Source organism: Beta vulgaris, chromosome 7, assembly GCF_026745355.1.
Source record: "Beta vulgaris subsp. vulgaris cultivar EL10 chromosome 7, EL10.2, whole genome shotgun sequence".
In the NCBI taxonomy this organism is placed as follows: domain Eukaryota; kingdom Viridiplantae; phylum Streptophyta; class Magnoliopsida; order Caryophyllales; family Amaranthaceae; genus Beta; species Beta vulgaris.
In genome coordinates, this window is record NC_079208.1 from 5,651,915 (window position 1) to 5,712,862 (window position 60,948).

The 60,948-nt window shown below is 34.4% G+C and overlaps 5 protein-coding genes across 5 annotated transcripts; 3 read left to right on the forward strand and 2 right to left on the reverse strand.

Moving 5' to 3' along the window:
• Positions 1 to 15,997: 15,997 nt before the first annotated feature.
• Positions 15,998 to 19,626, reverse strand: LOC104898475 (laccase-17). Its single transcript, XM_010685563.3, has 5 exons — positions 19,435 to 19,626; positions 18,711 to 18,862; positions 18,377 to 18,621; positions 18,040 to 18,168; positions 15,998 to 17,270 (listed from the first exon to the last, which is right to left on the reverse strand). Exons 1-5 carry the CDS (start codon positions 19,567 to 19,569, stop codon positions 16,177 to 16,179), a joined length of 1,755 nt encoding a protein of 584 aa, XP_010683865.2. The 5' UTR covers positions 19,570 to 19,626; the 3' UTR covers positions 15,998 to 16,176.
• Positions 19,627 to 31,941: 12,315 nt separating this feature from the next.
• LOC104898476 (hypothetical protein) lies at positions 31,942 to 33,503 on the reverse strand. The gene has a single exon (XM_010685564.4). The coding sequence runs from the start codon at positions 33,062 to 33,064 to the stop codon at positions 32,108 to 32,110; it is 957 nt and encodes a 318-aa protein (XP_010683866.2). The 5' UTR covers positions 33,065 to 33,503; the 3' UTR covers positions 31,942 to 32,107.
• Positions 33,504 to 44,002: 10,499 nt separating this feature from the next.
• Positions 44,003 to 48,342, forward strand: LOC104898478 (laccase-17-like). The gene is made up of 6 exons (XM_019250672.2): positions 44,003 to 44,173; positions 44,569 to 44,720; positions 45,064 to 45,308; positions 45,880 to 46,008; positions 46,080 to 47,045; positions 47,718 to 48,342. The coding sequence occupies exons 1-6, from the start codon at positions 44,039 to 44,041 to the stop codon at positions 47,846 to 47,848; spliced, it is 1,758 nt and encodes a 585-aa protein (XP_019106217.2). The 5' UTR covers positions 44,003 to 44,038; the 3' UTR covers positions 47,849 to 48,342.
• Positions 48,343 to 49,472: 1,130 nt separating this feature from the next.
• LOC104898479 (RNA polymerase II C-terminal domain phosphatase-like 4) lies at positions 49,473 to 51,204 on the forward strand. The gene has a single exon (XM_048648357.2). The coding sequence runs from the start codon at positions 49,997 to 49,999 to the stop codon at positions 51,068 to 51,070; it is 1,074 nt and encodes a 357-aa protein (XP_048504314.1). The 5' UTR covers positions 49,473 to 49,996; the 3' UTR covers positions 51,071 to 51,204.
• Positions 51,205 to 52,930: 1,726 nt separating this feature from the next.
• On the forward strand, positions 52,931 to 53,710 carry LOC130592112 (uncharacterized). Its single transcript, XM_057396280.1, has 2 exons — positions 52,931 to 53,064; positions 53,139 to 53,710. The coding sequence occupies exons 1-2, from the start codon at positions 52,936 to 52,938 to the stop codon at positions 53,622 to 53,624; spliced, it is 615 nt and encodes a 204-aa protein (XP_057252263.1). The 5' UTR covers positions 52,931 to 52,935; the 3' UTR covers positions 53,625 to 53,710.
• The last annotated feature ends 7,238 nt before the right edge of the window (positions 53,711 to 60,948 follow it).

A 60,948-nucleotide genomic window follows, 5' to 3' on the forward strand; every position in this document is an offset into this window, starting at 1 on the left:
TGATCAAGAAATGATTAAACTAATAAAAATCACAATTATGAAACTAAGAGAATGAAGATCTAGGAATAACCTAAAGCAAGAACAAACACGAAAAGAATGAAATAAAAACTGAGACTTTAAATTAAATTGATTGAAAAGTACCTTGAATGTAAATGGAATCACAAACTATGATTACTAATCTCAATTCTCAATCGAAACTCAAGTGTTTTCTCTCTAATATCAAACCCTAAAAAAACTCTCTAAAAAGTAGAATAAAGTGCAAGTCTCAAAAAAATACAAAACTATCGTTTTTAATGAAGGCTCGAATTTTTTTCTTTCTGGAAACAAAAGGTGCGGGCGCACCAAAAATAGATGCGGGCGCACCAAGCAGAGGTGCGGGCGCACCAAAATCAGGTGCGGGCATACCTCACCCTTCTGCCTCAAACTTGGGCAGTTCAACTTAAAACGAGCATAACTTCTTCGTTTTATATCCAAATCAAGCTTATGACCAATCGTTGGAAAGATATCGAAACGAGCTTTAAACTCCAACTGGAATTACCTTCATCCGATTTATTGTTTGAAAGTTATTTCCATTTGAAGTTCTCTGTTCAAGATTCTATTGTGCAATGTGCTCCTTTGTGCGAGCGGACATGGGGAATGGTGTAAGTGCACCATTTCTCAATTTGTGCTTTGTTTTCATTGCTACCTTTTCCAACTCTACAAATCATAGCCATCTTAGTAGTTTCACCTATATCAAGAATATGGCAAAACAAGGTGAAAGCAAATGTACTAGAAATTCGGTCAAAAATGACTAAAAATCTAGCAAAATGTCACTATGATCAAGTATGATAAAGTGAATGAAATAGAAGAGGAAATGGAGAAGAAAGAGGGAAGAAAGGGGAGAAAGAGGATCAAAATAAACTAAAAAGAGTCCATAAAATACGTTTGAAACGCACTTATCATCTAATGGTTTGGTTTGTATCTCATAAGTCACAACCTTGAGGTTATGGGATCAAACCCCACTAGAGGCACTTTGGGGGTGGAGATTTCCCCTTATCATTCCCCTTACTCCTAAGGGGTCTTGCCTGCAAACCTAGATCGTGTTGACCTGTGCGAGATTCTGGTCCGGTTAGGACACCTTCTCCTTACTTTAAAAAAAAAAAAACAAGTCAGCATATATACAAGAAGGTATTTAGCAAATACATAAGAAGATGTGTGCTATTGTTGGTGATCTCAACAGTAGTAAAAAATAAAAAAAGCAAGCCGCCTAATATTGTAATACGCTATGATCTGTTGGTGATCTTAAGTACTACTATTATACTATAATGGATAGTTGGGTATAACAAATATACATAAAAAGTTATAAAAGCATCTCATATTTTTTTAACTATAAAAAGGTAAAATTAACCATGCTTAAATTCTTTTTTTATTAGGAAAAAATGTCATATGCTGGGTACAAAGCTAAACAATCCGAAAGTAAATGCCCCAACATATTGTTGGGATGAGGATTCGAACCCTGGACACTTCCTTGTAACTCGGGGTGGTACTCCACTGAGTTACCACCTCTCACTTAATGGTTAAATTCTATAAAATATTAAGTGTTGTATTTATCATTTTTTTTTTGCTGTATTTAACACACCTCACATTTTTTTAAAGGAGTTGGTAAAATGTAAAAGTATCATATTTTGGATTGAGTTGGTAACATGTAAAAGTATCATATTTTGGATCCTGCAAATTTGATTTTTTTTTGTTTTGTTTTTGTTTTTGAAAGGGGATCTAGCATATATCCAGCATAAGCTGGTTTAGGTTAAATCCAGTGGGAGAAAAGGTTTGAAGTGCAGATCAAGGCTTAGGAATTGGTTGTTGGGAAACAAAGAAATCCGAAAGCGTAAACGGTGGATTAGGTGGTATTGTCCCTTATTGCTTGTTTTTTTTTTGTAATGTCACACAGTCCCATCTCTCATGTTGTGTGCTTTGGCTTTTCTCACCTGCTGACTTCTCCATTATCACACTTCCATTTCGTGCTTTCGCTATCTTTCTAAATGAAGAGAACGAATGTTAATACGTCAATTGTGTCAGGTGGAGTTTGAGTATACAATATACTTTCTCCGTTTCTTTTTACTCGCTACACTTCTCATTTCACGGACTTCTAGGCAATTTTTGGAGAAAAGAGAGGTAGAGAGTAAAAAGAAAAGGGACCCATGTGGGAGGAGAGAGATAGAGAGAGTTTATTGCCCAAAAAAGAAATGTAGCAAGTAATATGAAACTTCCCATAATGGAAAGTGTAGCGAGTAAAAAAAAACGGAGGAAGTATACATTGTCGATCATCTTTTGTAAAGATGGTCAACATTTTTCTAAAAAACAACTTTACTCTTTATTTTCAAAAATCGTTAATTTTTAAATTATATGAACTTATAGAATAGGGGGGAGGGGGAATAATAAGGGTTAATTTGAGGTAAAAGCCTAAAAGGGCATGAGAAAGTGAACAAGGTTGATTACATTATTAGGTTGACTACATTACTATTCATCAGAATGGATTAATAATTAGATTAACTAATAGTATAATTTGACTCTTCCAATTCATTACAATTACAGTCATTTAAGAGTGACAGAGAAATATAATTAAAATAAAATCGAGACAGAAAGAACGCATAAGCAAATAAGGTAATGATATAATTTGAGGTGAAACTTTCAAAATATCTCTATTATATAAGGGAAGGGGGAGCAATGGTGTCCTCTTTTGAAATGCCTAATTTGCACCCCTTCTCTTTCTAAATTACAAAAATAATGTCAATCGACACTCAAAGAAAACTACCGAAAATTAATTTACAACACTCACTCACAAATCACTTAAAATAATAAACTTTACAAATCACTCTTACAATTGAGAAAATCACGTTATAAAAATCACGCAAATCACTCAAATAATCAGGAAACTTTATTAAAACTAAAAATTAATATAGAAACTAAAACTAATAACCTAGAACTTCATTACATACAAAAACATTTTCAAAAAATTATTTACAAATCACTATTCTCAAGAACCATTCATAATTACATACTCACAAAAGTTACCTGTACACACAAATCTGAGAAAAACATAAGATTTTGACGGTGATATCACACATTCATCCATCGGCAATTTGCGAACTTCCAAAAAGGTACACAATTCTTTTAACCTTCAAAATTATTTCACATTAGTTGAAATAAACAATAACAACTTAGTCGACTATTATGTAGTTAAAAAAATGGAGATGATATCAATGAGTTCAAAAGGGCTTTTATACAATCAGAATTAAATTTAATTCATTTTCATATAAAACAAATTTAGTTCTTTCTAAAAAAAAATGCCAATATTAAAATTATTGCCCAAAACTTTTGCAAAAAATCCATTTTCAGAAATAAATTTTTTAAGAAAAACAATATCAAACTTTTACGAACAACTTTTGCAAAAATCCATTTCCAGAAAAAAAAAACTACATTAATTTGCGAAAAGTAACAATTTTTGTTTTTCTAAAAAAAATTCCAATATCAAATTGTTTATGAATAATTTAAAATTTCATTTCAAATATAATTGAAGCTCAAAGTGTTAAAATTTAGAAAAGGACAAATTTTAAAATGATGAAAATTATAAATATCAATGTGTGAAAACAGAATTTAGAAGTTAGACAAGGAAAAAAAAAGTGAATTTAGTTTATACTTTTCGGTTACAATTTTGGGATCATGGATCAAATTTTACCCTTGCTAATGCCTAGAAAAGGTAACATTTGTGTTTAAAAAAAATGAGGCACGCATCGCATGCGTAAATTTCTAGTTGAAAATTAATGCAATTCTATAATGGAAGAAATAGATAGCAAGTTATAGTTTTATGTGAGTCACACCTAACATAATATAAGTGAGACATCATAACATTATGTATTATGGTCAACTCATTATTTTAAGGTGTATAAGGACTAGAGGTGTTTATAAATTTCCGACCCAATTGATTCGATTTGTGATTCGGTTGATCTGATTCAGTACACCGGATTTTCAATCTTTTTTTGGTGTTCGGATATTTCAAAAATTTTCAAATACGTGTCGAGTTTTTTTAATTTTGGATATCCTAAATATCTGAAAAATAGGAATTCAATCAAATGTTTTCGGATATGCGATTCGATGTCCGTTTCCATGAGCAGATATTCGAAAATACTTGGTAATCTGATTCGATACAAAACTTACTTTTTTTTTTAAAACTTTTCTTTGAAAATTCAATATTTTTTTAGTTATCGGATATCCGATTAGAAAGTTTGGTATCCAAATCTCTTCGAGTCGAATTCAGATTGCAGTTCTCATATCGGGATATTTCAGATTGGATTATGCGAAACGAAGACTCTAACATAAACCTACAAAGTTCATGGGTGTCTATCATAGACATAGCTCACAAGTGTAGTCTGAATGCATAAAAAAAATTGACATTGCTCCACATCATCTCTTATAGAAACCTATGAATTTCATGGTTGTCTATTATAAACATAGCTCACAAGTGTAGTCCGAATGCATAAAAAAAGATTAACATTGCTCCACATCATCTCTTATACTTCCTCCATATCAAATTAAATGCAACAATTCCTTTGACATGGACATTGCTCCACATCATCTCTTATAGAAACCTACAAATTTCATGGTTGTCTATTATAAACATAGCTCACAAGTGTAGTCCGAATGCATAAAAAAAGATTAACATTGCTCCACATCATCTCTTATACTTCCTCCATATCAAATTAAATGCAACAATTCCTTTGACATGGAATCCTAGGCAAAATTTCTTAAGGTGAGATTAATGCAAAGTTTTAGCATGTGGGTATGTTAATAAGAAAAGAGAAAGTGGGGCCAACAACAAAAGGAGGGGAATGAGGCGCCAGATTCAGGAGGGCCTGTGGTGACCGCAAGAAATTGGTGGGAGTTCTTGTTGGCTCCAAAATGCTTTGCTCTAAAATTCCATATTTTTAGAGCCAAAAGTTTGAAACATTACAATTTGTAGGTCTTAGTTTACAAAAGCACCACCTATATAACCATTTATAAACTAGAGAATTTTTTTCTCTATCCTCCTTCTCCTACCTTCAGTTGTTCCATTGTTCACAACAAAAACCCACCACTTACACATGACACTAGAACACACAACACCATACTAAATTAAGAGATACACATCTCTTTGCACAACCCAAAAAAATCATATTAGGGAAGGTTGCAGTCAGCATGGAAGATGGAGAAGTTGATGATCTTGGATTCTTCTCCATTGAGCAGCTACTGTGGGAAGATTTTCAGCTATAAGAAGACATAGAAAATGAGGAAGAAGAAATAGCCGAGGAGGAGGCACAACTTGAAGTAATTATTACACAGCATAAAAGTAATCTAACACTAGCACAAAAAAGACTAATTGTAGATAACCTACATCTAAATGAGAATGATGGAGTAATGAAATGGGGGTTTCAAAGCAAACTTGCAAGGGAAGTAGGTGTGCATAAGAGCACTATAAACATAATCTACGAAGATGCGATGAAACAAAGAGCACAAGGTCATACAATAGACGTTATGCACAAGAAATATGGTAGATGTGGGAGGAAATCAAAGCATTATGTTGATGATTTTTTACAATTTGTGCCCCTGCATCTTAGAACCACAATTAGGAGCTTTGCAGGAGCATTGAAAATCCCTCATTGACTGTTTACATGTTGCTTAAAAAGGGTAAATTAAGGTAACACACATCAAGTATTCATCCAAGAAAGACAGAGGCACACAAGTTGATAAAAATGAAGTGTGCTTTAGGCCATATTTATCCTCCTACACCAACAACAAAACCAATCTTCATGGATATGCAAAATGTGATACATATTGTTGATAAATGGTTCTATTTAAACCCTAAGATTTTATCTCCTACCTTTTGAGGATGACTCATATAAGTGTTGTCAATCAAAGCGGTTTAGGATTGAAATCATGTTCATGGGTGTTATTGGGAGGCCAATTTATGACACCAATGGAATTAAAATCCATGATAGCAAGTATGAAATCTACACTTTTGTTCATTATGTGAGAGTAAAGAAAAGAAGTTGCAACAAGAAAGCAGGGACTATAGAGACAAAACCAGTTAAGTCAGTCATAAAAGAAGTCATCAGAAAAATGCTTATTGACAATGTCATACCAAGCATTATGCAAAACTGGCCTGCCCATTTACCAGGAAACATTCAATTGCAGCAAGATAATTCTAGACCGCACATATCAAATGACCAGACCCGGATTTGGGAGTAGGCAACAAGTGCTGTGGCCTAGGGCTCATCAGCCAAAGGGGCCCAACCAAAAACTAATCAGCCATAAGCAGTAGATGAAAACAAGTGCCGTGATATATTATGTATTCACAGAAGAAGAAAAGAGAAAGTTAGAGAGAGAAATAATTAGCCTTATTTCCTCCTATTTTCGATTTTCCATGGCCTTTCATTTCCATCTATTGCTTTTTCTCCAAATCTCATTCAATTCTTCCCATTTTCCAATTGCTTTCACCATTATTTCTCGTGGAAAATATCAAATGCTTCCCAAAAATTAAAGAGTCAAAAGCTTTCTTTGCCTTCTTTCCCAAATTAATGTTAACGGGAAAAAAAAATTCTCCAATTTAAATAGGGCCTCAACTTCAAATCTTAGTATTTCAGAATTATTTTAGATGGGGTTCATTTTTTTAATATTTTGCCCAGGGCCCATAAAATGTCAGGAATGATACTGCAAATGGTGATGTAGAATTCAAAGAAGATGCAACACAAAATGGGGTCAACATACAACTCGTAAATCAATCACCCCAAACCCCTGATCTCAACTTGTTGGATTTATGTTTATTGAGGACTCTTCAATCACTTCAAAATCAAGCATTTCCACAGAATGTAGATGATCTTATAACAAGAGTTCAAGATGCTTATGACTTCTATGACACACAAAAGATTAAGTTTGCATGGTTACAGTTACAATATGTGACGACCGGGATTTTGAAAGACAAAGGGGGTAACAATTACAATAATCCTCATCATGGGAAATCACATTTATAGAGAATTGAGAAATTGCCAGAGAATGTTGAGGTGGAACAATCACTACTTGATGAGGCGGTTAAGTACATTAATGAAAAGGAGGTTCCTATATTTTCTAATCTACAATACTTCAACGAAGGGGAGGAAGTGGATGCAGATTAGGTCAAAGTGGTATACATGTTTTGACATAGGTAACTTACCAATGCAATTTTCTTTTCACATTGATGCAAGTAATGATGACTACTATATCTAACCAGAGACTAAGTATTAGGAGGAAAATGATGACATTTTTTTACTATAGACAATGTTTTGTGTAGAAGCAACATGAAGAAGTTCTGGTTATGTGTCTTTTGTGTAAATATCTAAGTGATGAGACAGTCATGTAATACAATGCATCTTTTTAAATTAATGGTAATTAAGTTTCCTTGTTATGTTTATTTTTATTTTAAGTACAAATGAGATCAGGGTAATGGTACTCTCCACCCCAGCTGTATATGACAGACAGAACATTTAAATGTTAACTTAACATCATTTGACTTCTTTAATGCATAAGGGATTAACAAAATCATCATCACATGACCCATGCTTGATTTCTCAACAAGCTGAAGCACAAAGTGGATTCAAACTTGGAGCTCAGAGCATGGGTTATGTGATATGTTGAGTCCCTTCATCATCTTCATTATTTGTGACTATTATCTCTCACATATGTTCATTGAGATGTAAAAGAACTCATTTCAACATGGCAACAATTTCCAATAACAGAGGGACAGTTATGGCCAACCAACCAAGCAATAGACAGAAGTTGGGGAACTAACCTAGGAACCAACCAACATTATAGGCAAGCAACACCAACATCAACCAACCATGAATCCAATTTTGGGGAACCAATTCAACCAAGCAACCAACCAACACAAATTCCAACCAACACCAACAAAAATTCCAACCAACACTAACACAAACCAGCCATGAAACCAAATTTGAATTCCATCCAAGCAACCAACCAATACAAATTCCAATTACACAGATTATCATAGTGAATCAAGATTCCAATGAAGGGGAATACAACAATTGTAGGGACTCAATAGGACTCATAACAATTTCATTCCATAGCATGAAAAGGAAGTCATAACAGAGCTGGGCATAAAAACATCACCACAATTTAATGTTGATAGTATAGTCATAACTCAACAAAAGACACTAACACATCATAACTTCAAAGCATAACAATAATTTTATATTGATAGAATATACAAAAATCATCACAAGCTACCAACACATCATAATCACAGAGTGAATTAAAAGAGAAGATGACAAAATCTCAGGAACTCTTTTGAGTTCCTTTGCGCAACAATAGGAATGCATGCTCAGTTGGATACAAATCCTCCCCTTCATGATATAGACTCATAGGGATTTAAGGACCTTCATCAGGGAAGTCCTCCTCATAGTCCTCATAAACTTTAAAAAGACGCATGGTCCCATCATCATCCTCCATGAACATATCATGGTAATTCCCCCTGCCAAATCGTTTTCCCTCACAGTCATCCCAACCCAAGGCTGCCCATGTTTTTCTTCCGAATCACTGTCAACCTCCATCTTCACCTCTTTAATCTTCTCTTTTCCTTTCCTTTGGGGCGCTGAACGTTCATTAAAATCCACCGCTACTAATGCGCAAACTATCGGTGGTGTGTTAATGGGGGTTGCCCTAATTCTCTATCCTCTTCAGAATTAGGTTCAACAATTTTTACCCCCTTACCCTTAGATCTTATAGCAGAAACCCTTGATCTAGGTTTTGGGTTAGGTGACTTACCAATGGAGATGTTAATTAAACAACTTCTTACTCGCCAATTTCTTTTCCTCCTCTTTATTTCTCCGTCGTTTTCGTCACCTTCTCTAACGCTTTGAGTGATATGTTGCTCAGACAAGTTGAAGCTTCATCGGAGTAAAATATTTTTCATGCATAAGGACTTCCGTAGGAAATTGAATTCACGAGATCTCTGCAAATAATCATCTCCTCTTTCGTTTTCGCAGCAAAGGTTGCTCCTGTTAGTGGTTGAGTGTTTACCATTGATCATTGCTCAATTATGGTGAGAAGATGAGGAGAGAGAAGAAGATGCACACACAGAGAGAAGAAGATGAGGAGAGAGAAGAGGAAGAATGAGATTCGGCTGAGGAGAGATTAATTATTAGGGTTCTGGGTTGAGGGGGGTTTTTTATGAACATTTATGATAAATTTCAATTTGATAATAAATTGTGGTTGGTAGTTGAATGTTGAGGAGTGAGATGGGAAATTCGGTGGGAAGCATGAACTAAGGCAAATATTTTAATATGATCTTTAGTCCACATTAGTTAAACATAAGAAAGGTTAATTAGTTGTAGTAAGGATATTTTAATAATTTCGTACTTAAAATCTTTACCAAAATAAGAAAGAAGGAAAGTGTTGCATTTAATTTGAGACATCCATTTTTAGAAACTGTTGTATTTAATTTGATACGGTGAAATAGTATGTTAATTCCTTTGGTTTTTCAATAACTGCATTATATAGAAAGTGGTGTTATACCAAGGAATGTAGACCTGGGAGCATTAGCCGATTTGGTACATCGATACATGTTTCTATGCTCCTTCCAAGTGAAAAAAGTTGGGACCACAACAAAGTAAGGCAATTCAAGTGTTAAAATAAAAAAGTATTGTCCCTTCTTATTTTTTGGTGACATATTTGTAATAATATTAATTCTTTTTTTTACCATCTTAGGGCTTGTTCTCTTCCGTTTATTTTCAGTTCAGTTGCAATCAATTCAGTTCAGTTATTTAATTCTCTAATTATAGAACAATGATAATTATTATTGTTATCATTATTATTATTATTATTACTATTATTATTATTACTATTATAAATATTAATATCATGATTACAATTATTATTATATTATTATTATTGTTATTATTACTCCTATTACTATTGCTTTTAATATTATTTTTACTAATATTATTATTATTATTATTTTAATATTGCTAATTATTATTTTTCTAATGTGTAGGTTAAAAATAACGTGTGTCTATTTATATATTTTACTGAAAGAAAAAAGATAACCTAGTGGCAAAAATGGCCCAAAATCTAAAAGTTATAAGTATTTAATTTAGCTTTAGCATGCAAGTATGTATTTTGTATTTTTTTAAAAAAATTGAAAACTGTTAAAAATAATGTAAACATCCTTTAAAATTTGTAACATTCTTTCTAAGCTTTGGGTGATAAAGTATATTCTATATTTCGATATTCTGATTTTGTTCGTCAAGTTATTGGTTTATCTGTTTATTACGGACTACTCCATCTATCTCACAATAATTTATTATTATTATTTAATAATTTATTAAAATAAATTATTATTTTACTTAATAACTTATTAAATAATAAATTATCATTATGAATGTATTATTAATTATATAATATTATATTATATTATTATCACTACTATTAGTTATAATTTAATTCAGTTCAGTTCAGTTCAGTTCAATGTAGTTGCAATGAGTTCAGTTAAGTTGTTTTATATCAAAGAGAACAAGCCCTTAATCTTAATTGCATTTATTTTGACTATTTCAAATAAGAAAAACAATTCACTTATTAAAGGGCACATGAAATATAATTCTAAAAAAATGATCAAAATGCTTTTAAGTGGCCTCAAACTCTTTACCATATGTCATATACTAATATATCATTCATCCTCGAGTAAGTTGAGAATTGGTTGGTAATTGGTATACGTACTCTTTCCACAAGAAAGAAGATGACGACAGTTTTCCACGCATCATGTTCTTTTTGCGACGGAACGATCAATTATTATTGATAATATATTATTGTGATTGGTGGACTGTTACTTTAACTAATTCTTTTTGTGACGAACTATTTTAATTAATTTACACATAAAAATTTCACTAATAAAGCGGCAACTTCTCAATACAACTAAAGGCTGCAAACTGGCTATTGATCCATAGGAAAATTCTCTACTTTAGAGTACGAAAGGTCTTAGATATGGTATTATAATACCTTTAATCAATTAATATTGATATTATTGAAGTCAAATATTATAACTAATCTAAGTTGCTCTAGAGTCAGGGAGGGAAGTTGCCTCTTGTCTGGTCTGGTACATGCTATCTTGTATCAATATTCATGCTTAGCTATTGACTTATTGCCACTTATTGGAGGAAATTTAATCATAAATCATGACACTTTGCCCATATATCATATGCACTTAAACAATTGCTTCTGCTGCCAAAGCCGTGAATCACCGCATGTGGATACACGTAATAGTGGAATCATTCTCTTTTTCTATAATTTTTGCATCTTAATCCCTAGTTAAATACTCCTTCCATTTCAATCATTGAAACAACCTTTTTGTTAAAAGTTTTGACATAGGAAGATTAGCGGATAAGTTCGATGATGAAGTTCGTCAAAATAGACTGAAATGATTTCTACTAATCGAGCCTCCGGAGTCCGATTGCTTATTGTAATACCAGTCTGGAAGTTTTGACGCCGTGACCTATAGGCTTTTTAAGCCATCCGAGTTCGTTTAGGGCCCGAAAATAGCATTTTTAATTATTTTCGGATTTTATTATTTCCTTAATTTCGTATTAGGGTTTTGTGTTAAGTATTTAAACATTATTAGGTCATTATTGGGAGGCAGTTTTTGATCTTTAATAATGTCTCAGAGTTCCTACTCTTTTCTGGTAGATTCCGGTTTTCTACAGATTTATCGCTTGTAAATTTGTTTGTTCTTGATCGAGATTAGTGCTTGCTTTTCTCTGAATTTTCTGACTGCGTCAAGTTTTGTTACCAAACTTACCACAAAATTAATCTCCAAACTTTTTTTTATCGAGAAAAATAATGTCTACTTGCTTTTAAATTTTTAGAATCGCTCTTTTTCTACAAAATAGTTTAATAACATTGACATACTTTTTCAAATTAGCTTCGAGTGGAATTATAGTGTTATGCAGGTTAAATTAGTTAATTACTTGGGTCATACTCATAAGTCATACCCCTTGTTTTAGCTTTCTTATGCTCCCTCTATTCCTTAAACGTATTCACTCTTTTCGTTTTAGTTCATATTTTAGTTTGCCTCTGTTTTGCTTTTATTCCATTATTGACATCATTTATCTCTCGTTTGCCTCCCTTACCTCATCGTACGAGGTCACTCGATCCATTAGTTACATTCATGTTTTAGAATAGTTTTATCTTTCATAAAAAGGTTAAAAGATGACCAATTTTTTTTACTAACACTTCATTTTTGTTAGTTCAATTTTGCTATAGTAACGGGGTGTTCGTTGCTCGTTGTTTTTTGCATTGACACACAATTAATAACTGTAATATTATCCTAAACTTAACCGTTGTACCTATACTAGACCTTCTTGGCATCCGAAATTCAAAGAAATACCCAAAACTCTGTAATATCTCCTTGCTCCTTTTCTTTGAGCCCAAACTTGCCTAAATACACCGCATATAAGTACATGCACCCAAGTGCATGTAGAGCATGGTGCACCCTTTTTTAAACTACGTCGTTTTATCATTTTTAGAGTCGTAATTTTAAAAAATTATTGTTATTTGTTTCCTTAAATTTTCCAACTAAAAATTCCTTTTTCAAATTTAATTTAAAAGGTATATGTTCTTTTACCTTAAGTGTAGATGTTCATTTACTATATGTTCTTTTCATTATATCCTTTGTTCTTTTATAAATACAAATTTACACGTTCTTTAATTTTAACTCATTTGTTCTTTTTTAAAGTAAAAAAGTTGTTGAAAAAAGTTTGTGTTCTTTTATATAAATGATATGCTCTTTTTGGGTGCACAATGAGCATTGTGCACCCTGGTGCATAATCCACGCTTTGTAAATACACATCAAATACAAACCACTTTGACGAACTAGATGAAAACTCATCTTGGGTTTTTAAAAGAATAACTTATAATTGAGATTCCATTCAACATTTGGTAAAATTTATATTAGAGAAAAAAGGTTATCTCTCTTCAGAAAAAGTGGCTCCTGCATCCTAAACAAGAGACTAATGCAAATACTGGGTTTGTTATTATAGTAGAAAACAAAAGGGTCTCAAGCCCACAGCTTGAAACGACCTAATCCAAACTTCGCCCAAGTTGCGAACTCTACACTTCAATGCTAGTTGGTACCGCAACATTATAAATGGCCCATCGACTAAACATTTCAACTTTGGTTTATAATATTAGCACCCTCCAACCCCGCCAATTGGTAATATAGTTTAATTTTCACGCTAACACTCTAAAATTTCTTACTAACGCCGAAATTCTTACTAACGCCCTAAATTTGTATTTTATATCGTATTTGTATATATTCTTTCTACTTATTTTTTTTAAATGTAAGAAGAAGGCGCCCCTAACCAGACCGGAACTTCACACAGGTCAATTTGATCCGTGTTTGCAGGCAAAGGGGAGTAGGGGGAATGGTAAGAGGAAATTCCCACCCCAAATACAAACCATTAGACTAAGTACTATTTGGTATATATTCTTTCTACTTTTTCCCTCACTTTCTCTTCCCCTTCCCCTTTCACCACCACTATGAATTGCACCACCGGAGACACCACCCCAATATTCCGGCGAGATTTACATATTCTGGCAAGGTTGGCATATTCCTTCGAGGTTGACATATTCGGGCGAGCTTGACCACCACCGAGAATCCAAAAATTGATTTTTTTTTTACAAAAAAAGGAGGCGCCCACCATAGACGCCCAACCATAAGTACAGGTGCCTACCATGGACGCTTGTGCCTGTGGTGGGGCGTCAATATTGGGCGCTGCACCATTTTTTTTTAAAAAAATGGAAAGATGTTGAGGGTATCGATCTGCCACTATTATTTTGAGAATTTTTTCAATTCGGTTTAATTTTTTTAGGGGCTAAATCATATTGGGCTTTTCCCAAATTGGGATAAAATTAGCCTAATTTGGTAATTCAGCTTCAAAAAAAAGTACAAATTTGCTTAAAAAAGAAGAAACTAAGAGAGAGAAAGCTAATGGAGGAAAAATGTTGACAATGAAGAAGAAATATCGGCATTATTTTGTTACTTCTAATAGTGTAATATATGTTACAACCGATTAATGTCCAATTGGAAATAGTGGTGCTGGTACAGCGGTGGCGGCGACGCCAGCGATGCCAATGATGGTGTGGAAGTAGAGGCGGGCATGGATCGGCCCGACACGAGCCGGCTCGAGGTCCGGCCCAAGCCGATGTCCGCTACGTAGGCCGCGGGCCTGTCACGGTCAAGAAATTTTATTTCAGGCCCGCACCGGCACGAGCCCGCGTGCCGAACGCTCCTTTTGCTTTGTTTTTTAGCCAAAAATTGTCAAAAATAAAAAAAACATAAAACATGGGTCAGGCTCACTGGAAGCATGAGCCCGACCCGCGGGCCTGGGCCGTGGACAAAATTTGAAAATCTCAAGCCCGGCCCGACCCGCCATTTACCCAAGCCAGCGGACCGAACCTGTGAACAGGCCCGTCCCGTCCCATGCCCACCTCTATGTGGAAGGATAAGTGGTAGGGAAGGAGAAGTGAGGGAAGGGGAGAAAGAGATAAAACAAATAGAGGTATAATATAAAGTATAAAAATACTATATTTAGGGCCAGTGCCGTCTTGTTCAAGTTAGGGGCCCTGTGTTAAATAAAATTACGAGGCCTCAAATGGTAATAAATTTTAAACGAACATGAATAAGAGAAAATAAAATTTAAAGCATGAATCACCAAATATTGTCCAATTAATAAATAAAAATCAAAATTTGACAATTCAACAATTCACTTGGCAAAAAAATAATCAGAAAATAGTAATAAAATTAACCAGAATTTCTGATTATAAAAAAATAACTAAATAACAAAATTTCATAAGTTAGAAATTACCCTCAAAAAAATAATTATATAAATTATCCATTCTCTGTCAAGTGCCATTCAGCCATGCCGCCCACCATATTCATCCATTCTCTGTAAGTTTTTTTCTTCAATTTGCTGCAGCTTCACTTCTCTTATCCCATCAAAACCCTTCTTTCTCTCTCCTCATTCCTTTAATCTCTCTTTCACGACTTTCCAACATGAGTTTCTTTCATTCTCGTTCGTATGTTCATCTATAATTGTTGTTTATTACTTGTTTTCTTTGTTAAATGGGTAAACCAGAAAAGAAACTATCTTTGTAATCTTTATTTTTTTGAGAATTGTAATGGAGAAGATTGAATTATCTTGGGAATAAGGAACGAAATAGGTACCATACTACCAGTTCATGGGGTTTGGGAAATTGAAAGGGAAAAGCGTGATATTGGTTGGCGAACGTGTGAGTTGGATTTTTTTTTTTTTACTTTGGGCATACAATTTAAATGATTGGGCGCTTATATTTTGGGGTCCTGTGCAGTTGCTCACCCTGCACAGGGCCTTAGCCGGGCCTATTTAGGGCGTCAAATAGTAATATTTAATTTATATTGAGACAAATCTAATTAGATTTTAATTGAGTATGTTATTTCATACATATAATTCATCAAACATAATTAGCTCTTTATATCGTATATAAATAGTGTAAAAGTCGAACGGTTGCGATTAAAAGAGAAAACAGAAATAACTAAAACAATATCCTGGTTAGTACCCCACCAATATAAATGGCCCATCAATCAAACACTTCAGCTTTAATATCTCATGTTAGCACTCTCTAGAGTCTAGCATATGCATATTTGTAACACTTCGTCAGTCTTTTAAGTTCAAACACTATAATTTTTACACTTTGTCAATAAAATATTTTTAACTATTGATGTTTTTTAATTATTTATAAGTGAAAGTTATAAAAAGTTCATTTCTTTAAAATTTATATTGAGACAAATTTAATAAAATTTTAATTGACTATGAAAAAAAAGTCAAACTATTGCGACTAAAAGAGAACACACTAAAAACTGAAATATATTAGCTACATGATATTGGCATATTGCTCTTAGTAAATTTTATATTTTCATTTCAAAACTTTGGTATAAATTTTACATTACATTCACTAGTGCAAAAACTTCTCTCAAGTACCATAGCCTCTTTAGGCAGATAGAGATCCATACAATGAGGGAGGAACTAATAGCAGAAAGCTAAATTTAAAACAAAAAACACCACTAAAACTGAATTATATTCAACATTTGGGTAGATCAGAAGGTGGTGGTAGCAATTTTTGATTCTTCTCATTTCCATCAGATACAATCCATGCCATCTTCAATCCCCAACTTGTATGAACTTCCAAATGACAATGCATAAACCAAACACCCGGGTTATCGGCTCGAAATCTGATAGCAACCCACCCACCAGAAGGCACACCAACCGTATTTCTTTCTATTGGATCGACTAGATTAAACTTTGTAGGATCTTTCTTAGAGTCGAAGTTACCAAACCCTTGACCAACGACAAAGAAGTTGAAGCCATGAAGGTGAAGAGGGTGACTTTCAGCACCAATAATACTAGTATCTTGCATTACTAGCTCAACACTTGTATTAAATGGTAAAGTTACGACTTTAGTACCTTTGTTAAGCATAAGATTATTGGGTGGAGTACCAGTGTAATTAAAACTAAAGGGTGGTTTAGTTGGGAAATCAGTAGTAAATACTCCATTTGATTGGCTAAAGAAATGTGCTTGAAGTAAAGCAATTTTAGGTTGTATAAAGGAAACATTGTTGACTGCTGCTGCAATCATGGTGTTGTTGGGTCCCTGGCAAGTTTGGTTGTTAGGGCAGGGGAGTAATCCTAGTCCGACAGTGAAGAAGAAATGTCTATCAATCTTTTTAGGCACATTGGCAGGAAATTTGGAGTTTGCAAGGCTCCTTAGTTTGTTGGTGAATTTAGCTGCAAAAGAAGTGTCATTGAAGAATGGTAGTTTGGGTTTTATTAATTTTGGTTTAGTCCTTGTGTGCTTCAGAGATGGATCATGAGCATACTCAAGAATGGCAGCAGTGGTTGTATTGTCGAAAGTCGCGGGTCCGGTGGCATAAGGCCGTGCTGCCATTAGGAATGACGGATTAGGATGGTAGTTGTTGGTCGTCAAAAGAACATTGGTTGTTTGGCCGGGGGTTATGAGGATGATATTGGTTTTAAAAGGCTTGGTGTAGATGGCATCTACTTCGACCACAGTGAGCGTGTGGTTGGCAATGCTGAAGAAAAGTTCGTCATTAAGTGCAGCATTGATCAAGCGGAGAAGGTATGTCTTGCCTGGCTTCACCTTGAGCTTGAATACATCTACATGGTTAATTGGTAGTTTATTAGTTGTAGACATATGGAAGTATCAATGTATCATTGTGCAAACTGAAAAGCTATAAGCACTGAAATCTTTGCGCCTAAGGTTTTTGTTTCTGTAACATCTACATATATATCTAAAACATAAGACAAACAAATGTCATGCTGCCACATGTACTTTCCCCTCTCCCACACAATTAAATGAAACATCAAGCAATAAAAATGTGTGTTTCAAGACTCGAATCCATGATTTCTCATTTGATATGCTAATGTACTAACCATACTCTGCAATACTCGTGTTGGTCTTTGTGAGGGAAAAAATGAATAAGACAAAATACTATTTTCATTTTGTAGACTTCAAATGCACGTTGATAAATAATCCGGAGCGTATCGCCCGGGACAAATACTAGTTTTAGTTTAAAAACCCAGCCAGAGGAGAAGCATATAAGGGGCCTTAGAGGGCCATGGTCCCTACTGGCTGCTAGCCCAATCATACCCATAATATATAAGAGACCCAAATAAAAGAAAATTAGGAATTTTAGTAAAATCTGCCCTCACAATGTAAAAATAAAAAAAGAAAGTATACTTAGCCCTCCTCCTTATCCATAAACCAAGTTTGACTTCACCTCTGTACCCAACCAATTATGTGGTAATAAAGTGAGAATTAGGTAGTACATGAGGCTGCTCAGCTTTCAAATCCTAAACGCTTCTATTACTACATTAGGAAGTATAGTAACTTCTAAAGAAAATACGCTTATATAATGCTATATACCTTTAGTCGAGCAATTGTATAAGGGTCCAGGAAGGCCATTGATGGTGAAAGCATCAGAAAGATTAGGGGCTGATCCTGTTTTCATTGCTTGGTTGATCATTGCCTCTGTATCTGTTTTCCACCATTCCCCTGTCAATGAGAGCTTGATCAGATTATATATAAGTTATAGAATGAATATGAGATAGTGCCTCATACGCAAGGATTGAATTTGTATAAATACCGTCAAAGGACAAACTCAACCAAAAGCGTAAGCTGATTGTTAGAGTCTCGCGGATAATTTTATACTCTATCAAATACTTATAGATAAATAGACCTAAAAAGATAAAAATAGTTTTACCAAAAACGATTGGAACTTCCTTGTAAGGGTGAGGAAATGGATAAAAATCACCATGCTTTGGTAGAATGATAATGGGACCATAAAGAGTGACCCTAAGCCACGAAATATGAGCATGCCAAAACAAGGTTCCTCTTTGGCCTGTGATTGTGAAATTATAAACGTAACTTTGGCCACTCTGAATTGGGCATTGTGTGATATAGGCAGGTCCATCGGCCCACCCACTTCTCAATTGTCTAACTCCATGCCTGTTCCCCCATAATTAAACCATACATTAGATAATTTCACAATTTTTGAATTGTTTGATTATAAACCAACATTAGGAAATAGTACTTACCAGTGAACAGTAACATTATACTTTACATGATTTATGACAGTTATTTCAAGTCTATCACCTTCCCTTGTGACGATTTTCGGCCCCGGAAATTGTCCATTGATGGTCACAATGCTCTTTGTTTGGCATAATCTTGTCACATTTTGCATCTTAACCTATATCACAAAATATTGAGTCACGATATACTAAATGGTAAAATGTCTACATACAATCAATAAAAAAACTATAGACTTTGATTAAGAACATTACATATTCATATTTTTTCCTCCGTGGCTTAGTTGCTTACTATTAGACAATTAGGTCATGTTTGGTAAATGGCTTTTTCATTAATTTTTGGCTTTTGATTTTTTAATTTGGTCAAACAGTCGAAGAAAGTGTTTGGTTATTGGTTTTTTGATTAGCTAAAAAGTTGGCTTTTAAGCCAAAATGAAAAAGTCATCTGGAGCAGCTTTTTGGATTGACTTTTGGCTTATTGGCCCACAAACTCTCTCATAAACAGCCAACAACCATAATTAATTTTGCCACACACTTTTGCAAACAGTTGGCTTAAACAGCCAACTTAAAAAGCTAATACATACAACCAATGCTTCCAACCAGTCAAACAAGCCAACTAAACCAGCCAATTAAAAGCCAACAAGGGCAACAACCAACAACCAATTGCCAAACAAACCCTAGTCGTATTATACACCAAGTTTCTAAATCAAGAAAAAGTGAGACACATTATTACCTCAAAGTTATAACGCCGAGTTATGCCAGTATGCTTAGCAAGGGTAAGCTTATTGCCAACCAAGGATGTACAAACCAGGAGGAAGAGTGTACAGTGTAAGTAAGATAGTGAATGACCAAGGAACTTGTACCCCATGTTCCTAATTTTAATTTGTTTTGAGCTAGAGGCAAGGGCCTAAGCAATAATATAATGTTGAATGAATGTTAGCTAATTGGAGTGAGTTATGAAAGAAAGGAAATGCACTAATTTATATTGAAAGTTAAAACGTATGATTACGGAGATTTAGACATGATGGTTAAATTAGGTGATGTGGTGGTAACATATGCAAGCTATAGACATAGATGGGCCTTTCAACCAAATGCACCTTCAAGCCAACCAGCTGCTGGTTGAGATAATTCTAGTTTAGTAAGATGTCCAACTCAAATTTCTCTTCAACTTTTATATTTAATCTCCAATTCTCGAAGGAAAGATGTGTGATTTGACTTATTATTTATTTTACTAATAGTGGTCAGCTTTTTCGATAATGAATGAAGAGAAATATACCATTGTACATATATACCAATTCAGCTTTTGATACTGAAAGTAGTTTTTGAGCCCGTGAGATCTTGTACACTACTCCATGTCTCACTCCATTCCAACATCTAAGTTCCGTTTCATTTTTCGGGTAAAACCTTTGACCAAATATTCTTCATTTTTCGGGTAAAACTTTTAACCAAATATTCCTATAGTTTTATATATAAAAAATATACTTATGTGCAATTTTATTATTTCATCTCAATGTGTAATTTGAATAGTGTTTCTGTCTAGAAATTAAGGTTAATGGTCTGTACTGAGCAAGTCCTTGAGTCTGAGCAGAACTAGTTATCAGTTCACCGGAATCCTGCAAAACACAGAAAAACTACCCCGGGGGTTGTTCCGGAATCGCCCCTCCGACGCTCAAGTCAGTTGATGATTGAGGTAGAGAGAGAGTCTAGAGTGAGAAACTCAAGTTAGTTAGGTGAGAATTCAATACCTTTGCATTGATGTGACAAGAGGTATTTATAGTAGTGAGAATTCCTAGAAAATGGTGTGCTGGATGGGACAGCTCACCTAGGGATTGGTGATACCTTTTCAAGAATGAGTCCTGTGGGACCCATGGATCCCCAAATGCTTGTTAGCCATGCTGTAGTTGGTGGGACCCACGGAGCTTAGGTGGCGGTGCCACATGGCGTAAGACTCTTGGGGGGATTTAATGGGCCCAAACAAATAGGATCATTTATATTAATGGGTTAGTGTGAAATTATTCATGCGGTTAACTTATACACTATTCAAATAGGAATTCATTTTTTGAAAGATCATGGCTTTCGTGCTTTGGTGGGTCTCCGTTTTATAATGTCTACTTTTTATAATTTTTTATTAGTATGTAAATAAAGATATTAAATGTTAAAGATACGTGCTGGAAACCATGCAAAAAGTAATGGAAATTATTTCTTGGGATGGAGGGAGTAGGATTCAGTAGTTCACAACAGCTAATGTTATATGGTGTGTGGAAAAATGTTAGTAAAAGAAAGAAAATAAGTCATTTTATTCAATATATGCATCAAAATTAATAAAATATTATAGCTTAATTTTTTAAATTGCATTCAAAATCCATAATATGATAATTAGTCTTAATAAGAGAAGAAACAAGAGCATAGTAGTATGATAGATAGATCTCCATACTTGAGATCGTGGATTTGAAACTTATACTGACAATATTGTAATTTCTTTTTAATGTATGAGAATGATGTGGACATAATAATGTTATTAAAAGAAGAGATGGTAGCACGTGACTGACAATAATTCTTGCCACACAATATTTTAATAGTATAATTTGTTCTTCCGGATTATTGCATGTAATTTGATAAATGAATATAAGTTTGTTTTAAATTACCAATACAAAAATTGTCAATTTTCTAATCAAAGTTTAGAACAATTATTAGCTAACCAGAAACCAAGAATTTTTTTAATTTTTTTTTTTATTAGGAAATTAAGTCAGCGCAAAGGGCTAACCCCTACCAAGGCTACTAGCCTTGTAGGAACTACCAGCACATTGGTTGGTAAAGCATGCAAAGCATGCTAAGGAAATACCCCAACATAATGCTGGGGGTAAGGATCGAACCCCTAACCTCAAGGATCAGAGGGGAGTGCAAGAATTTTTTAATGTAAGTAACTTGGTTTGTCTAAAAATGAAATTTTTTCAATGTTATGATTTTAAAAAAAATTGAAGTATCTGGAAATTTGAAAGTTGGTATTTGAAAATTTATACTAATACATTAAGAGGTGTTCTAAACTAAGGAAAGATCACACGTGACGCTCTCCCTTAGGTTGTTTTACTGCACATGATCCATATACAACAAAAAGATTAGTAAATGCGTTATATATGTTTGATCCCATAACCTTCATGGTTTATAAACTAAAGTCTTAACCACTAGAACAAATGATATTTGGTAATATCATTTTAAAGTAAATCATTAATAATAATAAATAATTACTTGAGGCATAACCCGGGCTTACAAACTAGTTTTGGATTAATGGCGGCGGATAACAAAACTTCGATCTTACAATGTAATCTTGAGGTATCTAATAACAAAATGCATTTCTATGATGCATTTAGCCGTTAATATAAGTAGGCTCTAAATTCAGGTTTTTTATATTTTTTGTTAATTCATTAGTACTCACATTCTTGACTTAAGAAAACAGAGTTATGTTGTGAATCTAACTAGATCTTTCTCATCTCTCGCTAAGAAATAGGCCTTTCTCACAAGATTATTGTTAGGAATATGTATTATAGGCGCTAACAAATCGAACAGTAAAATATAATATACGAAAGAATTAAGAAACAAAGCAATCAAGAATACATAAAGATTTAACGTGGAAATCGTTTGGATATATAGGGAGAAAACTACGAACACTGCACTAGGACTTTTAATATGAGATGATGACACAAGCAAGTAGAAAGCTTAGCTTGAATCTCTTTAGACTCTCTAACCTCTTTCTAGGTTTTCTAGTCTCTCTAGATTGAAGAATAATTCTCTCTCTTCTCACATATCTTAGAGTAATGTATAGAAATAAACTCTAAAACCTATTAATTTATATGTTAATGAGAAAAGTAGGAAACCTACTAGAAGAAGTGAAACAAAGTATCATGGAAGAGGCGCACAAACATAGCACCAAGCCAAGCCCACGACATAAGCCCAGCTGTTGCAACTTATCACACGCGGGCACAGGCGTGAAACTTGGGGGCTGGCAGAATCTTCCAACTCTTTGGCTCACACAAACCTGCGGGCGCGGGTTTGTGACGAGTTTGAAACCTGCGAGCTGCTTGCTACCACTCGCACAACAACACACACACACTCCTTCACCTTCCGACTACACAATGAAACTCATACCACTTCATTCCTTCTTCTTCATCTTTCAATTACCATCTCCACACGCAATACCCAACAATGACTATATATACTTCCTCTATTTCATACTTACAATATTTGAACTTTTGTACTTGTCAACTTTGCACTATTAATCTCTATTATCAATTGGTAAAAATTTTAAAAAGTTTATATATGAAAAATACATATGCTAAGACTAATTTAACAACATCTTAGTTCATGCATTTTTGTATCATATATCATGAAAACTTACCGTCAAAGAAATTAGTATATAAATAATGCATAAGTCAAATGATTGCAAGTCCTAAGAAACAAATGAAGTGTTATTATAAATATATAAAAAAGGTTAGTTAGGCAACTATCCGGCATTCCCTCAAAGAAGAGTGAATATAATAATTTTTCTTTCACTTTTTGGTAGGAAGAATATTAGAAAGATTGAGTAGACATGATGGTTAATTAAGTTAGATGATGTAGTAGTGGAACTATATGCAAATTGCAAGATATAGGCATGAATAGGCATTTCAACCAATATACCGTTAACCTGCTGCTAGTTAAGACGGATGTCCAACTCAATTTATCTCCAGATCTTAATTCGATCTCCAAAATCTGAAGGAAAGATGTGCGGATGTACGTGATTTGATTTTTTTTTCTATATGTGAGATATAGGCATGAATAAACCTTTTGTTGGTCAAGCCATTCTGAGTTGCTCGCTAGACACCTTGGAAGATAGAAAAGGGTAAGAACATCTTATCACTCAAAGTATCCCTAGTGTAAATTGAATCTCAAAATTAAACTTGAGGTTGGAAGGTGTAATCCTTTCTACCAGGTCAAAATTAGATTGGTGATACCGTTACATAAGGTTGTATATATGTAAACAAAACTTGATACTTCTGGACACCGATAACTCGAATCACATATGTAAGCAAATTTGACTAAATCAAACCCTTATTACAAATTTGAACAATTGTGTCATAATGATACAATGAATCAAATCACTGAAATTGAAAATAGAAAAAAAGAAATATTAAGAGGGACTTAGAAATGGAGGACCTAAAAGCGAAGAGAAGAACATATTTGTTGCAGTTCCATTGTAGAATTTTTAGAGGACAAAAAAGAGAAACTTGGAGAGAAATTAATAAGACTACATTTTTATATATTTTTCATACTCACTTAATGAATAAACAAAACAACCTTTAAATAGGCATACAAAGCACTACTAATAACATGTCCACTATGTAGCCCACTACTTGCTTGCTATCCCACTAACTAGAACATTATCTAGACAACTACTTGTTAACCCACTAACTGATTATTAACAACTAATCCTAGTTATTAGGAAAACTATTTGACTAATTTTGGAGCATAATCCAACATCCATGGAAACTTGTGTTAACGAGAAGGACAAACGAAGAAAGATTGACGACCGTGTGGAACAATAATTTGATCGAGTCGTCCCAGTTAATTGCGTCAATGAGATGGTCTCAGCCAAGTTTTATTGCACATACCATTTCTTTATATATAACTTTCCAAATGTATAGGATGGAAGAGTAATTTTACTATTGAGGTTATGTATATAATGCATAACATCAATAGTAAAAAAAATGGGCTTTGTGACTTTGGACAACATATATGTATATCAATCTTGCGTTGTTTGATTAACCACAATAAGTTTGAAGTAAAAGGTATGCATTGTTTTAGTGATTTTGTTTTCAGGTGTAATACTAGCTGTTTTATGTTCTTGTAGTCTTATTAGATTTCTTAAAAGCCAAAAATCTCTATATGCAGTGCAGGGGCGGATCTACTGTAGGTACAGTGGGTACAGTTGTACCCCCATTTTCAAAAAAAAAATGTGAAGGAAATAAAAGCAAAAAGAAAAAAAAAAAAAACGGGCCCAAAACTGACAAAAGCACGCTCATTAATCTCTCTCACTCACGCTGCACGCGTCCCTAATGCTACTCCTTCTTTCTCTCTCCTCTGGTCAGTCTAAAAGCACGCTCTTTTTTCTTTTCTCTCTCTTTCTTTTTTTTTCGCCTGCCGGAGCAGTATTAGGGCTGCCGGATTTTTTCTTTCTTTCTTTTTCTTTTTCGTGAGCCGACTTGTAGACGTTGTTGTCGTCTTTTTGCAGCCGGTGCCGGAGGCGGACTTGTAGACGTTGTACTTTGTAGTTGTCGCCCCTTTGCCGGAGTTCTTGTCGCCACGAGCCCACGAGCCCACGAGACGCCACCCGCCACCGCCGGCCACACTCGAACCGTCAAACGGGAGTAGCCAGTAAGAACTAAAAAGCAGAACTCAATCTTGAACAGTCGAACGGCCCCACTTTCTGTTTTTTAAATTTTTTTATAATTTTTGATAATTTATAAATGATAGATTTCTCATTTTGATATGAATTCAGAATTAATATGTTGTGCAATTGTGAATTATGAAATTAAGATTACTTGAATTGAAGTTAGAGATTTCAATCTTGAATTGAAATTAGAGATTACTAATTACTTGAATAGTTGAATTGAAATTACTTGAATTGAAATTGGAGATTACTTCATTACTTGAATTGAAATTGAGATTACTGGAATTGAAATTGAGATTACTTGAATTGAAATTAGAGATTGTAAAATTGAAATAGAGGTTGTGAATTGAAATTAGTTGAATTTGGAATTAAATAATGTTGTGAAATGTAATTTGAAACAAGAAACTTTGGATACGCCACTGGGCGCAATTTTTGAATGATTGTCTAGTCACTTATATTGAGAGAGATCTTTTTTTTTTGCAAGTTAGTGATGATGATGTAATTAAGCGCTTCCAATCAATGAAACGTCGTCGGATGCACTTGTAAATTATTTTATTTGAAACTTATGTATTTTTGTCGTTTTAAATTAGTTGTAATTTGAATCATTAATTGATATTGGCATTGTATTTTGATTTGAATTTTTAGTTGTAACTTAACTCAAGTATTGTATTTTGTTTTATTTGAATTTTTCTCATCCGTACCCTCATCCCGTAATTCCTGGATACGCCACTGATGCAGTGTTATTTGAAGTGAATTCCATTGAATCGGAAAGAATTAGAGTTGAAGTTGAATGCAACATCCCATGATAAAACACGCCTACATAAAGCTCTCAAAACTATAACCCATGAATCCATTAATTGATGATAACACTCCCCGCCAAATACAATAACCCCAATTCAAAAAGATACTAAAGTTGTTTGGTTGTGCCAACAACCCTACGGAAGGTCACTTGGGAAGTGAAGTCAGAATATTCTTTACCGTCGTATTAGGGACAAAGAAGTCTCAGTGTTACACCTTTTGCCTTTTGCGTTGCCTCAACATATGGAACGTATTCCACCATCAGACCACCCTGTGTAGGCTGTAGGTCTAGAAACCCCGCTTAGCATACTCCCTTTATTTTTTTTTTTTTTTTTTTTTTTGATTAGGAAATTAAGTCAGCCCAAGGGCTAACCCCTACCAAGGCTACTAGCCTTGTAGAACTACCAGCACATTGGCTGGTAAAGCATGCAAAGCATGCTAAGGAAATACCCCAACATAATGCTGGGAATAAGGATCGAACCCCTGACCTCAAGGATCAGAGGGGAGTGCTCTACCACATGAGCTAGCTCCTCATCCTTTATACTCCCTTTATATTATTTTTTGTTGTTTCTATTTTTAGATTAATACAACATATAGTTTTTTTTTTTACATAGAAAAAATTACATTAATTAAAACTGGGGTACAACTTAATGATAATACAACCAAATTAACTGTAGCAAGAATTGTATAAGCTCGTACATATTTTATGAAGAAAAAAAATAAATATTATGTGTCCAGTCCAAAAGAAATTCGTCTTGAGCGATGGTGGGTGAGATTGAGTTGTATGACTTGAAAAAGACTTCATATGAAAGGTCCCCATTGTGATACGAAACTCTGACGCTCTTTAGAAAGAGATTGTCGCACGACATCTAGTAGACACTAATGTCCAGTCGACGCTAACTTCCAAGGACCTTGAAGAGAAACATCCTCATCATGAGATTCTACTGAATGATCAACTGACAATTAATTCACGTCCTTTAGTGACTTCTGACTCTACCGCGAGAGGACATGAAGTTTAGTCTCATGAGACTGAAACTCGAAAGATGTGGAGGTCGAAAATTGCTCCAAATCAACTTGGAGAGCCTCCCACAAGATGCATTGTTTAGGTGTGATGACACTTGAAGCCGGCCAGCACGAGAAATTAGGGCGAATCAGATTGATGAACTTCGCCCCACTTATGGATCCGAAAATCCAACCTCACATTCCCAAACTTAGAAGAACACCGTACAACATATCTGAATTGAGAACCTCTTCTCATCTTAACCAACACTCGAATTACTAAAGCGGCATAAACCCCAAGGCCAACTCCAGGATCATTGGCTCTATTCACCATGTTTCCTAGATCTTTCTTTATCATAGGAAACCATGAATCTTGCACCGTCCACCAATCACCACTAACAAACACCCAAGCACAACAATACACAAAAAAACCAGGATATTGGATCTGGAAGAAACACATATTAAACAAACCAAAAGAACCATCACAAGATTCATAACACCATACTTTAAACTAGAAAATTCCAACATAAATTGAGGAGAGGAAAGGGGAAACACGGCACCACCAGGGGGAGGGGGAAGGGAGACACGACACCAACAGGGGAGGGGGAGACTCGAAACTAAACCGGAGGTTGAGGGGAAGGGGAAGACTCGAAACTAAACAAGGGGGTGATGGGGAAGGGGAGATTCGAATCGAAACAGAGAAATGTAAGGGGGAAACTCGAACCAAAACAGGGGGAGGGGAGGGAGAGACTCGACCACACACCGAGGAAGGGAAGGAAGGATTCGAATAGACTAAAACCAAGGACGACTAGCAGGGGTGAAACGGGGGAGGGGAACACGGAGGAGGGAGGCACAAGGAAGGGGAGGGGGAAGGAGTGGACGACAGAGGACGGACGCGAAGCAGGGGACGGGAGGGAACCTAAACTTACAAACTACTAAAACTAATGGCGTGCAGGCTCACCGACGACTAGAGAGCAGCGCGACACTCAAGTCGGCCACCAGCGAGCCTGTGCGAGGTAACGAAGGTTTTAAGTTTTTAGGGTTAGGGAGAGTCTAGAGAGAGAAAAGTATGTTAGGAAAAAAGGTTGCTGCAAGGTTTTTCTTGGTTCGAGAACACTGTCAAATATAGTTTATTTGGTGCTTAAAATTGTTTAATTAGGTACTAGTACTTAGTTATTTGATGTCAATAAGGTGTTCTCCTGATATCATCTTCTTCTGTTTTGAAAAAAAAAAATATTGGTATTGAAAAATGTTTATGTATACAAATATATTATACGTTTCTTTAGATGGAATGGTGCCACGTAGCACTCTGCTCAAATTTCTTGATAAGTGAATATTCTAACATCATCTAGTTGCATATTAGGTGCATTTTCATGTAGTATTAGAGAATTTAAATTTCATTTATGCATATTTAGGTCCATTTTTATAAGCTACAATGCTTTCATGAGTTGTTTGTTTTTTGATGTAATTCAGGTACTTTGGACTCCTATTTGAGTACATGATTAAGGCACTTGGATGACCTTCAAAATGATAAATCATGTGCCCAAAACGGATTGGAAGTGAAGAATATAGAAACGACTTTGTGTACTTGTGCGAAATATGATACCTCTGCACCATTTTACCCATAACTTTTGACACAAGAATGATAATAAGTTAATTCCAACTGGGTTAGAAACTAGACTTTAAGGGATTCTAAGGATATATTACATGTGTGAAACAAAGCTTTGGATCAAAATTTATAGTTGTTCAAATTTGAACTGAAACCTCTGCCTCGCTCACACGCCCATGAGGATATGTGCTCAGCCGTACAATCTGCAATCAAAATCCACGTAAGATTCTCCCCTACTCGCACAATTGAGCGAGATTTTGCTCGACCATGCACGACCATGCAAGAAGTTGCTTGACCGTGCGACCTGATGTATTGTCGTATTTTTCGCATGACCTAACTTATGTCCGTTTATATTATACTTAGCTTATAAGTAGGACTTTAAACCTTATTTTCAGTAGTTTAGATATTATCATCCTTATTGGTTTATACTTACAGTTTTCAAAGACATAAGTTAGCGAGAGAAACTTGTAGATCTCCATTGTTTTTCAAGACACTATTTTTTTTCCATTAATTTAAGTATGTATTTTCTTCTTCTTTTCTCCTTATTTTCTATAATGATACTTTATTGTTCTTCTCTTTTTTCTTTATTTGGTGCTAGAAAGTGTATCATTATCAGATGGTACCAAAATCTACTTTTTTGGTAGTATTTTTTGAAACAACTTTTATTGGTGAAAGTGATTAATTGATAATAGAAAATGTTCAATTTGTACTAAGTAAGATTGTTTATTTGGTATTGGATTCGGTAATAATAATAATAATAATAATAATAATAATAATAATAATAATAATAATAATAATAATATAATAATAATAATAATAATAATAATAATAATAATAATAATAATAATAATAATAATAATAATAATAATAATAATAATAATAATAATAATAATAATAATAATAATAATAATAATAATAATAGTATTATGCAAATGGTACCAATTTCTTTGTAAAAAGACCAAATGCCTTTGCTAGAGTCCACAAGTCATACAGGTTACCATCTATTAAGATCATTACAATATTTGGTGATAGTTGATTTTTAAAAAAATTCTCTTGTTCTCGTTAAATTTTGAACAAACTAGCCAAATAACAATTAGTAATAGAATTTTTTTTTTCTTAATATCTCCATTTGTTCCACAGGATTTCGAGAGAAATTTTGAATTCTTTTAGTTCTGTAAGGGAATATTTTATTTTTCGCCAAGTTTTAGTATGATATCAAAACTAGTATATATCAAAACTAGTATCAAGGAGAAACCTGACATACTCTCGCACGAGAGTAGTGAGAGTCACATTGGAATGTGACTCTTCACATGGTCATGAGTTCAGAATCCCAAGTGACGACAGATTATCGGGATTGCTCATACGGCGAGACACGACGCTCGTCGTTGGTTGTTCATTGTCCAAATCGTGATAGTCAATCGCTTCATCAACCACTTCCACCAGCCATTCGAGGTTTGCATCCACCATCATCAGCACTGACTAGCGACGCGCCCCTTTTTACGCGACTTTGTTTTGTTTGTATTTATTTATGTATTAGATGGAACGTACGAGCTCTTAAGGCTCCTTTAGGTTTATGTATTTGATTTAGTTTTGATTGTATTAGCATTAGGTTGTACTTGCGCTTTTAATTAATGTACGATTTTTTCGATGTAAAAAAAAAAACTAGTATATATCATATCTAAAAGACTAAAACTGGTTTTATATGTTGTCTAACCAAAATTACCTATAGTATAATAATAGTAATTGACCTGACAAAGTCAATGAAACAACATGATCCTCACAAAAAATTAACAAGGCTATACAGTTAGAAGCAAATTTGAAAAGCAAGGAGGTGGAGAAAGAGAATGAAAATAATACTCCCTTAATAGGTAATGCTCTCAAACTTGCCTCTGTGGCTATTAATTCCACGCCATGTGCGCTTCTTTCCTTTACAGAGCAGCAGTTTTTGCCTTTGTGACAAAGTTCATAATTGTTTTGTATTTTGAGAGGTACAAAATTATAATGTGATACTCAACTTTGCATAAATAAATAATGGATACTCAACTGGTAAGGGTGAATTCTGAATTTATGATTGACAATTTGATAGCGCACATTGAAAAACTATTAACGTCTCTTAAGTAGAGAAAAAAGAAAGTACCAAACGGTTGTACTTAATATTAATATTTTCATCATTTAATTAGATAACAAGAAGGAAATATGTGAGCTAAGCTCAGCCCCTTTTTTTGTTATTAACGTACTTTTTGCTTAAAGGATGTTTGTTTGATCTAAAAGTATAGACATAGCCATGAAATTCATAATAAAGTAAGACGATTTTTTATATGACCTCAAAAATAGTGATAACAAGGCAAAAAATTTATTGTACATTCGGGTGTACCGTGAGCATGGTACACTCAAGGCTATCTTTTTTGCTCATTACTTATTTGAAATCATCCAGAAAAAGAAAGTTCTAAATCAGCAAATGAGCAAAAATTAGTCTCGGGTATACCATGCACATGGTATACCCGGATGTATGTTGACGAACTCGAAATCAAGGTATAGAATAATATAAATCTTATGAGTCAAAGAGATTAGTTTGAAATTAGGATTAACTCAAAAATCCAATCTTGTGAATGAATTAGATTTTGGGTTAGCCTTCCATAATTATCAAAACAAGTTATGACATGAAGTTGTATTTGCCTCCCTTTTCTTGGAAGAGTCTTTAGTTTGGATGGAGGATTGCCCCCTAGATGTTTTGCCTTTGGTAAGCTTTATTTTAATGCTCATCTCCCTTCTACAGTCAAAAGCTGTATTTAGAATTCTTGGCAGACGTATCACAATAATAAATTAGAAGATTGATACTTTGTCAGCTCAAAAATAATAATCATAACTATAATAATACTATATTTGTACCAAAAAATTTTTATACCAAAGTCGAAACCAATATTGGCCCTTTATATCTCATAGAATAAGGAGAATGACCCTATTAGACCAAAACCTGTTCGAGGTTAATCCGAAAAACTTTAAGGGGCGTTTGGTTCATATAATTCTGGTATGAGGTACGAGTTTAGAATGAGCAAAACCTATACCTAGTGTTTGTTTACAAAATTAAAAGATTTAAAACCAATACCTCAAACCCAGAAGGTATGGGATTTAGAAACCCAAGGGGGTAGGTGGGTATGGTTCATACCAATACTTCAAGGTATCTAATAGAAGAAAAAAAATTCATTCCCAAATAAAACCAAACACATGGTATCAAGTATGGTTTCATTCCGAATTCTAAACCCATACCACTATGTGAACCAAACGCCCTTAGCTCTTTGCAAAACTATACAATCCATACCATTTCATTAAACAAAAGTTGGAAGAAATTGAAAGCAAACACAAACAAATTAAGAACAAGTCAAAGTACAAAAGAATAACGAACTTAGCACTATCATAATTCAACGTCCCCTCAAAATCTTCCTTGAAAGGAGCAAAGTTTCTGTACAATTCATAGAATCTTGTTTATACTTAATTCCATTGTATTTTTGGTAAAAGACTATACATAAGAAAACTAATTAACCCCTCCAAAAAAAAACACAAAAAACAAACATAGGATCAACCATGGTTATTGTTATTAGATGCAGAAATCAACAAAGAAAATTGAGGTTTATCACCCAATTTGTTCTCTTCTTCTTCCAACCAAAGCCTACTATCTAAACCACTTCTTATCCTAAACATAAAAACACCACTTCCACTCTTATTATTATCATTAAAACTACCAACTGTTTGATCAAAGTACCATCCATAAACATCCCACATTACATCTACCAACAACCCATCCACAAATATCACCTGATTTCCTCTAAAGTTCCATTGCAATCTCTTTATCTTAACTACCCTCTTCTTATCAATATAAACAGATAACACCGGGCTTCTCGGCCCGTCGTCTTCAGGGCAACACTTGATCATTATCTCATGCTCTATCTCACAGTTGTTGAATTTCGCCTTAGTAATCACTTGGTTATTCCACTGCACATTACTAAAATGCTCGCATTGAGTGATCAATGCGAGTTTCGGAACTATTGATGATCCAATGACAAAATTCTGCACTACAGGATCATCTTCCATGTCTCCTAACATTAGTGTCAGTTTTGAATCCACCAAGATGATGATGTAGAACCCTTTTATTGGCACTGGCCCGGCCTCGAAACTTGCTGATGAAAGATCCCAATGAACTGTAATACTGTTTGATTTCTGATCACGAAAATCTTGTAATAATTTAGTACCCTTTATTTTGGGTAATTGATGAAAACCATGTTGGTAATGATTTTGCCTTAGATTCTTTTCACTGATTTTGATGAAAAAACCTTGGCAGATTAACTTGTTACACCATGTAATTGTGATGAAGAGGTTTTTTTGGTTAGAAATTTGGGTTTTGTATGTACAACTGACAACATTTTGTATACAAGGTGTTGATTTTGGAGAGATATAAGACTTGTTTAATGGTCCTGAACAATATGAATCTGAAACTCTTACAGCATGTTCACTGTAACATGTTGCTATGTTTCTCATTTTTAATCAAAACCCACAAAATATTATACTATGAATTTCAATGGGTTTTGTTTAATTTTGTGGGTTTTTGTTTGATTTTTCTGGGTTTTGTCTGATTTTTCTGGGTTTTTTTGATTAAAAACAGAGATATTGGAGGAAGAGAAAAAGTAGAGAAGAATCAGGGTTTTGTGTTGGAGTAAGGGTAAAGAACAGAACAACAAGGGTTAATAGGAAATATTGGGAGTTTTGTACTTGGAAAGTTTCATAATTTGGGTATCTTTATTTTATTTTAATTTAATTATTTTTTATGTAAAAAAAAATTTAGGAAGAAAGGACATCAATGGAGGAAAATGAAAGGAAAGCAAACCCAGCAGTCAGACCAGCCCATTGCATTAAATAAAATTCAGTTACGTCAAGAGTTGTATTTTAATTGACAAAGTATAAATTCTTAAATTCATACAGAAGGATATAGAAATAAAAAAAAAAAAGGGCCCATAATATTTGTCAAAAATAAAAGAGGGCCCATAAAGTAAAAGAAAAACTTTCACAAATTTGTTATTAATAGATTCATGTGCTAGACTTAGTACATGTCTACATGCAATATAAAACTCCTTTTTCTTACAGATCAGTTTGCTCATAGTTTGACTTTTTTAAAGTTTCTAAAATATTATTTATCATTCAAATTCTTTTATACTTCCTCGATTTCATTTTAATTTACACACTTATACTTTTTACGCATGTCAATACACAATTTTAAGGACATATATCTTTAGTTTTGTATTTATAAAAATTATAAAAAGTAAATATTGATAAGATACATGTTATGATGAATCTAACAAGATCCCACATAACTATATTTTCATCCGCGTATAAATCACAAATGATGGTCAAAGTGAAATTTGTGAATAATGTAAAATGTCGAAATATGTAGATTAAAATAAAACGAGTATGTTTTAAATTCATATCTAACATGATTTTATATTTTCATATGAGTATATATAGTAGTAGGTATTTTATAACTTTTTTTTTACATTGGACCATCATACGATTAACAAAAATGAAACCTACAAGCTCTCTTGACTTTTGTACCGATGCTTACTAAGTCGCAAGGAAATAATGATGTAGATAATTTGGTATATGTTGGTGAAATGACACATCTTCAATTCTTCAATGATATTAATTTACGAAAATCTGAGATATACATTTTGTATATCTCCGAGATGAACTGACACTCCCTCCTTATCTATATAATTCATTAAAATATTCCTACTTGCTTTAGTAAAAACAAAAATTCCATATTGCTTAGAATAAAATAAAATGGAAATAATTTAAAAGATTGACACTACACGTCTACAACCCCTTCCCCGGGTAATTTTGGGCTTATTAAGTCATTGTAATTTGAACATCCCTTTACAAGCATTCTTTTCTTGAAGGGGTTTTTCTAGCACAACAGTATTTGTTAAAACAAAGGAGCAAGAGGCCTAACTACATAGTCCATGAAGAATTTGACCACATGAAAGTCTTATTTGGATATAATAATTTATATTATCAGTTTGAATATTTGTAAGTCAAATCAATAATTTCCATTTTGATATATCATTTTGATTAAAATATGAAGTAAGGTCATGTAATTAAACGTATCGTGTGGATTTTATGAGAAAATATTGGTTACAAACTAATAGTATGTCGGAGTCTTCAAAAATTCCAACATAATAATGACACGTTCGTAAATCGTAATTTCATGAGTTGGAGAGTAGGTTGTTAGCAAAATAGAATTACGATGGTACCAAACAAAGTTACATTGGTGCCAATTAGGCAACTACCTATTCAAGTTACAATTTTGGAATCAAGTTGACTCTTTTTGGTAAATCAAAATAGAATCATAATATAAGAACCTCTGGTCTTGAACTAGCTTGAGTAAATTTGTCAGAAACATAGGTGTAACAATAGTATAGTAATTTCACAATTTATTGGTTTCGAAATGACACATCTTTGAAAAAAGAAAAAGAAATGACACATCTTCAATCAAACAGGTGTTTTAACAAATACCTGTTGTGCTAGAAAAACACCTTCAAGAAAAGAATGCTTGTAAAGGGATGTACATTGCCTTAATAAGCTCATAATTAACTGTGAAGGGGGCTGTAGACGTGTAGTTTCAATCTTTTAATTTATTTCCATTTTATTTTATCCTAAGCAATATGGAATTTTTGATTTTAGTAAAGCAAGTAGGAATATTTTAATGAAAAAGTATATAAATAAGGAGTGATAGTTCATCTTGGAGATCAATGAAATTTGTATATCAAATTTTCTTAAATAAAATCATTGATATTAACTCGTATGGGTTTGATATTAAGTTATGATTTAATTTTTTGTGATTGTTTTTATTCAAGAAAAAAATAAATCAAAACTTAATATTTGACCTCTGCGATTTAATATCAATAATATTATATTTACGAAAATGACACCTGATGTACAAAATTAGTTTTTTTTGGAACCCCCACTGGGAACCTCTTGCTAAGAAGAAGGACCTTATATGAATCAGCACCTATTGCAAGTCAATCAACCCAGTTACATAGGTCAACGCATGATAGTAGGGGGTATAAAGGAGTTCCTACTCCCAAGTATAAGTAAGTAAGTTTTCCACCACTTTCATTAAGCATGCTTGGTTATGTACAAAGTTTGTATATATACTAGATAAATTGACAATTTATCAAAAATAAGGACATAATCTAAAAAAACCGGTGGATAAAATAGACCAAAAAAAGACAAAAAACAAATAAAGGTTGACCTGTTTTTAACTGTATTATAAGAGCTGAGGACACTATTTTGTCGGTTTATATTTTGTCAGTTTATTACTTCATTGTATTTAGCTCCACGTATCTCTCAACTAACCAAGCTATATTAACAAAAAATATTGTAATTTAGAGGACTTGGTCTTTGGAGAAACAGTTATCAGTATTATGAAAAGTTAGTGATTGGCATGTTTTTAAGAGAGGTAGTGTTATTTAAAGAATGTGTTAGAAAAAGTAGCATTTTGGAGGATGTATCAAAATATAAATTCTATAAAAAACATTATGATTCCATAACGTTTAATTTTTGTTTTTTTGAAGGATTCCATAACGGATTTGAGATGACAAAGAAGAGCAGGTAGATGTCAAAGCGATGATACTCAATGCACGATAGTGAGATATTGGACCACCACGCTTTCCTTTAACTCCCTTATGACTTGTGAGAAATAGTCCTACTCTTATCCATCAATGGAAAGTGTATGTATACTTGGCTATCTCATCTTAAAAGTGGATGGTGATTTTGGCATTCTATATCTAGATAATGAAAGTAACTTTTTTTGAGAGCATAGAAAAAGAGATTGTTTGTGAAAACCATGAGTCCAAGAAAAGGTATGCATGGATTGCTAACTTAATTGAGGTGGCAAATACGATATTGAATTGAGTCCGGTTTGAATCAAATTTAATTAAAAATGATAACTGACAAGTGATTTAGAAATGGTTTAGTTTAGATCAATTTGGTTGCATATTTATGGGGAATGAGTTAGATAGTTTATAACTATTTGCTACTTCATCCGTTTTCTTTTGTTGTTCATATTTGAAATCGGGGGAAAAACCCAAGGCAACTATAAAAAAGGATAAATTTTACTATTTTATATAAAATTAAATTATTTAAAAATAAATAGTCGATCTAACTCTTTGAGATAATCTATATTAGGGAATCAAGAAGATAAAAATTTGAAGGGTAAAAGAGTAACACATGACTATTGAATAGAGTGAACATATTCATTGTATCTTAAAACCAACGGGAAATTCAAGTCATAAAACGACACTATGTATATAAAGATTCAATATATGAACAACATATTGAAATTTTCAAATGGAAAATAAGGAAAAAAAAAAGATGGAGTACTTGCTAATAATATTTATCCTCTCTATCCATGTTGACTTTGTTGGCGATTATCAAATAAGAGGTCATGATGAGTTCGAGTCTTGAAACACAAATTTATTCAAGATATCTAGTGTAAGCCCACTACCTATGCGAAGCCCATGTTTGTTAGTCTGTAGTCCATCAGTCTTTTCTATGAATCAAGGCACTATATGTCACTAAGTACTTCTTGTCTTTTAGCTATATGAACCTGTCACTTTAAGATTGGGTGAATATCTTCCAAAGTTTATGTGCACATTACTATAAATGGTAGTTGTGCTGCTTTTTTAAGCAAGACAGAAAAATACATGTAATAACAGTTTATGTAGTTAATGAAAACTAAATGAAAATGAGACGATTGAAGATGAATGCAGAAATTTCTCACAATGTGAACATGGTATCATAGCACATGCTCTGTATTTCTCGAACTTACACTAAAGTTTGTATCTTTTTTCAGCATTTAGTTAATCCTGAGGATGTTCCTTTACGTTGTGTCTTTTAAAATTGCAAAAATAGAAAGATTGAGTCTTTATAATAAAATACTAAGCTGAGTTATCTTGTACTGCACTTAAATACAAAACCTTTGTGAGTATTTATCTAAAACTAGCTGATATGGCTGCTTCCACCACAATACTAACAACTAGCCTTCTCTATCTCCATCCATCAGATGGAACAAACTCCATATCTGTGGAAAAATTGGAAGGAATAAGAAACTATAGTTCATGGAAAAGGTCTATGAAAATCTCACTAGCTTCAAAAAGAAAGGTAGGATTTGTGACAAGGTTGATTAAAAGGGATGAATTTGACAAAGTGAAACAAGATGCTCGGGATACATATAACAATATGGTTATATCTTGGATCCTAGCAAATGTGAATGAACCTGTAAAAAAGTCCATTATGTTTGTGAATGAAGCATGTCAAATGTGGAGACAACTTGAACAAAGGTTCACTATCCCAAATGATACAAGGAAATATAGGTTGAAAAAAACCCTATATGAGGCAAGACAGAATGGAAGAGTTATAGTTGAATACTACACCAAAATGAGGGGGATTTGGGAGGAGTTAGATGACTTAAACTCTATTCCACCCATAACTAACATTAATGAATTAAGAAATAAGAGCTTATGTGGATGCTTTGAGGAAATAGGAGGATAAGCATTAACTATTTTAGTTTTTAAATGGGATAAATGAGTGTTAGACTTATCAGAGGAGCCAAATGCTCATGATGATGAGTATCCCTATAGTTGAAATAGCATGCAATATGCTTTAACAAGAAGAGATGCAGAAAGAGGTCCTTAATTAAGAGTGTAAAGGAAGAACTTGAAACACTTGCAATGTTTAGCAAGAGCAGTGAGGCACCTATTTGCAAAGCATGTGGGAAGACAGGTCAAGTGAGGGAAAAATGCTAGACAATCATTGGCATGGGTATCCAAGCAATCATCCCAGGAATCAGGGTGATTCAAAAGGTAAAGGAAGAGGTGGAAGAAGCTTTAGAGGTGGCAGATCAGGTTGATGGAATCAAGGTGCCAGATTTGGTAGAAGTGGTGGAAGGTAATTTAGCTAGCAACAAAAGTGAACCAAGCTGCAACACAAGAAGCAGTAGCAATGCAGCTATGATCCCATCTTAACAACTTGAACAGTTGATGAAGTACTTCCTCCACCATCCAAAGGTGGAAGTGGTGATGATTATGATGATGACATGGATTTGAGCTCTGGTATGGCTTGTTGCTTTCAAGCTGAGATTGTTGAAGGAGGTTGAATCATTGACTCAGGGGCATCCAACCATATGATAGAAAATGAAAAATTCCTGAGTGAAATAGTAATAGCTAAGAACTAGCCAATAATCTGGCTTCCAACTGGTGGAACATTTGTCATTGCCCTCATTGGGGTAGTTGAACTTGAAAATGGGATTACCTTGAACAACATACTTCATGTCCCTGCATTCAAACATAACATGTTGTCAGTTCAAAAACTCACTCAAGATGGTGATTATATTATGAACTTTCACCCACAATATGGTGTTATTCAGGAGAACAAAATTGAAATTATGAGAGGTCTTGGCAAGTCTATGGATGGATTGTATCACTTGGAAAATGAATCTGTTCAGCAACTGTTAAAAAGGTTGAAAAATGGTGATGTGACTGATTTGAAAATGTTGAAGAAATTTCTTAAGAAGTGAATGCACATGTACAATTCAGAGTTCCATCAACTACAAGAAAGGTGCAAAGTGTGGGACATATGCATTACATGTCCAATTACCCCTAAATTAGTAATTCGATAGAACGTTTAGATGGGTTTGGCAAATATGACAAGGACATATGCATTACATGTCCAATTGCCAAACTCACTAAACTTCTATACAAACTGAACAACTCAAGAGCAAAGGAGCCCTTTGAATTGTTTCAAACTGACACTTGGGGACCATATAGAGTCCCAACCAAAGGAAATCATAGGTACTTTCTCACTCTAGTTGATGATCATACTAAATGAAAAATCGAATTTCATTAATGCAATCAAGGGGTTCATCATAATGGCAAAGACTCAGTTTGATAAGCAAGTTAAAATAATCAGATCCGACAATGCAAAGGAGTTTGATGACAAGCATTGTAGACCATATTTTACAGAACTTGCCATAATTCATCAAACATCTTGCATCAACACACCTCAACAGAATGATAGGGCAGAGAGAAAGCATAGGAACTTACTTGAAATGGCAAGAGTTCTCAGGTTCCAAGCTGGGTTGCCTCCTCAATATTAGGGGGAGTATGTTTCAGGCTGCTACCTACATCACAAACAGGCTACCTACTCACTTGTTGGAAAACAAGACACCATATGAGGTACTTCATAAAGCTTTACCTGACTATTCTCATATGAAATACTTTATTTGGTTGTTTGATAATGGCAACTAATGTGAGTTCTGACTGTGATAAATTGAATCCTTAAGGATTGCATTGTGTTTTCCTAGAATACCCTCAAACTCAGAGAGGGTATAAACTCCTAGACTTAAAAGCTAACAAGTTTTTTTAAGAAATGTGAAATTCTATGAAACAATCTACCCTACAGATTATTTCATAAAACCACTCAAACTGACAACCAAACCTTACATGACCCTACTTACACAATACCTGACCTGTGTTGTGATGATGATTATCATGATGAGGGAGTAAGTGAACCTATACACACTGATGACCTTGTACCTAACATAGCAGAAACTGAAACACAAAACCTTGACCCTCAACCTGATCCTGTTCCACCTGTAAGAAAATCTGAGAGAACTCACAAAAGTTAGTTTAGATGACTAATTATCATCTTAGAAACCTAGCCTACCCTACAAAAATACAAACCATTACTGATACTACAGTAACACCAACCTATACTTGTTTCATGTCACAAGTTCTCAAACACACAGAACCTAAAAGCTTTAGGGAAGTTGTCTCTAAAGCAGAGTGGATGAAGGCTATATGGACAATGAATTACAAACCTTGAAATGAACAATACTTGAGAAAATACTAACCTCCCACCTAGAAAAATCCCAATTGGATGCAAATGGCTCCATAGAGTCAAAGACTATCCTTATGGTAGCATTGACATATATAAATCAAGACTAGTTATGCTCGGGAATAAACCGTAATACGATGAAGATTATGAAGAAATTTTTGCTCCTGTGGAAAAAATGGCCACTGTGAGATCTTTGTTAGCTATGGCTTCTGTTTGCGAATGGCATGTGCATCAAATGGATGTAAAATTTGCCTTTTTACATGGTGGACGTACTACAAGAGAATGATTACATGAAATTGCCAACAGGTTTACAACAAACTAGGAGATATAATGCATGTTGTGTCTGAGGGGGAGTCTCTTACAACACATTCTAAAGATGCTAATGTTTCCAAATTAACCAAATCATTGTATGGTCTTAAACAAGCACCATAACAATAGTTCTCCAAGCTTTGTACAACCCTTAAGGAGCATGGATTTCAACAATCTAAGTGTGACTACTCCTTATTAACAAAAGTCACACAGAGAAGGCTGGCTACCACATTGATCTATGTGGATGACTTGCTTCTAGCAAGCACTGACCTTCAATACAGGAAGTAAAAGAGTTCTTGTCCAAGCTTTTTCATATGAAGGACATGGGGGAGTTAAGCTATTTTCTTGGCATAGAAGATGACAGGAGCAGCCAAGTCACAAAGAAAATACATTCAAGACATGTTGAAGGAATATAAACTTGTGAAATGTAGGGCCTTGAAGCTACCTATGGTTTCACACCTTAAACTCACCACTAATATAGGTGAACCTATGAACAGTTGTGAGCCCTATCGAAATCTCATAGGTAAGCTCATCTACTTGACCATCACTAGACCAAACATAGCTTATATTGTCCATGTACTAAGCTAGTTCATGCACAAGCCAACATCTGTTCACTTTCAAGTTGGGATCAGGGTCCTAAGGTATCTTGCTAGGTCCAAGCAACAAGTCATTTTACTTGCAAGTAAAACAAATGCAAAGCTTACTGCATTCGGTGATAGTGAGTGTGTCGGATGTCGTCCTATCACCAGAATTTTAGGCTTCTGTGTGCTGTTAGGAAGCTCACCTATATCATGGAAGACCAAGAGGCAATACAGTTGTTGCTAGAAGTAGGGTAGAGGCTGAGTATAGGTCAATGGCTCTCACTATATGTGAGGTTATGTGGTTAAGAAACCTACTCAAGGATCTTGGTCTACACCAACTCAGTAGCACACCTACTTGTTGTGATAATCAGACTACCATAGCCATTGTAACAAATCCGGTTCACCGTGAGAAAACCAAACATGTTGACATTGATTGTCATTTTATAAGAAACAAAGCAGTTGAAGGTGTGATATCTCCTACTTATGTTTCTTCCAGCAATCAACTTGCATATATCTTCACAAAATTCCTTCCATTTTCTCAACATCAGACCCTACTTCACAAGATGGGAGTTCGACTAGTTCCTCACTTTCATCTTGAGGGGAGTATTAATTGAAGATATCCAGTCTAAGCCCATTACCTATACTATGCCCATGTTTGTTAGTCTGTAGTCTAGTAGTTTTTTTTATGAATCAAGACACTATGTTTCACTAAATACTTCTTGTTTTTTAGCTATGATAACTGTCATTATAGGAGTGGGTGAATATCTTCTTAGGTGTATGTGCACACTACTATAAATGGTGGTTGTGCTGCTTTTGTAAGCAAGAGAGAAAAATACATGTAATAGTCGTTTATGTGAGTTAATGAAAACTAAATGAAAATGAAGATGATTGAAGATGAATGCAGAAATTTCTCACAATGTAAACATAATTCAAATATTATATATAAGTCCGATTAAAACAATAAAGCTTAGGTAGACTATTTAAATTAAGGAAGTGAATAATATCAAGACGTGAAACTGTGTGTGTAGTTTTAATTTAGGTTGGGTCAATCGAATTAGATAATTGAGTAGGTTTTAATTTCACCAAGTTTTAATTTACTCATTTTTAAAATGTTTGAGATGCGATGGTAATTCTAATATTGTACATTATATCAAGATCTCACTTAATTTGTAATTCTTAGGAATTTATCCCACATATTGTTGGAGAACAATGAATAATACCCTTATTTGGTTCTTATCAAAAGAGAGAATGTTAAAAAATTCATAGTAGAGGAAGATGACTGAAGAAGAATTTGTCAAACATGCAGATCTCATACTTTCTCTGTTTCTTTTTAAGTGCAACACTTTGACTTTTATACTATTTACGCACCACACTAATTTAAGTGTATTTGATACTAATATATAAAAACAAAAATGATCATATAAAATGTTTTTGAATTTGTTTCAATGAATATTTTCATAATAGCAACTATTAACTTTTACAAATACATAATTAGAGATATTAAGGGTCAAAGTTGCGCGTTGACAAGCGTGAAAGTCAAACCGTTGCAATTTTATAGAAATGGAGGTTAGTATATTCTTGTTTTGACTAAAAATCGAAGCCCTGGATCAACAATGAACGATTTTTTTTGGTGTTTAGAAAGTCATAAGGGCGAGGATGAGAATCGATCCTAGGATCTCCTGGGACCGGGAGGGGAGCTCTAACTATCTGAGCTATGTCTCACTCTCGATACACAATGAACGATGGTAAGTAGAGAAAAAAGAGTAATAACCTTGTAGAGTTGTATATATCTGTATATTTATTTATATACTTTCTCTATTTTTTTAGTTGTACCACTTGATTAAATATATTTTCATTTTATAATAGTGAGATAAAGCTTGTCAAAGTTAGTTGATAAATAAAGTCCAAATGTCAAATGGTGCTACAAAAAAACAAAGGATTTTTTATAGGAAAAGTGGAAGTATATTTTTTTTGTTGAAATTATACCTTGTATATTACTTGTTGGTACAAGTAAATTGTATTGTAAAAGATATGCATTTCTTGCTTGTTCTATTTACAATTACCATTAATGCCAGCTTATATAAGTATATAACACCTTAATCCTTGGATGCAGTTATGATAAATGTACTGAATAATGAATATAACGTAGCAACTGCAATTATTTAAACGGACATATTTATCATATCAATAAATTCTTGCTCATATATCTAACATGATGACAGTGACCAATACTTGTTTAGTCTATAAATAAATTATCACTAATTATTTTCATGAGAGACGTTGATTTTGCAAAAAGCGATTACCAAATTGTAAATCTTATCACTTTTATCCGGCAGATACTTCTTTCCTTCAAAATTCAGAGATCAAAATTTTGAGTTGGACATTTCACTAAACTAGAAAACTCAACTAGAAGCTGGTGGTCAGATTAACGGTTAATTTGGTCGGAAGTTTCCATCTTTAGACTCTAATCTATAGCTTGCATATGTTTACATTTAATCACCTAACAAAAGTCTACTTAATTTCTCTCCCAAAATCACCAACTTTAAGTTTCTCCTCCTTAATTATCATTATATATAAACCCTTTTCATATACTCTCTCTTTCATCACTCACTAATCATAACTTCTTATAAAACTTAGGAATTCTTTCCCTAGAAAATATAATATAAGAAGCTAGATGGGGTTCAATTACTATTATCAATCACAAATTTTCATATACTCTATGCTATTCCTACTAATTTGTTCTTCAACAATTGGCCCTCAACTTGTTTCAGCTAAGCATTTAAGCATAACTAGGCGTTACAAGTTTGAGGTACGTGCCAAAACATTTCTATTTGTTTTTGGCACCATGGTGGCTGGTGCTCTTCTATTTTTTGAATTTCTATTTATTTTTTGCACCATATGATGGCTGGTGCTCTTTTATTTTTTAAATTTCTTTACATAATATCATATGAACATAGTCCATGATAAATTTATTGAGGACTAGTTACATTTTACTCAAATTCTCTTTTTAAATGTTAAAGTCGATATTTTTTTAAAAAAAATACTGACTCTATCATATAAGACATACTATAGCTGAAATATGATTTGTTAAAGAGAAGAACGTAAGTAATATGGTAACTAAGCATAAAGTTTTGCTTCTTGATTTTTATTTGTCACATGCAAACATTGTATTTTGGACCCAACTTAATTTTTTTTGTTTTGCAGATCAAGATGAAAAATGTAACAAGGTTATGCCAAACGAAGAGCATCGTAACAGTAAATGGACAATTTCCAGGGCCTAGAATTATTGCAAGGGAAGGTGACAGACTTGAAATTAAGGTGGTTAATCATGTCAAAAACAACGTTACTATTCATTGGTGAGTGCTACATGTTTTGAAATTTCTACTTGATTTCATATAAATAACATCATATCAGGGCCGGCGCCCGGCTATTACCATGTTCAACATGTAACATGGAATAGGGCCCCTTAATTGTGAGGGCATTAAAATAGAGAAAGTCCAAGTAGTAAAAGAAAAGGCTTATCTACATATTTGGGCTACTCTTTTTCATAATATAATTATTTTAAGTGAAGAATCATGAATGGATGACCTACAACATTAATGAATTCTTCAAATATGAGTTCGTACAGAGCCTCTATATAATTCAAAACGGACCTGCATCATATTATCTAATGAATTACAATTTTTTTTGGATGAATAGGCATGGCATTAGACAGCTTAGAAGTGGATGGGCTGATGGACCTGCGTACGTGACACAATGCCCAATTCAAACTGGACAAAGCTATGTTTACAATTTCACAGTCAAAGGACAAAGAGGGACCTTATTTTGGCATGCTCATATCTCATGGCTTAGGGCCACTCTTTATGGCCCTATTGTCATTTTACCAAAGCGTGGCGTTCCATACCCATTTCCTCACCCCTTCAAGGAAGTTCCAATTATATTTGGTAAATATCAACTTTTTTTGGCATGAAATTTCATTTAATTACAAGCAAGTTAATTCATCAATATAATCATGTTATATTCGTTCCGATTTAGTGAACTATATTGATAATTACAGGTTTAAGACTTATCTTGTTCATTAAGAACAATTTTTTTCACTATTAGGGTTGATGTTTTTAGATTTAGTATGGTTTTAGTCATCTACAGATACATATTAACATATATTTACTGATCAAAACTAATCTTTTACTGATCAATGTTGATGTTCAATGTGTTGGTTCAATAGTAGCTTGATCTACTATTTGTAGTAGTATGTACTACTCCCTCCGGTCTTTATTAGTTTACCTGTTTTCCTTTGCAGAAAGTTTTAGGAGAAACAATAATAATGTTGTGGGGCATAGAAGGAAATTTAAACTATTAGTTTATGTTAAAGTTGAATGTATGTGTGATGAAAAGTTAGTGGTCTCATTTCAAAAATAGAAACAAAAGAAATTGGCAAACTAATAAAGGACATTTCAAAAAGGAATACGAGTAAATTAATAAAGACGATAATAATAATCCATTCATACTGTATAGGGGAATGGTGGAAAGCAGACACAGAGACAGTGATCAACCAAGCAATGAAAACAGGATCAGCCCCTAATCTTTCTGATGCCTTCACTATCAACGGCTTTCCTGGACCCTTATACAATTGCTCAGCAAAAGGTACATATCCTACCACATGTAAAGAATACATAATCCTAGCTAATTTCTATCTAATTTAGTAAACTTTGTAGATTCATTCAAGCTTAAGGTGAAGCCAGGCAAGACATACCTTCTTCGTCTCATCAATGCTGCACTCAATGACGAGCTTTTTTTCAGCATTGCAAACCACACACTCACAATCGTCGAAGCGGATGCAATCTACACAAAGCCAATCAAAACTAACACCATCCTCATAACCCCTGGACAAACTACTAATGTTCTTCTTAAAGCCAAGAAACACCATCCTCATGCATCGTTCCTCATGGCAGCCCGGCCTTATGCTACTGGACCAGCAACTTTCGACAATACAACTACTGCAGCTGTTCTCGAGTATGCTTATGATAATCCTTCTCAAAACTCCAACATCACTAAAATCCCTCTAATTAAACCTAAACTACCATTCTTCAATGACACTTCATTTGCAGCAAAGTTTACAAGCAAACTAAAAAGTCTTGCAAACACTAGATTCCCAGCAAATGTACCCAAAAAAATTGACAGACATTTCTTCTTTACTGTTGGACTAGGACTACTACAATGCTCAAAGAATCAAAACTGTTCTGGACCAAACAACACCATGGTAGGAGCAGCTATTAATAATGTCTCGTTCATACTACCAAATATTGCTTTGCTTCAGGCACATTTCTTTAGACAATCAAATGGTGTTTTCGCCACAAACTTCCCAACAAAACCACCTTTTAAATTTAATTACACTGGTAATCCTCCAAGCAATATCATACTTAGTAAAGGAACTAAAGTTGTGGTTTTACCATTCAATGCAAGTGTTGAGGTAGTATTGCAGGACACTAGTATTATTGGGGCTGAAAGTCACCCTCTCCACCTTCATGGCTTCAACTTTTTCGTCGTGGGTCAAGGATTTGGTAACTTCGACTCCAAGAAAGATCCTAGGAATTTTAATCTTATAGATCCTATTGAGAGAAATACGGTTGGTGTACCGTCTGGTGGTTGGATTGCTATCAGATTTCGAGCAGATAATCCAGGTAAACGAAAATATATAAATTTTGTTCATCGTAATTTATCTTTTATCATTGTAAAGTTAGCAAAAAATCATGTTTAAACAATTAAAAATTGATATTGTATGTGATAATCACAAAAATCTAACTAAATGAAATAAGTTCCATTATAAGTTTGTAGTTCTTAGCGTTTTAATACTTATTTCATACTTGTACCCAAAAAAAATTAGGAGTTTATTAAGGATAGTTGATGGAGAAATGTTTGATAAAAATATTAAACAAATCACATGTGAGGAGAAGCATTTCTTAAAAAGAAATTATACAATTAATTGAAAAACCTTCTAACGAAATATGGTACAACTATTTTAAAATGAAGGTAGTACTATTACTTGTTAAAAAAAACTTTTACTTTCTATATTTAAGATCTATGTTATTCAGACTCTTCATCTTAGCTCAAGTACTCATATCGGATCTTCAACACTCGGACATGGGTTGGGCACTTTGTTTTGGGCCAAAAATAAAAAAAAATTTCAAAAAATAACCGAGTCGGACACTTAGATATGTACCATGTCGAACATGGAAACTCGAGTCCGAACAACATATAGTTTAACTGTTTAAGATACAACTATAACAAAAAAAAAATTCCAAAACAATACTTCTTGTAGATGAAATCTACTAATATATGTTTGTGATTATTAGGGGCTTGGTTTATGCATTGTCACTTGGAAGTACATACAAGTTGGGGATTAAAGATGGCATGGATTGTAATGGACGGAAAACGGAAGAACCAAAAATTGCCACCTCCACCAGCTGATATCCCAAAATGTTGAGCATTAATACTCTCTTGTTCATTTGTATAAATATTTCTTTTTTCTTAGTTTTAATATGGCGTTTTCTTCTTTTTTTTTTTGGCAAAGGCGTTTTCTTCTTTCATTTCATTCTTTCCTCATTTGGTTGCATTCTTTTTTTGCCTAAAAGAGCAGCACAATTATTACAATACTTCTAAGAAGAATTGTAAATTTCGTATGATTTTTGTCTAGATTTCTACTTTCTAGCAAGATAAGATGTATTTTGTGTATAATTCTGTATTTCTATCAGCATTTAATACATTCAAGGTTGTGGGTTAAGATAATGTCATCATGTAATTTGAATGCAACGCCTGTACAAGACTACACTTTTTTTTTTTGGTAAATCAATCCCTTACTGCCAAAATGACACTCAATTTCTTATTAGCCGACCAATTTTTAGACATGAAAACCAATTTCGACTTTAATAAGTTTGACATTAAGGACTAAAATGAGCTCCAAAAGTATAACCGGTTGATATTAACGGCATGCACACCTAGGCAATTTTCAAACACGTAAATCGAGACATCATTTTTAATGAAAAATTAACTAAACAGACAATCGTTTACTCTAAAAGGTCACATTTGAAAATAAGACAATAATTGAGGGTTACTAGTGGAAATTAAAAAAACTTAGGGCCACTAATGAGAACTTGAAAAGTTAAGGTCATCATTGGAAATTTCCCAATTAATTATTGTGAGACGGGGTTGTTTTAAATCTTTACCCTAGATAAGTCACTTATGTTGAAACCTTTAAGGTAAAAAGTTACCCCACCTCATAGTTTTCAAACTAGTTTTTAATTCCCGGACTATTCCCCAAGGTTTTATAATTTTCATTTATGAGTATTTTTACTTTGAAATTGTAATACCAAACATTACTTGGTTTAGGATCTGTTCTCTTCGGCATGAAATAGCTTAACTGAACTGAACTGAATTGAACTGAACTGAACAGAATTGAACTGAACTAAATTAAACTGAACTGAACTGAAATGAATAGTGATATGTGAGAGTACTAAAAGTATTGTCCAGAGCTTAATTGAACTGAACTGAACTGAACTGAACTGAACTGAACTGAACTGAACTGAATTGAACTGAACTGAATTGAACTGAATTGAACTGAACTGAAAATAAGCTGGGGAGAATAGGTCCTAAGTGGTTAAGGCTTTAGTATACTAAACTTGAAGCCATGGAATCAAATCTAGAAGTGAACAATTAAAGAATAGCATCATGTAACACAGTTACTTGTTTAGGAACACCTTTTAATATTTTAATATGAATGGCTTATTTTAACTTAAAAAGTGACTCATTTAACTAAAAGTAAAGTAATTATTCCGCAATAGATATACTATGCACTCATTGTCCACAATACTAATTGATATAATTGACATTTGAAAGTAATATTATAGGAGAGTGACAAAAAAATCACTAATAAAAATCACTTTATCATATTTTTTTTGTCAAATTGATAATGACAATTGACAAAAAAAAGTTTTAAATTTTATCCCACTAACTTATAGGAGAGTAATTAAGTTGAACAATATATTTCTTATCAAGCGTTGTAGAACGTCCGTTAACCGGATTGAAATCAGAAAAAGATATTTCGACTAAAAAAACACATAAAGGAGAGACCTGTGTACCGAAGTACTCTTTCCGTGATGATAAGGGTCTATTTTCTTCGGAAAAAAAATGAACTGAACTGAATTGAACTTAACTTAACTAAATTGAATTGAATTGAATTAAATTGAATGTAATAAATATAATTCAATGTAATAAATATATAAATAATATTTAAACAATAATAATATGAATATTAAATAATAATTATAATGATAAGTAATAATAATGAATAATAATAATTTTTTAAAAAATAAAAAAGCTCCTAATTTAATAGGGATACTCATTTTTTAAAAAATAAAAAAGCTCCTAATTTAATCATAAAAGTTTTTCTTAAAAAAAAAATAAAAAAGAAAAAGTCAACAAGGGTTTTCCTTGGGGATCAAGTTCCAAATCCATATAGAAACGCCTAATGTTCTAATCTTGGGTTTCACCAATCTGACAACAAACCCATCAATTTTTAATTCAATCATTTACTCCAATTCTCAAAACCTTCGCCAAAAAACACCCCAAAAAAAATATGGAGCACCACATCGACGAAGAAACCGGCATAAATTTCAGATTGGACTTGTTATCATCATTGTTAGGCCAAGAAATTGCAACAGACATTCTTAATCAGACCACAATTGTTGAAGATCATACCAAATTCTGCCCACATCCCGTTTTTACAAAAAACACATGCACAAAATGTGGCAAAGTAAGTAACGCTACAACTTCTACTATACCCTTTTGGTACATTTACCCTAATTTAAATCTAAGTCATAATGAAATTAATCGCATTCGAGATACCAATTTGCGAGCCCTATTAACCCGAAAGAAGCTTCACTTAGTTCTTGATTTGGATCACACACTTGTTCATACAAGGAAGTTGTACAAATTAAGTCCTGAAGATAGGAAATTTCTTAGGCCCAAAAAATATGGGGTTGATCATAATTTGCCTGGAGAATTAGGTACATTGTTTAAAATAGGTTATGGATGGACAAAGTTAAGGCCATACGTTCGTACTTTCCTTCGAGAGGCAAGCACGATGTTCGACATGACAATTTATACATTAGGGTGTCGAGCTTATGCTTGGAGTACGGCGAAATTGCTTGATCCAAACGGGGATTATTTTGATAAGTGGAGGGTGGTTTCGAGGGAAGATTGCGCGATTTTAGACAAGCACAAGAAGTTTTTAGATGTTATATTAGAACACGAGCAAGTTATAGTGGTAATGGATGATAATGAAACTGTTTGGGAAGATCATAAGACGAATTTGTTGAGAATAATCCCGTATAATTTCTTTTCTTATTTTAGCCCCAAGGATAAAGATCACGATGCTTCGCCACCACGAGAGTCGTGGTCTCAGTTGAATGGGGATGAGAGTGAGGAAAATGGGGTGTTAGCAAAAGCTTTGGATAAGTTAAGGGCTGTTCACGCAGCTTTTTTTGATGATTTAGGTGTGAAGGGATCAAAGGATTATGGTAATCGGGATGTGAGAGATATACTTCAAAGGGTGTTAATGAAACAAAAATCATCAACTAAGAAACAAAATAAGCACAAAGGTAAGAAGATTGATGGGTTATCGCGAGCTCTACAAGCTGCTCATCTATGAAAATTTATTTGCCCTGTTTTACTTAATTGTATTATCAACTAAATATTTATGTTGCACAACGCTTGTGAATATTTTTGTCATATATGCTTCTAAATGTGAGTTGATGATGTAGAAATTTTCCTTAAAAAGTAGCTGGAAGGCTTTCGAGTACACAATTTTCTAAAGAACACAGAAGGATATTCAAGTCATTTCGATTTTTAGAAGGCCGGTCTTAATATTATAGAAAAATTGATTTACTCCGTCCCAATTTTGGGCATCCTGACAAAAACCTCATAATTTTCTCTCTCTCCTCCTACCATCCTCCTTTTGTGACATTCTAAACCTAATTTTATCTCTCTCCTCCTACCATCCTACTGTTGGAACATTTATAGGGTAATGGGTTTGAAACTCATAAGGGTATGTACTAGAAGAGGAGGAGGTCTAGTATGCAAAAGACTAGAGTGCATCAAGTGGCAAAACGCATTGATAAACCAAGGAGGACAGAAGACTGGCCGCGAGTCGCGACAAGAGTCGCGAGTCACGACCAGTGGCCCGTCGCGAGTCGCGACAGGCGTCGCGGGTCGCGACCAGCGCCTCGCGAGTCGCGAGCTTCTTCGCGAGTCGCGACATGTCTTCTGCCTTGGAATGCGAAAAGATGCCTTGACGGTTTTATGTCCGTTGTGATGTTATGGCCTCATTTTAATGACCATTAAGGTCCTTAAATCAGCTGATTAAAGGCCTTTGATGGGTGATTAAAATGGGGGTTATGGTTTGTCTACTCTAGTCAATGAAAGGTTTATGATTCCTATATAAACCTTGGATTCCTATGAGTGAAGGGTTAGAAGAAAATCAGAATTTTCTATTCTATACTCTCTCAATACTTCTTGCTTAGCTTAAGAGAAAACTTGCAATCCTCTCTTGAGTGTTCTTCACAAACACAAAACACAAGTTCTTGTTGATTCACTTAGAAGATCATCTAAGTGGATTGTTTCTCTCCATTGTATCTCATTAGTTATTTCGTGTTAACCCGGTGATCCTAGAGGGGCGAAATTAAACTAATAGGAAAGCGTAGTTTCCGTGCCTTGGAGTGGATATCCGGTTCTCTCATTGATCACATATATAACAATCTATTAGTTTAATTTTCTTTCTTTTCGGATATGGCTCAATCACTCAAGGACATGACTATGAACTTCCAAAAGTTGGATAAGTTTGAGGGGGTGGGCTATCGGAGGTGGCAAAAGAAGATGCACTTCTTGTTGACCGCCTTGAATGTGGTGTATGTGTTATCAACTCCTATGCCACCACTCCCGGAAGATGGAGAGGAAGAGCCTCTTGAGACTACTAGGAAGAGGATCAAGTGGGAGAATGATGACTACATTTGTCGTGGTCATATTCTCAACTCTCTCACCGACCCGTTGTTTGATCTCTACCAAAATGTGGAGAGTGCAAAGGAACTTTGGGACGCTCTTGAGGCCAAGTACATTTCGGAAGATGCTTCAAGTAAGAAATTCCTTGTTAGTAATTTTAATTCTTTTAAAATGACTAATGATCGGCCTATTATGGAGCAATTCCATGAGGTTCATCATATTTTGAACCAAATAAGATCACATGGTATGGTGATGGATGAGGCAATTGCGGTTGCCTCAATCATTGACAAATTACCAAATTCTTGGAAAGATACAAAACATCTTTTAAAACATAAAAAGGAAGACATGTCCATGGAGCAATTAGGAACTCATCTTCGTATTGAAGAGGGGATCCGGGCTCAAGATGGGGTTAAGGATACTACTCCTAGTATTCCTAAATCTACCGTTAATTTGGTAGAGGTTGGTGGGTCTAGTAAGACCAAGAAATCCAACAACAACAACAACAACATAACAAAACCAATGTTGCAAACAAGAAGAGGAAGACCCTCTCTTGTTGGATATGCAATGGTCCTCATCTTAAGAGGGATTGTCCTTCTAACAACAAGAAGAAGACAAAGAACACACAACCTAGTGTTGTTCAAAACCAAGGTAACAATGCACATGTTAATGTAATTGAAGAAATGCATTTTGTTGCTATGATTTCTGAAATTATGTGTGTGCAGGTTGATGATTCTTGGTGGATAGATTCGGGAGCCTCTAGACATGTGTGCAATAACAAGGATTTCTTCAAGTCTTTGAAAGATTTGGATGATGGTCCAATCTTGTATATGGGGAATGATTCTACGGTAAAGGCTAGAGGCATAGGCCAAGTAGAATTGTTGTTAACCTCGGGAAAGACTTTAACTCTCCGGGATGTTGTGTATGTACCGGAAGTTAGGAAGAATCTAGTGTCAGGAGGTCTCTTGAATAAGTATGGTTTTAAAGTTGTTTTTGAGTCGGATAAATTTGTACTTTCCAAGGGTGGTATTTTTGTTGGACAAGGTTTCTTTTGTAATGGAATGTTTAAATTTAGTATTGATAATAAAATTGGTACTAGTTCTATTTACATGCTTGATGTTTCTTCTCTATGGCACAATCGTTTATGTCATGTGAATTATCGTAGATTATATGACATGTCTAAAATGGGGTTGATACCTCCTTTGATTTAAAGTTAGAGAAGTGTCACACTTGCGTGCTAAATAAAATTACAAAAAATCCTTATCCTAGTGTGACTAGACAAACGGTATTGCTTGAATTGGTGCATAGTGACTTGTGTGACTTTCATAGTTCACCTTCTTTAGGAAATAAAAATATATTGTAACTTTTATTGATGATTTTTCAAGGTTTTGTTACATATATTTTTATTTACTAAAGATGAAGCACTAGAAAAGTTTAAGACCTTTAAAATCGAAGTGGAACTCCAACTTAATCAAAAGATTAAAAGACTTCGAACGGATAGGGGTGGTGAATATTATAATCCAAGTTATTTTAGTTCCATTGGTGTAATTCATGAAACAACCGCCCCATACTCACCTCAAAGTAATGGTATAGCGGAAAGGAAAAATAGGGTCCTAAAAGAAATGGTTAATACCATGCTTTCTAATTCGGGTCTTAATGACGGTTTTTGGGGTGATGCAATTTTAACTGCATGTTACATTTAAATCGAGTTCCTAATAAAAGGAATAAGACTACCCCTTATGAACTTTGGTGTAATAAAAAGCCTAATCTCAATTACCTTAAGGTATGGGGTTGTAGGGCAATTGTCAAATTGACGGAACCTAAAAGGAAAACTTTAGGTGAAAAAGGAATTGATTGCATTTTTATAGGCTATGCGGTACATAGCAAAGCCTATAGGTTTTATGTCATTGAGCCCAATGACTTTGTCTCTATTCACTCCGTGATAGAGTCAAGGGATGCAATATTTGATGAGACTAGATTCTCATCGATTCCAAGACCAAAGGACATGATACCTAGTACTAGTTCCAATGTTGTAGATGACATTTCAATTGATCATGATACTACAACACCGGAAATTAGGAAAAGTAAAGAATTAGAAAAGAGAAATCTTTTGGACCGGATTTTCAACTATATTTAGTTGAAGGGTCAAGGGAGTCAATTTCGACTCAAATTTCATATTGTTACAATATGGAGGAGGATCCTAGGTCCTTTGATGAGGCTATGAAGTCTCATGATTCTGCTTTCTGGAAAGAGGCAGTGAATGATGAAATGGATTCTATAATGGGTAATCACACTTGGATTTTAGCTAATTTACCTCCCGGTTGCAAACCCCTAGGTTGTAAATGGATTTTTGTAAGGAAAAAGAAAATCGATGGAACCATACTAAAACATAAGGCCCGGTTAGTGGTCCAAGGTTTTAGGCAAAGATATGGTATCGATTACTTTGATACTTATGCTCCAGTAGCTAGAATAGCTACTATTAGACTATTGATAGCATTAGCTGCGATTCATGGTCTAGTAATTCACCAAATGGATGTAAAACTTGCTTTTCTTACTGGTGAATTGGAGGAGGAAGTGTACATGAATCAACCTGAAGGGTTTGTGGTTAAAGGTCAAGAAACTAAAGTTTGTAAATTGTTAGATCTTTGTATGGTCTTAAACAAGCACCTAAGCAATGGCATCAAAAATTTGATGAAGTTGTGTTGTCTAGTGGGTTCAAAATAAATCAGTCCGATAAGTGTGTATATAGCAAATTTGATAATAACGGTAAAGGAGTTATAATTTGCTTATATGTTGATGATATGCTTATTTTTGGGACTGATTTGGAACAAGTGGAAAAGACCAAAGTCTTCCTTTCCTCTAGCTTCTCCATGAAAGATTTGGGTGAAGCGGATGTTATTCTAGGTATTAGAATAATAAGAGGGAAAGGGTCGTTTTCTTTATCACAATCTCATTATATTGAGAAAGTGGTCAAGAGGTATAATGAGTCAAATTCGACTCATTTTGCTACTCCTATGGATCCTAGTATTCACTTGGTTCCGAGTAGTGGTACTCCAATTTCACAATTGGAGTATGCAAGCTTAATTGGAAGCTTGATGTATGCTATGACTAGCACTCGGCCGGATATAGCCTTTGCTATTGGCAAGCTCAGTAGGTATACTAGTAATCCTAGTATGTTGCATTGGCAAGCATTGAGAAGAGTGTTAAGGTACTTGAATAAGACCTTGGATTATGTCATAACATACAATAGAGAACCTTCTATCTTAGAAGGTTACTCGGATGCTAGTTGGATTTCGAATAAGGAAGATTATTCATCCACTAGTGGTTGGGTGTTTCTTCTTGGAGGAGGTGCCATTTCATGGGCTTCCAAGAAGCAAACATGTATAACGGATTCCACTATGGCATCGGAATTCATTGCTTTGGCTTCTTGTTGCCAAGAAGCGGAATGGCTAAGGAATGTGTTGAGTGAGGTGGACTTATGGGTGAAACCAATGTCACCTCTTGCTATCCATTGTGATAGTGCATCAACCATAGCTAAAGCATATAGTGAAGTCTACAATGGCAAGTCAAGGCACATTGGAGTTAGACATAGCTATGTGCGGGAAATGATAAGGAATAGTTGTATAACTATTAATTTTGTTCGGTCTAGTTTGAACTTGGCGGATACGTTTACAAAACCGTTGTCAAGGGAACTAGTGAACAAAATGAACAAAGGGATGGGTCTTAAGCCTATTGATCAACCTATGGTGAAGGAAAACTCTATTTGATGTCTAATACAACGTTAGATCTCAAATTCAAGGAGGATAGTACTTCTCTAAGAGGTTGGGAGCACTTGTTTAATACATCCCGAGGTTAGTGCTTGTTGCTACAATGATAAAGAGGTTGAATTTTATTCTTAATAAATCTTTGATAAGGTGCTCAATTGTAGGAGCATGTCCGGAAAGATTTACCTATGTAAGCTAGAAGTTTGGCCGCTTCATCAAGTCTTAGGCTTGACTTGGAATGCTTATGAATGGATATGGACACCAAGGCTTCATAGGTGTCGGAGGTTTTAAGAACCTAGTTTATGTTTGTGTGTATTAGTAACTTCAATAATTTGTAATGGTTATATGATTCAAAGCTTTGTCTATCATTATGATCTAAATTATTGTAAAGATTACTTTTACTAAATGGAAATTCAATCGTTAGATATTTCCATGATGCATGAACATGTGTGTTTGCGATTTATAGCAAGTTGAAAAACTTTTCAACATTACCCTATAAATGGGAGGAGGATTGTTGGAACATTTATAGGGTAATGGGTTTGAAACTCATAAGGGTATGTACTAGAAGAGGAGGAGGTCTAGTATGCAAAAGCTAGAGTGCATCAAGTGGCAAAACGCATTGATAAACCAAGGGAGACAGAAGACTGGCCGCGAGTCGCGACAAGAGTCGCGAGTCGACCAGTGGCCCGTCGCGAGTCGCGACAGGCGTCGCGGGTCGCGACCAGCGCCTCGCGACTCGCGAGCTTCTTCGCGAGTCGCGACTGTCTTCTGCCTTGGAATGCGAAAAGATGCCTTGACGGTTTTATGTCCGTTGTGATGTTATGGCCTCATTTTAATGACCTTTAAGGTCCTTAAATCAGCTGATTAAAGGCCTTTGATGGGTGATTAAAATGGGGGTTATGGTTTGTCTACTCTAGTCAATGAAAGGTTTATGATTCCTATATAAACCTTGGGATTCCTATGAGTGAAGGGTTAGAAGAAAATCAGAATTTTCTATTCTATACTCTCTCAATACTTCTTGCTTAGCTTAAGAGAAAACTTGCAATCCTCTCTTGAGTGTTCTTCACAAACACAAAACACAAGTTCTTGTTGATTCACTTAGAAGATCATCTAAGTGGATTGTTTCTCTCCATTGTATCTCATTAGTTATTTCGTGTTAACCCGGTGATCCTAGAGGGGCGAAATTAAACTAATAGGAAAGCGTAGTTTTCGTGCCTTGGAGTGGATATCCGGTTCTCTCATTGATCACATATATAACACCTACCTCTTTTTTTAGTACCCTAAACAACCCCATTCACCACCTGCACCGCCACCTGACTGCCACCCTACCAGCGAACACCACCTGCATTGCCACAGTGCCGCCAAGCCGCAACACCAGCCAACCTACCTCCCCCTTTCTCTTTCGCTGCTGATCCCGTCATCTCCCACCACTCTCACCCCACTCTCTCTCCTCTTCGCAGACCACCAACACCACCAAGCTCTTCTCGCTGTTGTTGCCTCCTCCTTGTCGTCCCGACGCAGCTACGAACCGCCGCCCCTCTTGCCAGCCATGGAACCTCAAGCAAGCAGGGCGGGAGAGAAAGAAGAAGAAGGCAAGAAGGGTTCTGACAGTGCTCCAGGGGGTGTTGTTGTCCTAACGGTGCATCGGAGGTGCACCAACGAGGATGCGTAGGTGGTGCGGTGGTTTTACGGCGGCAATTGTGGCGCAAAGTCAGAGAAGAAGAGGAGATGAGTGGTGAAGAAGATGGGAGGAAAGATGAAGATGGAGAGGGGAGAGGAAAAAAATTAACGGTGCTAACCTACCGTCATTAGTAAGGGTATTTTAGACCCTAACACAAACCTCAGCGGTCCCCGAGTAATTTCCTAAATGTGAGGGGTAATTTGGAAATCGCGTCAAACCTCAGGGGTACCTTAGGAATTTTCCCTCTTTTATAAGGTAAGAAAAAGGCGCCCTAACCGGATTGGAACATCACACAAGTCAACTCGGCCCGAGTTTGCAAGCAAGGCCCATTGGGAGGGAGTAGGGGAAATGGTAAGGGGAAATTCTCACCCCCAAAGTGCGGTTAGTGGGGTTTGATCTCACAACCTCAAGGTTGTGAGATACAAACCACTAGATCAAGTACTACTTGGTGGTTTATTTTGGTACATGTAAGGGTAATCCAATATGATTATTTTAACTGTTACATTATTTACAACACTGTAATTTTTTTGTTGTAAAGAGAGCCACAACAGTAATTGATGTAGACGAGTCTGATCCCATATCTCATATACCACCTACCAATGCAAGACTTTAACTAAGTTGACATTCACTCACAATACTCTAACTTGTCAATATCATATTGATACACATAAATAACATTATAACCATCATTAGGGTTGTTTATCGATCGAGCCGAGCTCGAACTGTTCTGCTTGGTTTATGTTCATTTAAGTTTATTCGAGCTCGGCTTGAGCTCGAAAATTAACAAGTCAAACTTTGTTCTAGCCGAGCTTTGGCCAAATGTAAACGGGTCGAGCTTTGACCAAATATAAACGGTCGAGCTTTATCACCGCTAGCTTTTACATGTTTTATTTGTTTTTTCTTTTTTAATATTTAAGATTTATAGGTTTTCATTTAGACAATGAAACTATTAGCTTATTGTGTGAAATCTAGGTTAATATATTTATAGATATATATATATATTATTTTTCTATATAAAAGTATAATAGAGCCTGTTCACGAGCTTTCAATTCAAGTTTTGCCTAACTCAACTTGTCTCATTGAAGTCTCGAGCCGAGCTAAATCCGAGTCGAGTCACCATGAGCGGAGCTTGGATCAAGCTTTGACCAACCCGATATCGAACTGTTCTCGAACATGCCATGCTCAATATCACCCCTAACCATCACCATTCCATTTTAAATCATTTCTCTCTAAGAGTCAACTAACATTTATGGTGTGTTCTTTTTGTCTAGCCACCACCAAATTGGCATAACTTCCCATCATCATCAATACATTTCATACCAAGACATTAACTTTTGAAAGTTAGCATCACACTTCTAGGCCCTTAATATGAAGTAGTGTATACTTGGTATCATAACATAAGCTTAGTATTGGTACAAGTTGCTTAGGTATTGAATATGTAGTCGAAACCAACGTGAAGAGCAGTTGGGCAGCAAGTGCGACTATCCATTTTCTAAACTATCAACTCAACTTTTAGTAATAGTCCCAACCCACTGGACTACACTACGAAAATTTTGTCGTCATTCCATGCGTCACCAAACGCATGGGAGAGAACTTTTGATAGTGTCAATGATTATTATATTATGGATTTGTATGATTGTCTACACGACAAGATCCACTAGAGTCTAGGATAAGAGTTCTGCGAAAGAACCCTCCTGAGTCCTGATAGTCAACTCTCGTGGTTGCGAGGAAATAAATGAATTTGTTTTTAGGGGAAGTTAATAAATATTATTTTCTCCGTTTTATAATATAATACTCCCTTCGTTCCATAATATAATAATGCCTACTTCATTTTTGGTGGGTTAAATTTTAGAATCTTTGACCGAATATTCTCATTTATATATAAAAAAATATACTTCCTCCGTTTCTTTTTACTCGCTACACTTTCCATTATGGAAAGTTTCACATTACTTGCTACACTTCTTTATTAGGCAATAAACTCTCTCTATCTCTCTCCTTCCACATGGGTCCCTTTTCTTTTTACTCTCTACCTCTCTCTTCTCTAAAAATTGCCTAGGAGTCCGTAAAATGAGAAGTGTAGCGAGTAAAAAGAAACGGAGGAAGTATATTCAAGTGAGATCTTGTTAGATTTGTCTCAATGTGTAGTTTCATAATATCAAATTTTATATTTTTTATTAATACGGAATTGAAAATATTAAAGATCAAAGTTACGTCTTGGAGACCGTGTAAAAAAGAAATAAGCACTATATTATGGGACGGAGGGAGTATGTACTTATCATTTTTTTGGGAATGAAAGAAAATAGATGAATGGAAGAAATTTCAAAAATCTATATTTAATGAGTTGCTTTTTTGATACTTTTGTATTGAAACTAGTTATTTATTTTCTTTTTTCTTTAAACAAAATCAAAAGGCAATACATGTTTCTTGGAATTGTGTAAAGCAATAACGAGGTTACATGTTTTGGGAGAAAGTAGGGGTATTTTGAAAAGTTTGTATAGAAATTAAGGATAATTTAATCCATATAAATTGACAAAAAATAAAAATAGGCACAATATTTTGGGACATCAAAAAGGAATGTGAGCACTATATTATGGGACAGGTTGCGTATAAGGGTTATTTTTATTGATTTTTTAGTGAATGATATTGACTTGAGTAAAACTGAAATATTTGCATTAAAATATATATTTCTCAATTAATTTGATACTATTTGAATTTTTCTAGTTGCAACATTGACTTTTACACTCTCTACATAAAAAATTTAGGATTTTTTGTTCAAAACCACCTAAACTTTTCACATTTTTAGAAACTCCCACCTTAATGAATTTTTTTTATAAATTTCCACCTACCATTTCCAATTTTATTAAAAACTCCCACCACTTAACGATTTTTGTTAAATTTCGTTAACAAAACCGTTAAATAGACCTCACATATGCTAGAGATTATTAATTTACGTTGAAATCGAAGTCAATTTCATCAATTTAAGGGCAAAATCTCAACAATTTTGGAGCAAGTTTGGAACGAATTATAACTATTTGTAGAGACTTGCAACTATTTCAAGTTCGATTTTGTTAAGAAAATGTATATGAGGGA

What these genes read in the sequence shown, in the direction of transcription:
- LOC104898475 (XM_010685563.3), bottom strand. Translation starts at nt 19,569, where the DNA reads ATGGGGTACAAGTTCCTTGGTCATTCACTATCTTACTTACACTGTACA. An exon ending in GGAAGTTCCAATCGTTTTTG is followed by an intron (nt 18,169 to 18,376) that starts GTAAAACTATTT and finishes TCTCATTGACAG; the next exon opens with GGGAATGGTGGAAAACAGAT. An exon ending in ATACAATTGCTCGACTAAAG is followed by an intron (nt 17,271 to 18,039) that starts GTATATAGCATT and finishes TTAACCATGTAG; the next exon opens with ATGTATTCAAGCTCAAGGTG.
- LOC104898478 (XM_019250672.2), top strand. Translation starts at nt 44,039, where the DNA reads ATGGGGTTCAATTACTATTATCAATCACAAATTTTCATATACTCTATG. An exon ending in CTAGGCGTTACAAGTTTGAG is followed by an intron (nt 44,174 to 44,568) that starts GTACGTGCCAAA and finishes TTTGTTTTGCAG; the next exon opens with ATCAAGATGAAAAATGTAAC. An exon ending in ATTTCGAGCAGATAATCCAG is followed by an intron (nt 47,046 to 47,717) that starts GTAAACGAAAAT and finishes TGTGATTATTAG; the next exon opens with GGGCTTGGTTTATGCATTGT.
- LOC130592112 (XM_057396280.1), top strand. Translation starts at nt 52,936, where the DNA reads ATGTTGCAAACAAGAAGAGGAAGACCCTCTCTTGTTGGATATGCAATG. An exon ending in TAGTGTTGTTCAAAACCAAG is followed by an intron (nt 53,065 to 53,138) that starts GTAACAATGCAC and finishes ATGTGTGTGCAG; the next exon opens with GTTGATGATTCTTGGTGGAT.
- LOC104898476 (XM_010685564.4), bottom strand. Translation starts at nt 33,064, where the DNA reads ATGAGAAACATAGCAACATGTTACAGTGAACATGCTGTAAGAGTTTCA.
- LOC104898479 (XM_048648357.2), top strand. Translation starts at nt 49,997, where the DNA reads ATGGAGCACCACATCGACGAAGAAACCGGCATAAATTTCAGATTGGAC.